General features: G+C 43.5%; 1 protein-coding gene across 1 annotated transcript; it reads right to left on the reverse strand.

The window, feature by feature from the left end:
* Positions 1-22,199: 22,199 nt before the first annotated feature.
* CBLN1 (cerebellin 1 precursor) lies at positions 22,200-24,332 on the reverse strand (the record flags this gene model as incomplete). Its single annotated transcript, XM_082676636.1, has 3 exons — positions 22,200-22,508; positions 23,800-23,919; positions 24,069-24,332. The coding sequence occupies 3 exons, from the start codon at positions 24,330-24,332 to the stop codon at positions 22,311-22,313; spliced, it is 582 nt and encodes a 193-aa protein (XP_082532762.1). The 3' UTR covers positions 22,200-22,310.
* Between the last annotated feature and the right edge of the window lie 47,757 nt (positions 24,333-72,089).

Genomic DNA, 72,089 nt, shown 5'->3' on the forward strand with positions numbered 1-72,089 from the left:
AAAAGAAGTTCTCAGGAAGCAATTAAATTATATAAGTGAGAAACTTAGATCTACGTGATAAAAGGAAAAGCACCAGAGAAAAAATAAAGGTAAAATAAAATCTTTTATTTTTCATATTTTTAATGGATCTAATAAATGTTCAAATAATACTAACAATGTACTGTATGATTATAGCATATGGACAAATGAAATCAGTTATAGCAATGGGTGGGCAGAATTGGAAATACCCTGCTGTAAAATAACTGCTCTAGGAAGTAGTCGTGTTATTCAAAAGTAGACCTAGATCGGTGGTAAATGTATATTGCAAACTCTAAGGAAACTACTAAAAACTTTTAAAAAGAAGTATCATTAATATGCAAAGGGAGGTGAGAAAATAAAATGATATTACATACCCAATTAAACTCAGAGAAGTCAGAAGAAAATGGGGGAAAAAAGAACAAATGCAATGAATAGAAACAGTTACAAACAAGATAGATAGATAGATAGATAGATAGATAGATAGATAGATAGATAAATAGATAGGTAGATATAATACTTTAAATGTGTATGGTGTAAGCATACAATTAAAAGACAGATGTCAGAGTGAATTTAAAAAACAAGATTCAACTGTATATTGTTTAAAAGAAACCTACTCTAAATATAAAGACATTGATAGGTTAAAAGGAAATGGGTTGAAAAAGATATACCATGCTAATACTCATCAAGAGAAAGACAATGCACACTCCAGAACAAGGAAAATCATCAGAGATAAAGAAGGGAATTACATAATAATAAAGCGGTTAATTCCTCCAAAAAGACATAATCCTTAATGTGTATGCACCTAACAACAGAGCATCAAAATACGTGACACAACACTGATAGAACTGCAAGGAGGAATAGAAAAACCCACTCTTAAAGCTGAACACTTCAACAACTCTTTCAGTAAGTGATCGATCAGGTAGGCAGAAATTTAATAAGGGAGAAAACAGGTAATCTGAATACACCTGTAGTTACTAGTTAAATTTAATCAATAATTAACCTTTAAGAAAGAAAGCACTAGGCCCAGATGGTTTCACCAGTGAATTCTACCAAATGTTTAAGTAAAAAAAAAAATCAGTCCTCTATAATCTCCTCCAGAAAATAAAAGCAGGGGGAACACTTTATAACTCATCCTATGGGGACAGTATTACGCTAATACCCAAACCCAACAAGGCATTACAAGAAAGAGCACAGACCAATAACTTTCATGAGCATAGATACAAAAATCCTCAACAAAATATTAGCAAATTGAATCTAACAATGTACAAAAAGAATTACAGACCACAGTCAAGTGGCATTTATTCCAGGTATGCAAGCCTGGTTCCACATTCAAAAATGAATTAAAATAATCCTCTACTTCAACAGGTTAAAGAAGAAAAACCATATGCTCATATTATGCTCATATCAATTGATCCAGAATAGGCAATTAACAAAAGCTAATACCCATTCATGATAAAAAAAATTAAAAAAAATAACACCTGTCAGCACACTGGGAATATGGAGGAACTTTCTCAATTTGATAGAGAACATTTACAAAAATCCTACAGCTAACATCATATATACTGGTGAAAAACTGGGTTCTTTCCCCCTAAGAATGGGAACAAGGCAAGGATATTCCTTCTCACCACTCCTATTCAGTATTGTACTGGACATCCTAGGTAATGAAATAAGACAAGAATAGAAAATAAAAGCGGTGCAGATTGGAAAGAAATAAAAGTCTTTGTTTTCCGATATGATTTTCTATGTAGAAAATCCCAGAGAATCAATATGAAAATTCATGGAACTCATAAGCAAGGTTGGAGGTTACAAGGTTAATATTCAAAAGTCAATTGCTTTCCTATACCCTAGCAATGAACAACTGGAATTTAAAGTTAAAAACACAATACCATTCAAAATATTGTCAAAAACTTAAATACTTGGGTATAAATCTAACAAGATATATGTAGTATCCATATATATACAAAATTCTGGTAAAGGAAATCAAAGATCTAAATAAATAAAGGAATATTTCATGTATGTGGATTGAAAAAGTCAGTATTATTAGGAAGTTAATTCTTTACAACCTAATCTATAGATTCAGTGAAATCTCAATCAAAATTTCAGCAAGCTACTTTGCAGGTATTGATAAACTATTTCCAGAGTTTACTTGGAGACAAGCAAAAGACCCACAATAGCCAACATAATACTGAAAAGAACAAAGTTGGAGAACTGACACTACCCAGCCTCAAGACTTACTATAAAGCTAGAATAATGAAGGCAATGTGGTATTGGTGAAAGAATAGACACATTAATGGAACAGAATAAAGAGCCCAGAAATAGACCTACACAAATATAGTCAACCAATCTTTGCAAAGCCAAGTCAATAAAGAACAGTTTTTGTTTGTTTGTTTGTTTGTTTGTTTTTGCGGTACACAGGCCTCTCACTATCGTGGCCTCTCCCATTGCAGAGCACAGGCTCCGGACGCGCAGGCTCAGCGGCCATGGCTCACGGGCCCAGCCGCTCAGCGGCATGCGGGATCTTCCCAGACCGGGGCACGAACCCGCGTCCCCTGCATCGGCAGGCGGACCCTCAACCACTGCGCCACCAGGGAAGCCCTAAAGAACAGTTTTTTCAACAAATGGCCCTGGAACAATTGGACATTCTGATGCAAAAAAAAAAAAAAAAAAAAATTCTAGACACAGACCTTACATCTTTTCCAAAAATTAACCCAAAATGGATCATAGACAGAACTATAAAGTGCAAAAACTATAAAACTTATAAAAAAAAAAAACACACAGAAAATTAGGTGACCATAGGTTTGGTGATGAGTTTTAAATACAGCTCTCAAAGCACAAGCCATAAAAGAAAAAAATAGTAAGCTGGACTTTTATTAAAGTTTAAAACTTATGCTCTGCAAAAGACACTGTGAAAAGAATGAAAAGACAAGCCACAGACTGGGAAAAGATATTTTCAAAGCACATATCTGATAAAGACCTTGTAACTAAATATACGAAGAAGTTTTAAAACTCAACAATAATGCAACAAATAACCCAATTTTGAAATGGGCAAATGATCTGAATAAATACCTCACTAAAGAAAATATACAAATAACTAATAAGCATATTAAAAAATGTTCAGCATCATTTGCCATTTTGGAATTGCAAATTAAAACAATAGCGAACCATTACACGATTCTTAGAATGGTTAAAATCCAAAACACTAACAATACCAAATGCTGGTGGTGATGCAGAGCACTAGGAACTCTCATTTATTGCCGGTGGGAATGCAAAATGGTACAGCCACTTTGGAAGAAAGCTTGGTAGTTTCTTACAAGACTAAACCTGATCTTTTTTTTTAATATGAATTTTATTTCATCATCACTTTGTTATCCATAGTGTATGACTTTCTCTTTCTTGCTCCTCTCTTACACCCTTCTTTGTCCACCAGAAATAAGTCCCTCCAAGTGGTTCTTTTGCCTTTTGTTTTTTGGCCTCACCCTGCGTCATGTGGGATCTTAGCTCCCAGAGCAGGGATGGAACCTGTGTCCCCTGCAGTGGAAGTGCGGAGCCCTAACTACTGGACAACCAGAGAATTCCCAAACTAAACATGATCTTACCATATGATCCGGCATTTGCCTTCCTGGTATCTACCCAACTAATCTGAAAACTTAAGTCGACACAAAAGCCTGCATACAAATGTATTTAGCAGCTCTATTCATAATTGCCAAAACCTAAAAGCAACCAAGATGCCCTTCAGCAGGTGAATGGATAAACTGGTACCTCAATATAGTGAAGTATTATTCATCAATAAAAAGAAATGGGCTGTCAAACATGAAAAGACATGGAATCTTAAAAACATATTGCTAAGTGAAAGAAGCCGGTCTGAGAAGGCCACATACTGTATGATTCCAATTATATAACATTTTGTAAATGACAAAACTATAGAGATAGTACAAAGGTCAATGTTTGTCAGGGTTTAAGGGAGAGTAGGGGGAGGGGATGAATATATAACGAACAGTAGATTTTTAGAGGAGTGCCACTACTCTGCATGACACTTGAATAGTGGATACATGACTTTACGCACTTTTAAAAACCCATAGACGTTTACAGCACAAAGAGTGAAACTTAATGTATGCAAATGTTTTTAAATCAGGAGGTTAGGGGATCACAGGAAGGAATACAGACTGTGACAAGAGAATCTACTTGTATTATAAATGTATGGTACAACCTCAGGGAAGAGGGTGGGGAGAAAAGGTGCTGACCTGAGTAACTTTGCATATGAATGGAGTCTGTAAAACTAAAGCCAGAAAGAACTTCACATAAGCACTGTACTCTACTTGATAAAGTTATTTCCTATAGGGGTACTGGAGGCTAATAATTCTGAAGTCACCATAAATGTATACTGGAATTGAACAAGTATATGGACCTTGGTGGCTGGGAGCCAGATCTTACACTGTTAGAGTGGGAATGCACAGACAAGCAAGGGAAGGGGGCTGAAGTGATCCATATGGTAATGAGTTAGAGTTGGAGATGTCAGTATGAACTCATCTTTAGTTTAATATAGATACAGATGGTTACATATAGACATACTTACAGATGCCTGTATATATTGAGTTTCGTATACATCATACATTTTCTTGTTCTGTCAGCCAAGAGGCCCTAGAAGAAATGACCCCCGCCCCCAATAGCAGTGAGCACACTGAATACCCAGATCTTGGTTTCTAATATCATTCTCCAACAAGAGGACCCAGTGCTCCTTAAAGAAATGGTTGATTCTAGGACTAGGGCAAGAAATGTCCAAGAATATCTTATCTTATCGTGCCAAAGAAGTGAGGAAGTTAAAAAAAAAAAAAACTACATCGAAGTGGGTATGTCAAGGAGATAGGAGCCAACCGAAAGAGCTTCTAAGGTCTAAAGCAGAAACCATTCAGTCAATAAAATAGTGTTCGATTATAACCCAAACTATAAAATAAGAATCCATGAGTCCATACTGATATACATAAATGATTGAATAAGTAAATGAGGGAAATCTCCCTTTCAGAGGAATTCCAAAAATGTATGTAGATACTTAGCTCTCAAGGAGAGGAAAAATATCTTCCCACCACTTCAGTGTGGGCTGCACACATTGACTTCCTTCCAAAGAAGACAGTGTGGCAAGGGGAGGGAGATTAACTTTACCGTGGAGATGCCTGACAAACACTACCTCAGCCAGATCACTAAGGTCAGTAGCAACAGTGATAAACCAGGTTGATGGTATGTACCCTTGATATAACGTGATGAAAATGTCATTTTATGTCTGCGGACTTCCCCCCCCAAACCCGTAACTCCACTCCAATCATGAAAAACATATTAGACTAATTCTGGGAAAAGGACATTCTACAAAATACCTGACTAGTACTTCTTGAAACTGTCATCAAAACAAGGAAAGTTCTGAACTGTCACAGCCAGGAGGAGCCTAAGGAAACATGATGACTAAATATAATTGGCATTCTGGATGAGATCTTGAAACAGAAAAAGGCATTAAGTAGAAGCTAAGGAAATCTGAATGAAACATGGACATTTGTTAATAATCATGTGTTACTATCCGTTTGTTAACTGTGATAAGTGCACCACACTAATGTAAGCTGTTAATAACAGGGGACACTGGGCAAGGGAGTATAGGGGAATTCTTTACTATCTTCTCAATTTTTTTGTATATCTAAAGCTGTTCTAAAAAATAAAATCTAATAAAAACAAGACTACCTCCTCCCAGAAGCCCTCTGCTTCCTCCAATACCCCATGGGACTTGGCCCCCACACCATGGCCCTGAGGGCATTTCTCCAGGCCTATCCCCGCCAGTCCCTACGCCTTCCCACAGCACCAACGCTGCCGTCCGTAACTTTGTAACCCTGCAAGCATCCGAAAAGGGGAATTGCATCTTCTGAGAACTGTTTGGAGACAACCAGCTATGCTTGCATGCAGATGCTCTGGTCTGTTCCAGAAACAGCCTGGTGCTATGGTCTGCGCCTTTCCTCTGGAGACTGCTGTCTTCAATAAGGGCTCCTTGTGTTCCGTAGACTGGGGTCACTCTTCTGAGGCAGGGGACATGTTGACCACTCCAGGACAAAGATCCAGGCCCATAGTCCAGCTCTGCCTGCCCCCTGCCATCCAGCTGCACTCTGTCTCCTCTCTGGGGCTCGGGGGCCCTCTTTGCTTCAGTGGGGATCAGTTGCTTAGAATCAGGAAGGTCAGCTTTAGTCTGGGTTGTTTTCTCCGCCTGAAGCAATGGAGCAGTTCTATTTTTAAAGCCCTGGGTTTCTCTCTTTCTTGCTCAGAAGGTGGCTGGTGCTCCAGGACTCTGCTTGGGATAAATGCTCTGTCTTTCGCTCTTCCCTCTGTCCTCACTTTTATGCCATCGCCAATACCGTCCTCCCCCTGGTGCTGTCAGGGGAAGCTGGGCTTGTAATTCTTCCGGGAAAATCTTTAGAAAGAAAGAAATTAAGTTCTATAAAAGTCTCAGGTCTGAGTTGTGTGTATGTTGAGAGGCGTAGGCGTAGGTGAGAGGCGCTTAACAGGACTCCCTTTTGTGCCTCAGTCATCTCCCTCCCCTCCCCTCCACCCCATGATAACGTAGCCTCTTGTGGGTATTAAGCTTTATTAGGCGACAATAGGAGCTAATCAAACAAGTCCCAGTATGAGGTGAAGCCCACCCTACCAGAAGCCAATCATAGCAGCAGCCTTGAGAGGGGAGATTTGGCTGCAGGAACACACACACAGAGCAACGGTTTAAGTCTTCATAACATGGCGGTACTTCCTAAGAGCTTTCCCCCGCACTGTCTGCATGTTTCCCCATCAGCCTATTCATCTCAGGGCTCTTGACCTGCCTTAATGCCTATGAGGCCTGAGTTTATGCCTCCAACTCAAACTTGCCCTCTGGCCTCCGGAACCTCCTATCTAGCTGTCTATTTGGCATTGACACATGATATCTCAAATACAACACATCCACCACTGAGCTCACAACCCTCCTGCCCCTGGATCTCACTCTCCAGGAGTGGCAATGCTGCCCATCCTACTATAGAATAACCAGAAATTTTGGAGAAATCATAAACCACACTTGGTGGTCTATCCCTCACCTCTGTGTCCTAATCCATCACTAAATCCTAAACCGTTAACTCCTAAATACCTCTTAAATCCACCTTCTTGTCTCCAACTTTGCTGTCCCTGCTCTAGTCCTAGCTGCCTTTATCCCTAAGTCCTACGGCTGTCACAGCCTCATCACTGGACTGCTGCATCCTCTCCTGCCCCGCTCCAGGCTTCTCCTCCCAGTAGCCACCCTGACATTCCGAAAGTGCAAAGACAATTGTGGTGGGCTTCCCTGGTGGCACAGTGGTTGAGAGTCCGCCTGCCGATGCAGGGGACACGGGTTCGTGCCCCAGTCCGGGAAGATCCCACATCCCGTAGAGTGGCTGGGCCCGTGAGCCATGGCCGCTGAGCCTGCGCGTCCGGAGCCTGTGCTCCGCGACGGGAGAGGCCACAGCAGTGAGAGGCCCGCGTACCGCAAAAAAAAAAAAAAAAAAAAAAGACAATTGTGGTTAAAACTTTGAACGGGGACCCATCGCTCTCAGAATGAAGACCTGAATCCTTGCCCTGGCCTACCAGGTCTCACAGGATCTGGCCCCTGCAACTCTCCAGCCTCACCTTGACCCCCATTCCTCCCTAAATGGGCGTGACATTGGCCCTCCCTCAGTCCTCAGATTCATGATGTTTCCCACCTGGCGGTTTCACACATGCTGCTCCTTCTGCCTGGAATGCTTTCTCCGGTCCCCAACATTGGCCTAGCTCATTCCTAGTCAAACTTCAATTCTCAGCTCAAAGTCAAACCCCCTCATAGCTCACAGTTCCCCAGGTAGGCAGGTCCTCCAGAGCCCTTATTGCTCTAATCATGCAACTCTGAATGATGCTTGGACTAAGGTATCCCCAACTGCATGGGAACAAGGAGGTATCTATTTTGTTCACGCTGTAATCCCAACACTAGAGCAGTGTCAGGCTCCAACCAGGCTCAATAACTGTTTGTTACTTGAATGAGTAGACCCTCCCAACAACCCTGAGAAATAGGTTTTTATTATCCTGCTTCCTGCATAGCTCAGAGACACTCTACAACTTACACAGGTCATACAGCTCCTTACAACAGAGCCAGAATTTAAACAAGGTCAAGTTGCCCCTAAAGCTCTTGATCAATATTTTGTCCTGACCCGTCCCTCTGTGTTTATGGGACCTATGGGCCAGGAAGTCCCTGAGGCTTCTTTCCTCCTGACCAGGCACTACCCACATTGGAGGAGAGGAAACCCAAGTCAGGGCCTGGAGAGAGGGAGAACCCTTGAATCGCTGCCTTCACAGCACCCGTACATGCACACCCCATCTTTCGGGCGATAACTAACATTGATTGAACTGAGTGCCTACTGTATGCCTGGCACTATTTTAAGTGCTTTACATATATTCATTTAATTAATGAAGAAGGCATTATTATTATTCCCATTTTTCAGATGAGAAAACTGAAGTCCAGGGCTTCCCTGGTGGCGCAGTGGTTGAGAGTCCGCCTGCCGATGCAGGGGACGCGGGTTCGTGCCCCGGTCCGGGAGGATCCCACATGCCGCGGAGAGGCTGGGCCCGTGAGCCATGGCCGCTGGGCCTGCGCGTCCGGAGCCTGTGCTCCACAACGGGAGAGGCCACAGCAGTGAGAGGCCCGCGTACCGCAAAAAAAAAAAAAAAAAAAAAAAAAACTGAAGTCCAGACATAAATAAATAAATAACTCGCTGAAAGCTACACTGTGGATCATGGCAGAGCTGGGATACAAACCCAGGCAGCCCGGCCCCAGAGCCCACACTTCTAACTACACTTCATCCTGAGGAACTTTCTTGGCTACGTCATCTGCAGGCTTGGTGTGGACAGTCATGATGCTCGGTGCTCCCCTAGATAAGAGGTGAGCTTGTGAGGTAATCCCCTCTCCAGGGACATTAAATGTTGAGTGACATGAGAGTGGAAACTACTACCACCAATGTACCCTGGAGGTGGGCTCCCAAAGGGACTGTCTTCAGGGCTGTTGCACTTCCTGGCTTTTTCTGAGTCTAGTTCTCCAGGCTTCACTTCCATTCTGTGAGCTGCCATAAGGCATATGAAGAAATTCCTCTTCTGCTTACAATAGCCAATTTCTGTTCCTTACAACTGAAGTGTCCTGATAGACACTTTCCAGAACTCCAGGCTCAAAGCCTGTCACCGGGACAGCTGAAGGAGCTGCTGGAAGGTGGGCAGGGGCCTCCAGGACCAGGTCGGGGAGTAAGGGGGAGGGAAGGAAGAAGCCGATGCTTGCACCTCAGGGAGCAGGCAGCCCCAAGAACGGCAGTGGGCAAGAAGGGACAGCAGACACGGTGGCTTTGGCAGGGCCAAAGTTAAAATGACACAAGTCAGGCGGGCAGGCTCTCCAGTGGGTACAGTTTGTACAAGGGCTCTCGTGAAGCTGCCTTCGTTATCAGCGCAGAAGCTGGGCAGAAACACTGTGTGCTGCTATGCACTGTTACCACTAAGTGAAAGTGAAGGATGCATTCACCAAACAGCCTCGCAGGCATCCCGCTGAGAGGCGGGAGTGTCAGCCAAAAGGAGCAGGATATCCCTCCTCCTGCAAAGCGAGCTGATGATAATTACACTCCTCGGACGATCTCCTCCAGTATTATAAAAGTAGCAGCCTTTGTATAATCAGATTTCACTCTGGGAAATAATAAGTAACCCTGCTCTGCTCCCACTTTCCATGCCAGTCTAAAAACCACACACAAGTACAGAGGGAAAGATGAGATGCTGATTCAGCAGACGTTATGCACTACCTCCATGCCAGAGCCCCGGCCAGGTGTTGGGAGCAATTGTTTGCAAACCTGGGCAGCACATCAAAATCACACATGGGACTTGTAGCAACACAGAGCCCCCAGACCCAGACCAGAGCTACTGAATTAGAATCACCAGGGGTAGGAAGTGGCAGGTGAACTTTACATAAGCTCCCAGATGAAAGGTAAAGAAGGTCAGAGAAGCAGTCAGGAAGTGTGGGCTGGGGTGGGGGACAGAAAAATAGTTTAGATTTTATTCTAAAAGAGCAGGGAACCCATTTGGAAGTTTTAGTAGAGAAATGCCATGATCTGACTCACCTCTTAGCAGGACCATTCTGTGGCTGCTGTGAGCATGTGTGTTTGTAGATGTAGGGCAGCAAGAGGGCCAGCTGGGAGACAAACTGGGTGACTGCAATTGTTCCAGGGAGAGGTGCTGGTGGTCTGGATCAGCTGACTCTTAGATTATTTTGAAGGTAAAGTGATAGGGCTTGCTGATGGATTAGAGGTTGGGTATAAGAAAGGAGTAATCAAGGGTGATGCCAGGGTTTCCAGTCTGAACTACCAGAAGAATGGAGTGGCCATAACTGAGATGGAAAAGGCTTTGGCAGGAGCAGATTTGGGGAAAGATCAGGGGACCCATTCTGATCACGTACATCTGAGATGCCTGTTAGCTATGTGAGTGGAGAGTTGGGTATAAGAACCTGGGGGTGGCATTGGAGATGGGTGGCCCTTGACTTTCTGTGCTAGCTTTCAATTTTAGTTTGGAAATCCTCCTACACACACATACATACTCTCTTTATCCCTGATGCTTCAATGAAGTGCATTTCACACTCTGACCTCACAAGGGGCATAAGACTTAAGCAGACCAATCAGAGCCTGCATTGCCTTTCCATTGAAATTGATCTAGAGATTGGCATGCGACTCCTTTAGGGCCAATGAGATGCCATGAGAATTTTGCAAAGACTTCTGGGTAGAGGATTTGAAGGGTTGGAGCTTCTGCAGCTATACCGTCACTGTGAGGAGTGAAAGGGGCTGAGCACAAGAGAGAGGGAGACAGAGACCAGGCACGGGTGATCAAATTATGCCTGAAGCAATCTCTCTCTCTCATGCTTACCTTGTCTTATGTGAGCCGCCACTAAATTCTCTTTCCAAAAAAAGTCTCATCTGATTCTGATATAACACATCTGTGGACAGATATTTAGGAATTAGCTGTGGGATATACATGAGCCTATACCATTGCTTCTCAAGTGTCATCTGTAGTGAGTTCGTCATGTAGAATTTTTCAAAGATTATTAGAATTGAAAAATTCTTTTAAAAAGTCAATTATAAAAAGCTTATTGAAATCGGAACCCTCAATCCCCAACCCAGATTTAAAGAATCAGAATCTGCATTTTAACAAGATCTCCAGATGATCTGAATCCACAAGTAAGCATTCATAGGCCAAAAGGAGCTTGTGCTCTTCCCGGGAAAAAAAGATATCTTTGTGATATAAATAAATATCAATGCCAAGGCGCATGGGCACTGGCAAAAATGGCCTCCAGAGCAATAATAATAACTGCTATTTACGATGCGCTTACTACGTTCTTTGCTCTGTTAAATCTTTCATAGTTATTACCTCATTAATGCTAACAGAATTAGACATTATTAACCGTTTACTTGAAGTCACACTTCCCTTACAGGAAGTGGCTGTGGTGGTGAACATCTCTTGCTTTTGTTCACTGCACCTCCAGACCCCCTTCATTTGTACCAGCTGCCCCCCAGACAGGGCTGCTTCTCCCCATCCCACCCCACCCTCAGCCTGGCTCCATGCCTGGCCAGTTAGCTTATTTTATTCCTCTGCTCAAGGAAACTGGCTCTGGAATGCACCTGACAAGTCAGTCCAATATTCATCAGCTCTGGAATTTTTTCTGGAACTGTGGAGAAAAAAAATGCTCTCTTTCTAATGGGGAAACGAGACAAAATGTGGGTCTGTTATTGCTGCCACAGTTGGGGGCCTGGAAGTGACTCCAGATGTAAAAAGAGGCAGATTTCTAATGACATTGCTTAGGGCCCTGGATCAGCCACACCTCAATTTAATTATCCTTGGATTTTTTTTTCTTTTTTTGAATGCAATCCAATAAATTCTTTTGGGTGGAAGGTACTAAGGGCAGTTTGAGTTGGGTTTCTATAATTTGAAACCATAAGGGTCCTGATGAATATAGCAACAAAGGCAGCCCTCAAAACCAGCTCTGCTTAACTCAAAGCTCATTCTCTTAACCAGTGCCCCCTACTCTGCCGTATAAAGGAGGGTGAAACCCAAAGGTCACAAAGATTGACTTGGACCATGAGGAGTTCACAGTGGTGTAGGAGGGAGAGGATTAAATCGAGTAGGACAGACAGCTGAGCTCCTTGCCCTAATTTCCTATCCTTCTCTGTACTATGCTCCCTTCAGCTGCACTGCAGGCAAGGCTGGCCCCCTGCCTGGGTTTTTCTACTGGACCTCTAGAACAGAGCTGGTGCTGGGCATGCAGGCGGCGTTGCGAGGTAAATATTGTTGAATAAATGTGTGATTGACAACTCCATGCCAGCTGGGTATTTCTGCAGTGGATATTTTGCAGTCTGAAGATACATGTCTTTTTTTCTACAGCCTTAGATCCATGTTGCTGCCATTTCTGTCCACAGTGCTGCCTCCTCCCGTCTTGGAGAGAGTCGAGAAGCTGCCTTCTCTCTTGTGCATATGATTCTCCAGTCTTCCTTCTCCTTTCTTAGTCCCCACTCACTGCCTATCTTTGCTCCAAGCAGAGTTAACAGTTCCAGGAACAGCACTCTGGCTGCTTCCCACCTCTGCCCTAGACCAAGGTCTCTTTTCTTTTCTCCTTGTTCTCTTGTTCATGCTTTTCTGTTGCAGGATAACTTCAGTGGGAAAAATTCAATAATTCACAGCTCACTTCAGTTTTCCCTAGCCCACCACATGGTTAGCTGAATTAAGCAATTTTAACAATAGACATTAATAAGTAAAAAAAAAGAAAAATTCATTGGGCCTGTAAATAAGAGACCAATTTTCCAGCCCCCATCCTTGACCCCATGACTTCCAGCCTGCTTCCCCTCTGGAAGGATATGCCTTCTGGTGGGTGAAATGTTTAATGGCTCCCCTGAGCTTCTGAGGAGAGGGACCAATGAGATGATTCTGCTCTGATGGGTCATGATTGGATGGCTAATTTGCTATTCAGTTGTTTTGTATATTAATTCAGCCCCTACCATTCTAGGTTCTGTTCCAAACTCTGGGGACAAAGCAACACCCAGGACAGACCAGGTCCCTGTCCCCAGGGAAGGAGAGAAACAGCAAACAACCAAACAGGTAAATAAGCATTTCAGGGCAATGAAATAATGAAATAATCTGGCCTTGGTATCAGAGAGAGTAATCAGAGGTGGTCTGCTGAGACCTGAAAGAGAAGGAAATAGCCCCAGAAGATCGACCTGTGCAGAGGTTCTGAGACAGGAGAGAGCTTGGCATATTCTAGGAGCTGACGGAAAGCCAGAATGAGCTTGTCTGCAGTAGACGAAAGCAATAGAAGCTTTTCGAGGTCAGCTGGGGCCAGATGAGGGAGGCCCAGCCAGCCACAGTAAAAAGTCACAGCGCACTGTGGAGGCGCTAGGTGGTTTCACGCGCTGTGGTCTGGTTTATGTTTTGAGAAGCTCACTCTGGCTACTGAGGGAAGAATGAATTATGACGGGCCCGAAGAAAATCCATGTCACAGCTCTGAAAGCTAGTCACCAGGTGGCTTTCTCTGAAGGCTGGGGCTGGAAGGCAGGATTCTGGTGACAGCTTTAGGCTGGAAACTCAGACATGAAGACCCCAGCTGCCGCCCAGAGAATCTTGCATCTCATAGACTTCTGGTTGAAACGGGATCCTATAGGGGTCGCATCTGGAGGTCCTGTGGTCTCGTTCCTGGGGGAACAGGCTTGTTTCTGCCCTCAGCCTGGACCCCAACTTCTTATGACAGAGACAGGGACACATTTAGGCAATCAAGGAAAACAGCTGCAAACTTCACAGCCTCAAAGAGCACCACTGTCATTCAAACTGATGCTGGAGATGATTTAGATGGACCTGGCAGACAAGGTCCCACTTGGGAAGCACAGAGAGCCCAGAGGGAAAGAAAGGAAAAGCAACAGACACACAGATGCCACATGAAGGCTGAGCTTCGAGCCCACACCCACAGATCAGTTGGTATTGCTAACACGTCCTCTCCCTTGGCATCTTCAGAATAAGTAAATAATCTGTCTACCTGAAATGAACTCCTCCAAAAAGAAAGAAAGAGAGAGTGAGCATTTGGAACATTGCTGAGACTTAAAATGACCAACTCTGATCAAGATGAGTTATAAGTGAAATTGCAAGCTCCTCATCAGCTGCATTTTAACTCCATATTTGGAGCCATTCCGTCATTATAAAATCATCTGAACTTCTCAGTTGAAGTATACATTGGGGAGTTTATTTTCGAGCCTCTCAGAATACCAAGGAGAGTCTGTCCAACACAGGATCTGGGCAGAGCACACAGTTCCCTTTTAAATGAGGTGGACACGATGCCCAGTTGCCTCTCCATCTAATTCCCTCTCCCCTCTGTGCAAGTTTCCCTGGAAGCATGCAGTAATTTCTGATGATGGAAGGAAGGGCTCTTGGAGCCTCACCTGAGGAAGCAGGTTGCTGCTGGCTAGCAGAGCATTCCAGAGAACTCTCTGTTGAGCTGAACACCCAGCCGGACACTGGGTCTGAGGAAGGAGGGGGATTTGGGGGAATCCTTGACATTCTTTAGAGGAAACCAACTGAGCCCACTCCACCTCCATGGTCTGCAGCAGAATCCAAAACTGTGAGGGGATTTCAGAGGTCATTCTGCATTTAGCTAGAGCAAAACCCCAGAAAGCTCATGCCCAGCCACAAGCTAGGCATGGACCACCATGCCTAGCTCCCTCCACCATACCAGCTCCCTCACTGACCAATGCACTGCGCAGCTACTGCTTACAACTGGCCTCTCTCCTGGCACCGTGGAAAATCCTGCTGGGCTTCGTCAGCTGCTTGGCACCATCACCAGGGGCTTCAAGCCCACACATTGCCACAGACCTAATGGCTTGATCCTGGATTAAGCAACCAATCGACCAATACTGAATCATGTTATTAGGTGTTGTCCTTCAAGGAAAATAAAATATGGTCCCTACCCTCTAAGGAATTGCCCATATGTTGGGGGTGGGGTGGGGCAAGCAGCATGAAAGAAAACTTGTGTTGTAAGGTCAACTCCAGATAGCTGGTACAATCCAATTTCACGCTAAAATAAATGTGGCGGCCATCATCAAAAACCTACAGACAGTAAATGCTGGAGAGCGTGTGGGGAAAAGGGACGCCTCCTGCACTGCTGGTGGGAATGTAAATTGATACAGCCACTATGGAGAACAGTATGGAGGTTCCTTAAAAAACTAAAAATAGAACTATCATAGGACCCAGCAATCCCACTACTGGGCATATACCCTGAGAAAACCATAATTCAAAAGGAGTCACGTACCACAATGTTCATTGCAGCTCTATTTACAATAGCCAGGACATGGAAGCAACCTAAGTGTCCATCATCGGATGAATGGATAAAGAAGATGTGGCACATATACACAATGGAATATTACTCAGCCATAAAAAGAAACGAAATTGAGTTATTTGTAGTGAGGTGGATGGACCTAGAGTCTGTCATACAGAGTGAAGTAAGTCAGAAAGAGAAAAACACATACCGTATGCTAACACATATATATGGAATCTAAAAAAAAAAGATTCTGAAGAACCTCATGGCAGGATAGGAATAAAGATGTAGACGTAGAGAATGGACTTGAGGATACAGGGAGGCAGAAGGGTAAGGTGGGACGAACTGAGGGAGTAGCATTGACATATATACACTACCAAACATAAAATAGATAGCTAGTGGGAAGCAGCCGCATAGCACAGGGAGATCAGCTCGGTGCTTTGTGACCACCTAGAGGGGTGGGATAGGGAGGGTGGGAGGGAGACACAAGAGGGAGGGGATATGGGGATATATGTATATGTATAGCTGATTCACTTTGTTATAAAGCAGAAACTGACACACCATTGTAAAGCAATTATACTCCAATAAAGATGTTTTAAATAAATAAATAAATAAATGTGGCTGTTCATGGGGGTAGTGGGGGTCTCAAGAAGTGTACAAGGTCAAGCCTGCAATCCAGAATCCCACAGTCCAAATTACCGTAATTCTTTATTCATTTGTTCAGGAAATACTGTTCATGCTGACTCTATTCCAGGCACTGTGCTAGGCACCGGGAATGTAACTGTAAATAAGGCCAATAACAAGGTAGATACTTTCATGGAGTTCACATTCTGGTGGACCAGACAAAGGTACTCGCCAGGCAACCAGTAACCCCTCCCTCCTTCTGCCCACCCATTCATGTGTTCACTCGCTCATGCATTCAGGGAGCATTTATAGCGCATCTACCAGCCCTGACACTGTGCCAGGCTCTGGATGCCTTGTGGGAAACAGCAGATGAGGACTGATGCCCACAGAGCTTACAGTCCAACAGAACTGTGGCGAGGGTGTGACCTGAATGGGAGAGTTCAGGTGCTCAGCAGAGGACCAGGCCTTTATGGGTGGGGTTCAGAGAGGACTCGGCTGATCAGGTGGATCTCAAGGTCAGATTGGAGCCTGTTTCCTTCCCCTGCTCCCTCCCTCTGCGTCTCCTCCCTGACCTCTTTAGAGTTGAGCAAGATGAACAAAGACCTCCCTAGGCTCTGGGCTGTGGCCACACACCTGGAAGTTCTTTCTTTATAATCATAAAGTTCTCCTTTCTGACTTCAGCTGCACAGTGTCTCCTCACTGCTGCCAGAAAATGTTTGCCCAGTGTGAAGACCTAGCCACAAATCCAAACACCAACCCGTACATCTAACCTTGGCCTCTTCCTCACTGCCCCTGCTCACTGCTATCCCAGGGTCAAAGCTGGGACTTCCTGTGGACCGGCTGAGTGCAGAGTGAAATAGGAAGAGGTGAGAGTAAGTGCAGGTGCCTGGGAAGGTTTCCCTGACAGCACAGGGTCTGGAAGCACTTCCACACCAGCATTCCTGTCAGTGATGGGGGTGCATGCAGGACTGAGAGGTCCCCTGAAGGGCAGGTTCACTGGTTGGGTCCATATCCTGCAGTTGTGCCAGGCACAGTTTGCTTTCACTCCTGACACAATCACAGGAGCCCTGCTCTGTACCTGACACCACAGAAGGCACTGGGCCAAGCGAGATGAACAGGATGCAAGGGGCTCACCCTCTAAATGGACACAGATATGTAAATAGCGCTCATAACCAATGGAGAAGCATGCAAACAGTATTCATCCACAGTGATTGATGCAAATATATGAGCAACAGGGATGGAGATGAAAGACACTTACAGGGTAAAATTCCCCTGTTCTCGTGATTAACTGGAGGTGGGTGGGGAGATGAATGTGCAGGGGAAACAAAGGACACAGGATCCTAATTCACGTGTTCTGTGTCCCTTCCCCTCTGTGGTTTCAGTTTTCCTGTCTGCTTGATGTTCCTTTAAGTCTTGCTTCTGGGATAGTGTGGTGCGCCCGGTGTCCATTGCTCTTCATTGTTGCTAGCATTTATTCAGCACCTACTGTGTGTCAGGCAGTGCTGAGTACTTTTTATGCCTTTTAGCAACCACCCTGCTCTGAAGGCATTATTGTCCCCATTTGAAATATAAGCAAACTGAGGCTCAGATAGAGTGTGGATGTATTTTCAATGAGGAGCCCTGTGCAAAGAGGCCAAGAGACCTCTGTCATCACCCCGGGAAAGCTTTTCTTTCCCACTGAATTGGCTCAAAGGGAGTGTACCTGCACTTGCCCTCCCAGCTTGACCTTCCAGTTCAAGGGCACCGCTGACCTCCCCAGACTCCGTAAGAAGTTTCACTGTTCTGTTTGAAAGCTAGTAGGGATGACACGGACTCGGCCAAACGCAGCTAGGAGTTGGGTGGCGGGGTGGGGGGAGGGGAAGACAGGCTCACGGACGGGTTGATCAGAAATGTTAGATCACCTGGAGGAAACCCCAGACATCTATCTAGCCCACCCCTTGCATTTGGGAGTTGAGGAAAATGTGGTTCAGGCTGGGAAGGAAGTAGTCTCAGGTCGCACAGCACGCCAGAGGTCGAGCACAGAGCGAGAGGTCTTCACCCTCGTCGGGCCCGCGGGGTCCCAGGACCCCGCCCTGCACGCGAGGAAACGTCCAGCCCGTCGCTCCGCCCAGCACTCTCTCCACCTCCACTACTCCGTTAGGGTAACAGCTAAGAAGGGAGGTGACGCTCCAGCTCCATCTGGGTAATTATGTTCTCATTAGGAGCCCATCCGCCCGGGCCAGGAGCTGCTTGGAGGGCACGCTCCCAGCTCTGCTAACAGTGGAAGCCGTGTCGAGGGAGCGAGCTCTGGGGCTCAGCAGACAACAGAGCGCACAGTGACCTGGCACCTGGCCGGGGATCCAGCGCTGGCCCGGAGGCACCCTGAAGCTCAGGGGGCTTCCTGGAAAACCGAAGCCTAGGAGTCTGGTCTGTGCTCGTTGGGTCCTAGAAATCACCACCCTACCTCCACCCCAGCTTCAGGCCCCCCGTCCCCGCTCTGCAGTTGCCCTGCACCAGACCCCTAACTCAATCTCTGCCCTCAGGGAACTGTGTGAGGGAGGAGGCAGTGTGGTAGGAGAGACCACACTCCATAGAAGGCCGGGAAGCATTAACCACTCTGCCTGTCTGGGGTGGGGAAGGCTTCCTGGAGGGAGGTTACCATTGAGGCAAGAAAGAAGGAAGTGACCAAGATGACCTGGGCAGCGGAGGAGTCTTTCAGACAGAGGGTGAGGTTGAATGAGGGGGTGGTCCTGGAACCCCTACAGGCTTGATTCTGATCAGGTTTATTTGAGATAAAAGCAAGACGCAGGGCCCAGATCTAGAAGCCTAGAGGATTCTAAGCACTAAGGGAAGCCATTGTGAGGTGTAGGTTAGAATTCCCCCCCCCTTCTTAGCCTCTGGTTGGGGGCAGGGAGGTAGTCCCTACTGAGCTAATGACCCCTTGTTTCTCTATCCCTCTGAATCCCCAACACACCACCCTTGAAGCTGGAGCACAATTTTCAGATGAAGGTCATTCACCTGTCTCTGGCAGAGGTAATAATCACCTTTGCCACCGAGGTGAGGGAGGTGAGGCCCCAGCTAGGCCTCGTAGAGAGAGAGCTGTCGACAGCCCCATCCAGGCTAATGGGAAGCTCAGGCCTGAGGAGGAGGGCAGTTTGAGGGGTGGAGAAGTGCACATTTCCTCAGAGCCCCCTAGGGCAGGAGTAGCAGCTTAGCACTTCCCAGCGCTTGCTGGTGTGGGTCACCACTAACCCCTGGAGCCCAGTGCAGAGGGGAGACAGGCCCAGCCGCCAATGTCTCCACCCTGCTAGCTCCAAATAAGGCCTGGTGGGAGGGTGAGGAGGTGATTGTGAGGCTTGGGAAGGTAGGATCTGTACTGTATGGGCAGGACCACTTCTCGGAGGACAAGCTTTTTAGATGATCTGCTTAGATCCCCAGAAAGATAGGATTTTGAAAAGTAGGGAAGAAGAAAAAGGGTACTTCAACTGGAAGCAAAGAAGCAGCAGGAGCAGAGGTATGAAGACAGTAGTGGGACATGGGTTCAACAAATGGTCAAGAGAAGAGATCAGCAGGTGGAAGAAGTGGCTGGAACCAGACTGAGAAGGATCTCCAATGCCAAGGTCAGAATTTGGAGAGGAAGAGCTCCCCCAGGAAGGGGCCTGCTGGAGCCACAGCAGAATCAAGGGATAACTTCTCACTCTTGTCCCACTTGGGGTCCCCTTTGCTCCCCCTCTGTGTTCACCCTTCAGGCCCCAGAGCAGGGGTTCAAAGTGAGCCTGAGTTCCTGGAGGCTTCCCCTTGGCCTCCAGCCCAGCCTCAGGCCTAGGCTTCAGGAGCCAGATCAGCTCGGCTGCAGCCAGGACTCACTAAACCCAGGCAAAAGAACTGGGGGCAAGAGAGGACCAGAGAACCGCTGGAACCTCAGGGCAAGAGGGCTCTTGGAGATGTTCAGATTCCTCTCTGTCTTTGTACAGTTGGGCAAACTGAGGCCAAGCCAGGGGACTTGCTGAAGTCTCCCAGCGGAGCACAGCCTCGTGGTCCCACAGCTTGAACATCCACCCTCGTGGTCTGCTCCTCAGGAAGAGGGGTGACCACCCACTCACAGCCAAGTAAGCTTCAAGCGCATTTGGGGCTCAGCTCCTTTGGGCGGTGACTACCGCAGCCCCGCGGCCCTGAGCCCTGGCCTGGGCGGTATCTGTGTGCCTCGGGCGGTCTCTGCTCAGGCTGAGCGACTGGATCGAGCTGCTTCCGCTGCCCAAGGCTCCAGCTCTCCCGGATTTCTACCTCCCAACCGGAAGAATGCAAAGAAAGGATCTGTTTTTAAGTGTCTCCTTTTTTTTAAAGAATAGTTTTTTTAAAAAGAAAATTCCTCTAGGACTCCTCGTTCTCACTTCCCTGGGGAGTGACTAGCGTGGAGAACTGTGGGGCAGGAACAAAAAAGCACCGGGTCCCCTCCTCACTCCCAAAGTCCCTACCTATCCCGTGAAGGATCCGGGGCCGCTGGGGCTGCGGATGGCGCCTGCTAGAGATGCGGACCCCTGGACCGCGAGCAAAGGAATAACCCTGTCTGAGTTTCAGCGCAGGCCGCGTGCCTGTTGACTCTCAAAATCGGAGGAGCCGCGGGAACAAATAGAGAAACATTGCTTATTATGCTATTAGTAATCCCTCACACCCCCCTTCTCTCCAGCCTCCAGGAGCTAATTAAATTCATCTCTGAATCTCGGGCTAGGAAAAAGCCTCCAAAAGGAACAGAGCCAGAGGGGCCCATGCAGGCCGCGGCTCCCGCCCCTGGGCTGCCCACCTCTTTTCCTACGCCCGACCTCCCCTCGGCCGAAGCGACTTGGTCAGACTTCCAGACTTAAAACGAAGTCGTTTATTTCAATTTTGCTTTCACATTATGTTCCGATACAATCAAAACTCCTGGACGAACCTCTTGAATAAAAGTCCTGCGATGAGCGCGATCACAGGTCCCGGAGGCGGGGTAATACGGCAGGGAGGACTCGGGATTCAGAGGCGGCGAAATAAAACATACGCTGCTTCGGGATCTATGAGCGGACAGTCCAGAGACAGAGGCGTGGGAAGCGTGACGCTTAGGGCAGAAAGGTTCCGGCTCTTCGAATTGGGATTACTCCTGATGCATTTGGACTGCGAAAAGCCCAAACTTCGCTTCCAGGCCGGCAGCCGGGCCTGGCCTAGCAAGATTTCAGCCCAATTTCTTACGTTTGCGCCGAAGCAGGGAGCACGGGGCGAATGCAGGGTTGGCCCTAGGCCTGCGCAGGAAGGAGCGCAGGCCGATTTGGCGAGGAAGCCCTCCTGCCCTGGCCTTTCTTGGGTTGCATCCCACCAAGTCCCCTACCCCTCTGAATCTCGCGCTTCCGCACCCCTGCCTCCAGACCTCGCAACTGGGGAAGGTGCGGACTTTAGGAAGCCGTTTCAGAAAAATAAAAGCCCCACTTCAACTTTATTGGATTAAAGCAAAATTAAATCTTGGCTATTCACAGGTATGTTACAGAGGACGAGGAAGCGTCCGGAAGAACCTCCTGGCGTTTAGTGGAGCCACAGAACACGAGGGCATTAACAAGCATCAGAACGTCAAGCAGCCTTAGATTTCACGATCACTCCGAATAGGACATAGAAATACGGAAATACAGCCAGTTTCCACTGGGAAGAGTTCTTCGTGTACAAATGATATATATTTATATATATATATATATTTTAAACCAGTCACCACTAAGGTGAGTCCTTTCTCTGCTAACAAGCAGCCGAGGATACAAAGTATCTCCAGCTAATTAATTCGAGCGGTGTTTTCCGAGCAATACTTGCCAAATTAAAACTACCTCCCCATCAAAAAAACAAAAACCAAACAAACAAAAAAACCTTCCCCCCTCTCCAAAATAAAAAAGGGGGGAGGGACATATTAGATTTCAGCGGTTGTAAAGATTCAGATGGCGACTCAGAGGAGGAAGATATTTCACATTATACAGTGAAATGCAAATTTTCTTTTATATAAATTGTAGGGAACATGAACATGAGGGTAAGAAACAATGACAAGGAGTCTCTCTTGATTACTGCCACTGGAATGGGGGAGGCGAGTTTATTTTTGGAAATGGGAGTGCGCAGAGCTAAGCGGAATTTACTTCTCCTAGAGGAAACGGACAAAGTTGTCCGACCGCCGGGTGCGCACCTTTCACCCGGATACAGCTGGGGAACATGTAGGAAGTTTCAAGTCGTGCCGCTTTCTCGTCCTCTAAAGTTCTGCCTCTTTATCATTTTCCCCTCCTGCCTTCGCCCTCTCCCTGCCTCCACTCCCGCGATGAGCCAGTCAGAGGGGAAATACGAGGAATCCCGAGAAGGTCGAGTACTTCCAGCCCCCCATCAAGTTTCCCCGCTCCAGCTTGAGGTATGCTCGGTCGCCTTTCTCCATCTGGATTAGAACTCCGTTGCTGGCGGCTTCCCGGGTCACGTCCTGGTCACCAGCGAAGGCTGAAATCACCGGCCACCCGTTTAACATGAGGCTCACCTGAGAAAGAGACAGGCCCGCTTCAGAGGCGCAACCTAGGCGGGTACCGAAGCGGCGATAAAGCCGCGAACCTTCGCTGCTGGGCTAACAGCCGTAAGGCCTGGAAGCAGGGGGCGGGGGTGGGGCGGGAGAGCGGAAAGAAAAGGCGCTTTGCAGTTTACTGCTGAGGGTCCAATGAGGCGAAAGACGGCCCATCTGGGTGACAGGAAGGGTCTGCCCCCAAAACAGGAGTCACTTTCATTTCTTGGACGCGCCAGTAGAAAATCCTGATTCGCTTTTTATCCAGTTTAATGAACCCGTAGGTGGCTCAAGCGCCCAGAGACCTTCGGCCTCGCCCTCCCCCCAGCCTCAAAGAGAAACTCAGGCAACTGGCGCTTCCGGGAACACAAACAAATAGAAACAAACAAACAAAACGCCTGGCTCCTCCCGGACCCGGCTGCCAGGACACAGCAGAGACGCAATGGAGGAGCCAGGGAAGGCTTCGGCTGATGAGAAATCTCGCGCAGAGCTGCCCTCTGTGCCTCATCCCCAAACCCCGGGCCCGGTTCCCGTCCCAGATCCAGCCTCGCCCGCCACCGCCTGGTTTTGCCCTTGCGGTGGCACCAGAAGCCAAAGGCCCTGCGCCCTCTCCCCAACCGCGCGTTCCGCCTTCTGTGTCCGCCCAAAGGAATCCTGGACACCTTTGGGAACCTGGAGAGCCGGTGAATGCTGGCTAAGGAAAGGCCGGAGCCAGGAGGGAGTGGCACTATGCCCCTCCCTTGTGTCTCCACCCTTAAACTGCTATGGCTCGGCGCTGCTCGTTCAGAAATCCGGAGTCGGCCCCCATAAAGACGCCAGGAGACACCTCCCACCCCCACCCCGAGCGTGGCGCTGAACGCAAGCGCACAGGCGTCTCGCGGTCTTCAGAGCTGGGACAGGGTCGGGGATACTGTCCGTGGTGCTGAGGGCGAGGATCGCGGAAAGCTTCCCGAAGCGGGAACTGTCCCTGATGCTAACAGAAACCTCTAAGGGAACTCCCTGGAGTCCCATAGCGGGAGAACCTCTTTGGAGGGTCCCAGAGGCAGAGGCAGAAAACTGTGCCTGGGGATGGGAACAGGTTCCAAGAACCAATGACAGGGAAGGCAAGGGAGAGTGCAAGCCACAGAACCGTGAGAACCTGCTACCCGTCCCTCCAAGCAGCCCGGGCACATGCAGCTGCCCCTTCCATCTCCCACCCCCACAGGGCTCGCTCACTCCCGCGGCTAGTAGCCCCCTACCGGGGCTGGGGCCTGGCCCTGAGGCGGCAGCTGACCTGGATGGTCTGTCTGTTGTAGACTTTTACCACGTGGAAGTTAAAACTGTAGATCCCTTTGCGCGGGGCGATGAAAGTGCTGCGTTCTGAATCAAAGTTGTTCCCGATGTTCACTAGTACCTATAACGAGACGGGAACGAAGGGGAGTAGGCAAGAATCTGTCCAGAACGCTTGTCCCTGCGTTTCCGCAGAGACCTCGGAGACGATCGGACATCTACCTACCACCTCTCCCCTAACCTCCACCAATCCAGTCTTCCCGGAGCACTCACCTGGTCGAAGTAGATGATCATGGTGCGATTACTCATCTCGGACGGCTCGTGGTTGGTGCTTCTGATGGCAGAGAAAGCCACCTTAGCGCTGCCGGAGCGCACAGAGATGCCCAGAGCTGTGCCCGTGGGATCGGACGTCGGGTTGGAGTCGCAAACCACCAGGCACTTGCCCTCCAGCACGATGGGCTCCGTCTCATTCTGCCCGCGGGCCGGGCCCGCCAGCCATGCTGCCCCCAGCAGCAGCAGCTCCACGACGCCCAGCATCGCGGCGCCGGCGCCCACCCCGCCCCCCACCCCGGGGGCTGCCTGCGCCAGCCGCCCCCCCCGCCCCAGGCCCGCTCCGTAACCCCCTCCTCAGCTCCGTGCGCAGCTCCACCGACGCCGCTCTGGACACTTCAGGTCTTCGTTGCACTCCTGGGCAAGCGTGCCCCCCGCGCGATGCTTCCCGGAGCCCTGCCCGGGCCTCAGGGGTACCGCGGCTGCCCAGCCGCACTTGGATGCATAGCCGCTGCCGCTTGATCCCCGCTGCTTCCGCCGCCTCCTGCCCGCACCGGCCGCTCCCGCCGCCGCCGCCGCTCTGAATTATTGATGCAGCCGGCGATGCAGCCGGAGCGGGCGGAGAGCGCGCGCCGGGCACAAAGGCGCGGACCGCGGCCTGGCCCCGCCCCTGCCACCTCCCTCTCCAGCCCCGCCCCCGCACCGACAGAGACTCCGCCCCCTGGCCAATCCTGGCGCGCCGCGCTCCCCGCCGAGCCAATGGCGGCGCTGTCCGCGCGCGGCCACCTGACCCTGGGCGCTGTTGTTATTAGGCGCGGCGAGTCCGGCGGCGCGCGGCAGCAGGGTTGGGCTCTGGCCGGGAGTCGACTGAGAGAGAGAGGGCCGGGAGCGCGCGCGCGCCCGCGCCCGGACCGTCTGCCGCGGCCGCTCGCTCTCTCGTTTCCCGCCTCCCGCCTCTCGCCACGGTCTTGTTCAGCCCCTCAGCCCTTCCGCGCACCTCCCTCGCCGGCCCTCAGGTAGGAGGCGGCGCGCGCCCAGGGTCCGGCGTTGAGTCGCAGGGGGCCGAGAGACGCCTGCGTGTGGGCGCGTGGGGCGGGAGGGGAGCGCCCTCCAGCGGGCAAAGGCGCGAGGGGCAGCGGGCGCGCGGGTGAGCCGTGGCGTGCGGGCTGACCAGACTGTCTGGCTGCAGGGCGCGTGCGTGCGCGACGGGGCGGGGCGTGCGCCAAGGCCTTAGTGGGAGGAGGCGCACGTGCAGCCGCCGGGAGCTGGGGCGGCGGGGCCTGGAGGCCACTGTCAGCATCCCGGCCTCGCGGCTAAGAGCGTAACGCTGGGCCGGCAGCTCTCTCTCGCTTCTTGATGTGCCAGCTCTGCGGGTCGCGCAGTCAGATCTAGCGTTCACTCATTCATTCGTTCGTTCATGTATTCGAGATAGATCATTGAACACTTACGAAGTGCCAGGCACAGGGCCACGCGCCAAAGATGTAGTGATGAGCAAAAACAGATGAGGCCTGTCTTCGTGCCTCTTACAGCCTAGTGCAGGAGGCAGTGACAAGTCCAGTGGCGTCGCAGTCAGGCTCATTTCCCTGATATCATTTTTATCTTTTGCACTTAAAAGTTATATTTTGCATCCGTATTTTTTATTTACTATGCACTTTTGCGGCATGTTTTATCCACGTGTACTTGCATATTATTGCCTTGAGTATAGACACCAAATCTTGTGATTTATGGGCGATTTTTCAAGGGTGATTTTGAAATTTCAAGGCGAGTGAATTTTCGCCTCACGTATTAACTTAGAACTTTACACACAAGTGTGACAAGTAGTCACAAACGTGAAAGTGAAAATACAGCTTTGGTAAGTGGCAGAGAGAGAGGAGCAGCGGAGATGGTAAGAGGAAAGGCGCGTTCCAGCCTGGGTGCGAGAAGGCAAGAGACCTGAAGATGCACGCCGGCGGTTAACCCGGCGGAGGCTGGAGGGCGAGCGGACCTCTCCGTCAAGTCCAAAGCAAGAGCGCGGGGCTTCGGACGCCAAGCAGAGGCGGGTCGGGATGCTGCCCACCGGGGTACCTGGAGCTTTGGTTCCCGCCGGGCGACCTTGAGCCTGCGTGCTCTGCCGAGCCAGAGCAGACGTGCGGCCGCCGGCGGCGGCGGCCTGGTGCGAGCCCGGGGATCTGGAGAGACGGGTCGCGGGCTGACAGCACCTCCTTTCGGCTTCCGGGCTCGCCGCTGGCGGGGTGTGCAGTCGCCTAGGGTACGCTCTTCCCTACGCGGGAGCCTGCCTTGGAATCGCCAACAGCCACACCTTTCAGCTTCGCAGCCTCCTTTGTGTCTTTGTGACTTAGCTAGCTGTTGAGAATCACCTGGAGGTACCCCATGGCCGACCCTCGCTTCCGTTGGGACGCCTGCCTGCCGAGGTCACTGAGTTCGCCAGGAGAAAGGGAAGGAGCAGGGAAGAGGCAACAATTTTACTTTAAATTAAATTGACACAAAACTGTTCTTTCAACTCAGATCTTTTTGAGACATCCCCAGAAAACGTTGCCAGCTGTGATTACACTTAATGTGAGAGCATGGACTAATTGAAGAGGGGAGAGCTGAGTCATGAGACTGCACCCAGTATAGCCGCAGAAGCTGGCAGCTCCAGCGGTGGAGGGTACCTGGCGAAATACCCGTGTAGAACCAACGGCATGCGCTCAGTGCCCTGGCTCTACACAGGCATTCCACAGATATTTACTGGTTGCCAACCCCGTCTGGTGGGGAAGCCTGTTTTCATGGAGCTCACAAACAGGACTGAGGTTACCTGGAGGGACCCCCTCCTCTTCTGTTCCTGGGGAGGCTCTGGCAAGCAGTGCCCAAGCCCGAACTGCCATCTGTATGCCAGTGATGGGGATCTTGTATGGGCAGTCTCCGCAGCCTCCCTGCATCCCAGACCAGTCATTCTAAGGGCCTGCTGGACCTCTTTTGTTTATATATCCTGCAGGCATCTTTAACTGACCAATAATTTGTCTCGTTCCCTTTGTCACCCAGACTCTGTCTCTTCCTTCTTTCCCTATCCCAGTGACAATAGCTACACCCACCTAGGGATCCCCACATCTAACTTGACTCTATCTTTACGTCCTATTTGTTTGAGCCATTCTTGTAGGGCTGCCTGTATGGGGTTCGTCATCTCTGACCTGGGATACTGCAAAAGCCTCCTAATTTTATCAGTCAGGGAATTCGTATAGGGATCACCTCCTGGCTCTGCTGTATAGTGTTTATTCTTTCATTTGGTGGATATCTATCGAGTGCCCTGAAATATGTAACCCCCACTTTTCTCCCATGTAAGGGAGACTTCCCTGGCCACCATACTTCAGAATGATTACTCCCCTGGCATTGCCTGTCCCTCTTCCACAGAGTATGCGTTTAAAAAATAATGAATTTAATGTTAATGGATATGTGCCTTCCTGAATTGGGAGGATTAAATAAAGTAATGCATATGAGGAGGTAAATTCATTAGAAACCTCAAAAGCAGTCATGTTTATTTTTAATGTTGTCACATTGTTACACTCAGGATTCTTTTAGCTGCAAATGACAAAACCAATTCACACTGGCTTAAGTATAAAGGATTTCATTTAACTGATGAAAAAGCCTATAGGTAGGTCTTGCCAGTTAAAGTATGGTTGGAGCCATCAGTCAAGGTTATCAGGATCTGTTTCCTGGTTTTGGCTTCATTTTCAGACAAGTTGTTTCTATACGATAGCCCCTTAGAAGCTACTGCCAACTCAGAGCAAGGAAAGGAGAGCACTTTTTCTTCAATATTTGCTGCAAAAGTCCCAGAGCTGTTCTTACAGGGGCATCAGTGTCACTTGCCCCTCTCTGAACATGGAGAATGGACCGTTCTGCTGACTAAGCTTGGATTCAGATGTCTTCCTCCAGAAAGGGAAGTGCCCTGGCTCTACACAGGCATTCCACAGATATTTACTGGTTGCCAACCCCGTCTGTTAGCTGCACATTATCTGGAGTAGGGGAGTTCTCCAAAGGAAAATTAGAGGAAGGATGCTGGGTAGGCAGAAACAACACATGTCTATTTTAGTCCCTCTCAAAGGGTCAACTGCAATATATTTCACCCAAAAAGAATGGTGATGAAGAGTGATGCAGTAGCCAGAACAGTAGATATGTGTTTGTTTTGGTCCTATGGGATCTTCAAGATCTCAGCTAAACATGCAATCCGGTACCGTCAACATTGATGCTACCGAAGGGTTAGCTTTGAAGTCTGAATGCACTTCGAATGGTAGAGCCAGATGATTCTAAATAATTAAGTAATTTAACATTCTGTTCTAAAAGATTTCTACAGCAACATTTTGTTGGAGTTGATTTTTTTTTCCTTTTCACTTCTTAGGCTCCTAAAAAAAGTGAAAATCTACTTTCTTTGTGGATAGGTACCTAAAATTCATCATTATTCATTGATTATTGAAAACAAATGAAAATTTGAGAAAGTCTGAAAAATAAAAGGATTGAGTGAGGTCATGTCCGAAATTTAAAACTAGAGGGTTTAACTTGCTGAGGCTTTTCAGGTGTTGAAATGTTGGTAAAGTCTTATAAAATCATCTGTCTGAGGCTTTTAAAGTAATGTGTTATAGAGATTTCAGGAACTGCACGATTGCAAATAATGAACGTGTACTGTTGCTGTTGTATCCTTTACCTACTGCCTTAAATGCAGCTTTATATTTTGGTGAAGTCAAGGTTTATTTCCCCACACTGCACTCTGAATTTCTCACCACAATGCATTTTGAGAAATAAACATAACAGCTATCTTGATCCCTCCACCTCCATCCTGGAAAAAAAATAACAACCCCCTATTGTAAGAATGAGATCATTTTCAGGAAAAGGGAATATTTTGTCACGGGATATGAAAAAAACTCATCCTTTTATAAACTCAAAATGGATTCTCTAATGTTTATACACATCAAACAGTATTTCATCTCTTTTAGCCTTGGTTCAAAGGCCCAGGCAGTACCATTCCCTAGTATTTAGTTCATTTGCCCACGAAGAGAAGAGAAAGGCTATTTTGTTCTGAAGAGTGTTCAATTTAGGATTTCAATGGTCAAGGTCATTTCAAATTAACGTTTGGATCTAGACTATAAAATTTGTGAATAATTCTAAGTTGTGCAAAGTATGAAATAATATTTTAACTTTCACCAAAACCTTGGTCTTCCTGTATATGTCTTTTTTTGCCTATTCAGATTCACTTTGCATATATTTTTGCTGTTTAAGTTTAAAAAGTATGTTACAAAATTAACTTTGTAATTGGACACTTTCATTAAGTGCAAAGAAATGCAGGATTATTTTTCAGTGAAGGCCAAGTTTATGGGAACATTTTAATTCTTAAAAAAAAACTTTGATCTTAAAAAAACTAAAGAATATATTCAAAATATCTTTAGCTCTTAATACCAAATTATGCATTTTCCTAGCCACTTGACAGCGCTAAATTGAAAGATGCTGGTACCATTTTTAAAATGATGCCTTGAATCTGCTGTGGTTGTGCTGGTAGGAATTTTGTATAAAGCTGTTATTCAAGTATACGACATTAAAGTGAAAGGAAAAAAAACATAAAATAATGTAATCCTACAGAGCTGCTCCTGAGAGAGAAACCACATAGGTGACATCAAACACTAGTTGGAATTTTTCCAAGAAGTAATTATCTGTGTGCTTATGGGGTGGTGATTATGGGGACAAACCAAGGTTTGGCCAATTCAGCAAATATTTATTGAGTGCATGAAATGTGCAAGACACTGTTTTAGGGCCTTGGCTACTGAAAAGATGAATCACATCTGATCCCCGCACCCACCACCCCAGGCTTTATGTTTGAGGGTGGTCAGGGATGCATCCGTGGGAACCTCCGTTTAAGATCCTTCTGGTTCTACTGAGAAGGCTTCTTAGTAGTGGTGCTACATAAGTCCTTACATGGTAGCTTTGATTATTCTCTGTATTTGTTTACAATTGCCCTATAATCAGAAGTTACACAAAAATTATGCACACGTGCAAAATTAATAGATGAGAGAACATTCAAACAAATATTTCAGGTGTTACTTCAAATGCATTTGACATTTATCAAAGAAATGGTGAATGATATCATCTGTGGGTGGCTGGATTGAGATTGCAGACAAGTTGTCACCAACTTTAATAGGGATCTTAGGGAAATTTACTGGATCTTGCATTCGTTGACAATTGTGTAAAGACTTCCCACAGTTCAGAAAGCTCTCAGGATGAGGTCTTTGAAAAACGTCTGCCAACTGGAGGGCTGGTTGAACCGAATACCTCTGTGTTACTAGGAGGTAAATGAAAGGAAGGATTTAAATAAAACTTGAAGGGGAAAAAATGTTGAAGAAAAAAGAGGGTTTTGTATTTTTTAAAAATTATTTTCCCCAAATGATATTTCCTGGTAGACTTCTGAGAAATGAGATCAGAGAAACACATTTCAGCCTGCCACACTGTGTCAGGCCTCAGGGGCAGTGACGTGATTAGCTTCCTAGTGCTCTGACACCCCCTCAACCCCCACCCCAGAGCCATTCCCTTTCCTCTTTGCTGTTCTCACCCCTGAAGGCTGACTCCTTCCAGCTGGCTTCTGGTTTGGGCCAACAGAAGGAAGGCACACGCAGGGGGTCAGAGAGAAGGGGCAGAGAGAAGTTGGGGTATTTCTTCCAGATCTCTCCCTGCTTCAGTGCAGGTGGTGTGAGCCAGTGACCCTGAAAAATCTCTGGCGGTGCTTCCCCTTTTCAAGATTGTAGCTCCTGCCCAGCACCCCTCCTCCCTTCCTGGACTCCAGCTCTCACTCCAGTAATACTCTTTCCTCCCTCTGTATCTTCAGCATGAGGATGGGAGGTTTGCCAGTCTCTGGGTTCTCAGCACCTTGTGCTGATTCCCCAGACCCTGCCAGCACCTCTGTAGGTTGTCCCTTCATTAAAATCCCTCCATTCGAACTATCTGAGTTTAATTCTATTTCCTCCTGGGATCTCAGTGATAGACTGTATTAGTACAAAATCTTGCTTCACCTTCAGAACCAACAGATTTGATATACTTTATCCTCTTGTGGAACCATTAGTTGTTTAATCACTAGTCGTATCATAGAAAAACTCACTATGAATTAGACCCTAATACATTTCGAATTCAGATTAGGTGCATGATGTTACCAAAGTTACATATTTCAAACAAAACTATTCATCATGAGTTTTACAAATTAACTGCTGATAAATGTAATTGTGCTGTCTTCAGAATATTAAAGTGAAAAAAATCAAAAGAAGCATATTTTAAAATAGCAAATGCTCCAAGTAAAATACATCCTATGCTTGCAATACAAGGATATATTAATATCTTCAGAAAAATACAATATTACTTTGTGAGTTCATAAAACTATTTTGAGTTTTTAAAATATAAAAACCTTTTAAAATATGAAAATGTGTTTTTCTTATTGAAGAGCATGATAATTACTGCTATTCAGTTTTTTAAACTTGTAAATTTTATCTGTGCATGTTCTCAACAAATAAGGGCTTTACTATTATTCTCTGAAACAGGTAATATTTTAGATCTTAAAACAACAGTTTGAAAGCAAGCCACAATAAAGTATGTTTCAATATATTGGTACTTATGAGGGAATTCCTTTTAGTCACCCATTCAACTTAACTGTCCATTTCACACCTACTGCCTAGTATTGTTTGAGGTCCTTACCAAAACGGTATTAAAGGCTAGTTAGGAAATAGAAAGCAGTTGGGAAGTAAGATTTGACCAGTAGGCTATCCACAAATGGCAACAAACGTTAGGATAAATTCAATTAAAATACCTATTCAATTCTAGTGTTCACTGGTCTAGAAGAACAGGCTGGTTAAATTCCTGTTTCTTTTGTGGTAACATGCTGCATTCTGTAAGTGTTTTAAGTGATTGCAGAGGTATTGAGATTTATCTATGGTTTTGTCAGTATATTATAAAATTTGGTGAATACATTCTTCTGTCCTCATGATGAAATTGGTCCCAATATTTAATGCACCAACAATATCAAGATGATAGGGTATTAATGCAGTGAGACCTTTATGGTCTTTTTAGATAAATAAAGACCAGGATTTTGGATCTTCAGCCTGGAGTATCTTGAACCTTAGATGTTGAACCCTAATTCTTAGCAAGTCAGCTGCCTGCATATTGCAGATGGAAGCCCAGGGAGGGTAAGCTCCTCTGAGACAGTGGTTCTTGTGCAGGCTCCAAAATCAGAATGCAAGGGCCAAAATCCCATGCTGGTGCCTCGTAGGCAGGAACCCTTTGATAAGGTATGTAATCTCTCTGCCTTTAGTTCCCCCATCCACAAAGTAGGAATAACAGTAAGCGTTTACCTTAAAGGCTGGTTTTCAGGATGGAATGAGCTAATCCATCCATGTGATTAGCCTACACTTGGCCTAGGCTGTCCATGCGTGAGCACTGCTGCTTGCCTCCTCGGGTGCCCAGGTGGTCAGAGTGCTAGAATTAGAAGCCCAGGTGCATTCCCCACTGCCCCATGCTTGTTCCAGACTCATCTTGAGGTTGGCCAGCCACTCCCCTGGCTCTCTGCCAGTGTTTTCTCTTCTCTTGCTGCACAAAAGTCCAGGCCAGAATGTCTTGGTTTGATTTCTGTAGATATATTCCATTGAAAGTCCTCATTTGCAAATTTAAAGCAAAGACTATTTAATGTACCTCGATAATAGTATACACACAGTTGGCACAGTTTCACAAACATATCATGCACTCCTCTTTCTGTATTTATTTATTCATTCAACTAATGTGTATTGACCACCTACAGTGTGACAAGTATTTGTTGTGGGCACCGGGGATACATCAGGGAACAAAACCGGCAAAACTTCCTGACGTCTATGTAAGTTATCTGAGGGAGAGATTTGATTTTGTGACAACCGTATTCTTCTCATTATGAATTTTAACACCTTGATATTAAAGCTAAATCATCCTCACCTCATTGGACCACACAATTATGAGACCACAGTTTTTTCTGCTGAAACATCTCATGACTCGGGAGTTGGCTATCTTTTTTTTTTTTTATGACATCAAAATTTTTTTCTATCTTGAGATTTAATTGGAAAATCATCAACATTATAAATTTTATGTTGTCATTTCCATTTTTAAATGTAAGCAGCTTCGAGTACTGTGAATCTGACTGTCTGTAAGTGAAAGTTGAAGGTAATTATTATGTTGCCTTGGCACATTTTTGTCGATGGAGAATGGCTTGCTTGGTTTTCATCTATGAAGTTTTTAAAATAAATTTTAATGTGCCCTTTAAATATATATTGTTTTAAAGATATTCCATTTTAAAAAACATGCTAGGAGAAGAATTTGATGTCTGTGCTTGAGGTAAAAAAAAAAAAACAAGGTACACAGAGCCTGTGTTTCTGCTTTAGACTCCTTCCTTCCCTCCCTCCTTTATATCAATGCCTGTCTGGTCTCACAGCACACTCTTGGGCTAGGGAAGTGTATGTGCATATCCCCTTTGGAAGAGCTTCGATTTTCCCAGTCCTATGACTACATGAATACTTTTTGTATGCCTTTCCTCACAAAGGAACACTCTCCTCCCCACCCTCTTGGGGAACAGGAAAGGGAGGCCCTGACATTGTGCTTGTGTAAACATCATTGAAAGCTTTCCCTGTCTCTTGCATCTTCATAAGTGATTTTTTGTATTATGCTGGGACAGTAGTTCTTTAAATAGAATATTCTCCCATGGAAATCACCCACAGTGCTGAGAGTACACCTTGCAAAAGGTGAGTCTGGCATATAGGGTGCCTCCTCAGCATTGCCTAAAAGCTGAAGTTAGGGCTCTCTGGAATATCGCAAACAAATTTATAGCAGTTCATTAGTGTAAGGAATCAGGGAAACAGTGTGCCGCCATCCCCCGTGGAAGAAACAAAGAGCTTCCACACCAGCGCAGACATGAAGCTCTGAAGCTGAAGCTGTTTACATGAGCTCTCATTTATTCTAGAGAAACCCACTTGCCTATTTTGAACCTGTTTTCTTTATAGCATATGTCTCACTGTGTGACCAAAATGGTGTTTATATCCTAGTCACTTGGCAAAAAATTCTGTCATTGCTTCAGAGAGATCCATTTTAAGCCTAAAGCATAGAGCTGGTCAATAGATGGGCTTTGGTAGTCTGAGGAAATGACCTTACTGCAAATTTACAGAGTTGTTTTTTTTTTCTTTTGTTCCCCGTAATATTGTTGCTACGTGGGGCTACATTTTTTAACTAGAGGATAAATAGAGGCCTAAATCAGTTTGATTATTTCCACTCATCCTAAATAAGAACTTTTGTTTCTATTCAACAAGATGGGAAAAATTAGGGGCTCTTCATGACATTTCTATTGTCCACTAAATTATTTCAGTTGAACAGATCAGATCTTCCCACATATCCAAGACAATTTCCAAATTATTGCTCTTTAAAGTCTGTTGATATTAAATGGGAAGACAGCAAAATACAAAATTATATTTATAGGACATATGTACAGGAATTATAAAATTTATTTAAACTATTTATAGAAGATGACTGGTAGAGTATATTAATCAGCATATTAATTGATAATTGTCTTTGGTTAGGATTATGATTTTTTTAGCCTTCCATAAACTTCAGTAAATGTATTTTAGAGTACAGTTTTTTTAAATGCCTAAAAGAGAATTTCCTTTTAAGAATATTAAAGTCCACGCAACGTCCATTGGTACCACCAAGGCATTTTCCCCTCTTCCTTGACCTGCAAACCACACATGGGGGTGCTCATAGCAGTGCCTCTCAGACAGGCTGTGATATACATTCATCAATAAATCGTCTGTAACTAGAAGTAGAAATCTTCTCTTCCCAGCACAAATACATCTCTTTCAAAAGTAGTTCTCTTTTGTGAATGATGTTTGATGTCTTAGAAATGAGGATAACCTTTATTATGTGCATTGCTCTAATCAAAGCATTATTTTGTGTGGTGGACTCAAGGTTACATGTTTAAGAAAAGCATCAGGTGAATCCCAGTAGGAAAATCATCTTATTCATAAACCTTTAACCATTTAAAAGACCGTTAGGCGCTTATACATATGTAAGTTGGATAGAATTAAATAGTATATTTGACAATTGGCAATAGAAAACCATAGCCTTCATTTGCACAGTGCTATCTATTTGATAGACACACCTCAACATGAGGCTTTCAGATAGTTATTATATCCAATTTTTGGATGTCAAAATGTAGTCTGGCAGAGATAAACTAATTTGCCCAAACTCATTCAGCTGGCAGAGGTGAGATTATTTTCTGTCCCCTGTTCTAAAAACCTGTCCGCTTTCTCTGCAACATTGCCCCTCTGAAAAGGCACTCCCGCTGAATCCAGTGACGGTGACGTAGTGCTTCTAGCTAGGAGTTAGTGCTATTAACTTTAAATGTGAATTTTTTTTCCTATTAGGCAATGAAGTCCAGTTTTAAAAATTTCAAAGATGATAAACCTCTCTTTTTTTTTTCCTTTTTCTCTTTTGCCCCTAAATAGCGTTCCATATATATTACTGTTAGAAACAGATTATTGGCATTCGTGTTACGCTTTTCCATACCTTTTAATCATTTTTACAGCTGTTCACATGACAATTACATATCCACTTTTAAAAAATTATTAGAAAGATGTGCAGAGAAAAGACAACAGCAAAGGAATAAACTACAAGCAATTACCTAAATGATACTTTTTTTTTTGCGGTACGCAGGGCTGTCACTGTTGTGGCCCCTCCCGCTGCGGAGCACATGCTCCGGACGCGCAGGCCCAGCGGCCACGGCTCACAGACCCAGCCAGGCGGACTCCTAACCACTGCGCCACCAAGGAAGCCCTAAGTGATACTTTTGTGATCTGACATTTTGCGAAATGAGGGGTAGCGTGTTATTGATACAGCATTACCTTTTTTTTTGCGATACGCGGGCCTCTCTCTGTTGCAGCCTCTTCTGTTGCGGAGCACAGGCTCCGGACGCGCAGGCTCAGCGGCCATGGCTCACGGGCCCAACCGCTCCGTGGCATGTGGGATCTTCGCAGACCGGGGCATGAACCCGCGTCCGCTGCGTTGGCAGGCGGACTCTCAACCACTGCGCCACCAGGGAAGGCCAGCATTACCTTTTAATTTCCAGGTTTTAACCTTTTACTGGGTGAAGGTGAAATTCACGTGCCATAAACCTGGTCACAACATAATGATAGGACATTTCTTTTTCTAATTTTCACACCATCCAAATTTTTTACCTGTAGGAAGATTGCTTACAGGTTACATGATGGTACCTAGAAGTAGATGTGTACAATTTACCAATATGTCCTTTTGTAAAACGTATTAATAGCATACTGAGAAGTGGACACTGGGCAAAGTGAGCCAATGGGTTTAAGTGTATAGACTGAACCCACTGCTCTCCCCAGTCAGGCATTTAACAGGATTTGACCCATTGGGTTTATTTGTGAATCATTTGTATTTTCTTGTCATTTTGAAGATTTAAGTTTCAAATATTTTTTAAAGCTCATTTTATTGTGATATGCTATTAATATTTCTTTCTCATCCGTTAACGAGAAATCCTTTATTTCCTTGTTCCTTTCCCACCCCATTTCTGTACGTACCAGTGTTCTTTTTACCGTTGCAAGCTGATTGGCCTGACACATCTATGACACCACTCAGAGAGCTTCATCTTATAAATACCAAGCTTATTTTTCCTAGGTGTTTTGAGCACATGGTATAGATATACAGAAACGTATATGGAATATGACCTTTCTTCCTGTGGTGTGTTGAGATGAGTAACTTTGGAAAGTGTCATGCGATCATTGTGTAACATGGACCCAGAAGTCCCTCAAAGATCATGATTTGGGGTAGAAGCACCCAGGCACCCAAACTAACCTAATGAACCTATTAAATTCTAAAATTTAGTTAATCATGAATTTGAGATGTGTAAGATTTTGCTTAAAGTGTGTTTTTGTTTTACTCCTCTTTTGTTTTCCAAAATGCATCTGCCTTATTTTCATACTATGTGAGAACTTTAGCATGAAGGAATGTGCCCGTGAGGAGAGGTAAGCATATGTTAACAAAAGTTAGTGTTGTCACATACGTGTTTAGTTTATAATTTTATAAGTTTTTCGTTTACAGTGCTTAGTATTGATTTGGCTATCATATACTATCTTTTTCTGTTAACAAACTCTAAATCAGAAATGTACTTAACCGTGCATTTAGCAGACTGAAAGTAAGGGGAAAAGAGCATGGCAACAAAGTCTTAGATGTTTAAATGAGAATGACTTGATCATGAAAAATACCTAAAATAGAGTCCTGTCTCTTCCACTCAATGTTTCCTCGTCAAGTAAAGTTCAGTTTACTCACTGAATTCCGTGCCACCAGGTACAATGTTATAGTGAACCATGGTTTTAATATCCTTTGAGAAATGGTACATCTGTTGTGTAGTCAGTCTACCACTTTTAGCCTCTGTACAAAATACAAAGGAGTCCTTACCAACCAGAAAAATCTAGAACCTGGCAATTCAAATACCATTCCGAGCAAATATTTAATCTAATAACTGGAACTAAATGTTAGGCCTCATGGCAGCTCTATATCCACTAAACAAGTTTTAATAACAGGGTAAGCCCACCGTATCCAGAGCAAAGAGAAGCGTACCACGTTTACACAGCCAAATCATTAACCTTTCACGTTCTGACTTCAGCCCTCTAAAAGGGCTCAGGACTATTGCAGTAAGCAACAAGTTTATTTTCAGTGCCTTAAACATCTATAAAATACTCTGTATTTTACATATTGTTTTTAATAGCCAGCATAATAAGTACCAAGGACCAGGCTAAATTCTCTACATGCATGGTTGCAATTAATCATTGGGATAATCTTATGATTTTTTTTTTTTTTTAATCTCAGTTTCAGGTGAGGAAACCAATGGTAAATAGATTGCCCAGGTTGAGCTGCAGTGTGTTGAACAGGGATTCAACCTATTCAGTCAGACGGTTAAACAACACATCTTTCCCAGGGACGCATCACATGAGCCTCATAATCAACTCTGACATATGCAGGATGAAGACTATTACCCCTGTTTCACAGATGGCAAAATCGAGGCCCATACACTGCAGGTGACCTACTCAGAATACAGGCTAATGAGCAGTGGCACTGGACCGTAAACTCTATGTGTGATCCTTTCCTATACCGCTACCACTACTTAGACTTCTTCTGACACTAGTGAGGGTGTATTCTCTACATTTGTGTTTCTGGCTTGGAATTTAACACTCTGTGGGTCTCTGTGTTGATCAGCAGGGATGGCATAGGATACCTCCATATGCAGCATCTCCGTTCCCGCCCCAGCCCCAGAGCTGTAATAGGCAGAGCTGTTGGCCAAACATAGGAGAGGGGCTTGACCTTGGGCACCGCTGCCCTCCCCCTTCTCTATCTTTTGTTTGACAGGGACATTCCTTCCTCTTTTTTTGTTTCGTTAGTGCCTTTATGTTCTTAAGCACCTCCCCACCATAAAAATAGAAAAGAAGCCGTTAGTCATTTACATTTTAGCCTGGCTGTTTGTGCCTAACTTTTTCTCTAACTGTAAAATGAAAGTCTCTGAAATATCCTGGTTTCCTCCCTGAGAAGAATGAGCTGGGAGTTGGTCTAGACATCAGGACCACCAGAGACCTATTGCCCAGAGATATTTGGACTGTGTAATTGTTGCAGATCAGGCACGTGGAGCAGCTTTTCCTGAGCAGTGGGACTCTCTCTTCTCCCCTTTCTGCTCGAGCCAGGTGTACTCTTGCCCTCCACCCTCTTCCAAGTTGTCAGGAAGCCAGAGGACATTCTCCATTTCCCCAGTGATCCACCTCCCAACAGCAGACATCCAGCTATCAGAGTTGGAATACATTGAAGGTGGTCCCAGGGCTGTGGACAGAGCATCCATAGACTTCTGCTTCAGGTGTCTTAGGTGGCAGAGGGAATGCAGAGAGCCTTACCTGCTTGAGACTCTCTTAGTAAGGGTTTCTGTATCTGTGCATTGAGGATTAAGTTATTCACAGCATCAGAGAAGCCCATCACCACGGATGGATAGAGTAGGTGTGAAGAATTAATAACTAAGAAGGGGGGAAAATGCTAAGCATTTGGTTTGTCTGAACACAAGTAAAGACTCTTACAGTCGTTGTGTATTACTTATTAATGTCTGATTACAGTGCTGCATAATAATTATGCATGTCATTAAATATGTCAAATTAACTTTGTCATAAAATTTATGACCATATTAAGTTTTATTCACATGCTCAGTCTTCATAATTTATTGCTTATGAGGCATGGTTATGACTTTAAAAATAATCTCTAAGACACTGTTGCTTTGATGACTGTATTGCTTATCTATGAGTCTAGTTTCTCCATTCATTTGGGAGTTTCATATTACATGGTAATAGTCACTGACTCTGCCTCTAGCGCTGCTGGTGGCAAAGCAGTTTCAGTTGCCCAGTTACTGTGGCTGAGAGGAACTCCCCTCTTGCTGTGAGTTCTCTTGCTATATATTACAGATTAATTCAGTGAACTTTTATTTGCCCCCAGCCATGTAACATTCATTGTGCCAGATGATGTGAATTTAGATATGGATTAGAAGCTTATTCTGTCCTCAGAGACTCATGGTCTAGTAGAGAATCACACCACCTGATAGATGATTGTTCCAAAAGGGAGCAAAAATGAATAAATGACCATGCATCTTCTGTTTCTCTAGGTGTGGGATAACAGAGCTGTTTCTGTATTCGGTTTCCAAATAACATCTCTAATGCTACCAGCCATCGCTTTGTGCTTTCAGAAGTGAGGAGTGTTGTAGTATAGTACTCATTGCATGGCCTTAGCTTTTTGTGCTGACTGAGAATTTGATAAATGAAAGCCATTCACTGGTAAAATGTAAGTGATTCCTTTAGCCAAGTGCACAGTGGTAGCACCTTTTTAGAATCCAAGTCTAAAGATGTCATCAAACCCCAGGTCCACACACTTCTTAACAAAAAGCCAACTAGAAGAACTTTACTGTTCACAACAAAGGCAAAATGCTGTCAGCAATGAGGCTTAGTACCACAGGGGGCAGAGCCCAATACATTCTTGAAGTTTGTAAGTTTACATAAAAAGGACATATTGGGAAGCCAAGCTTGCCACAGTCAGCTCTCACAATTGCACTTGGCAGGAGAAGCCAGGGTCAGGAATGAAATGGAGAGAGTCAACAGCAGATGGACCAGAGAGGGGACTAGTGTGGGTCCTGGGGTCCAGTGACCTCCCAAATGTTCTAGCGTGGATCTGGCAGTGGACTAGGTAAGTGGATCTAGGTCACGTTTATACCAGAGCTGAGAAAGAGGTTAGTGTGGAGAGAATTTAAATAGCTTACTTTCAGCCCTTCTAAAGAATTGTATCTTCCTAAATGCCAACCCAGGAACATTCCAGATGATCATGCTCTTTAAGGCTATGGTATACCCATAGCAATTAGAGTAGCCCCATGAATAGCAGGGAATAAGCAGCAGCCAGACTTGAAACAACCCCATCCTTCCTTTGTTTGTAGCAATGATTAGAAGCAAAATCCAGTGTATAAAAATGCACATATTAGTTCATTCTTAAGATAAGAAAGGGTACGGGCATGTCAGTTTCTTCCTCTACACCAAAGCTGTGCTAATTGACAAGTGTCCCATATTAGTAGGAAACTTTGCCACCCACCCACTCCTGCAAGCTAGAGCCTCAAGACCCTCTTGGAATCCTCGCTGGCTCTCCACACAGAACAGGAGAGGAGCTCTCACTTGCCTCTTTTTAAATGTTTCTCACGTCTCTCGACCTGCCTCTCAATACCATAGCCTCTGCTGTAGTCATAGCCCTTTGTGAGAATAAACGGGTTTCTTGCTTCTATTCTTCCCCCTCTTCAACCCATCCTCCAGAACCCATGGCTGTGGCTTCTCCTGCTTGCCTAGAGAATGAAGCTCAGATGGTTTTTGCCACTGGTCCTTGGCTCGCTTTCCCAGCCTCACCTCCAGTGACCCTCTGTTGTGCTCTACTCCAGCCCCTCTGAGCTCACCTACGTTCTCTGGACATGCCAAACATTTCCCACTGTTTCTTACCTGTACTCATCCCTCTATTCAGCTCACTACCTTTCTGAAACTTTCCAAAACCCTCCCAGGCAGAATGAATCACTTCTGCATCTGTATGTACTCCAACAGTGAAGGATCCATTACAGTGTTTACAGTGTTGATTATGGTTATTTACTTTTCCATCTTAATTAGCTTTGTAACACCTAGCACAGTAATTGAAACAGAGTAGATACTCAAACATGGATTTATTTATTATTAAAAAAGATTTTAATATTTTTATTTATTTAAAATGAGATGAGGATTTTAGGATGCCGGAAATCTCTGGATCAAAAAATTAGCTTAATTTTTATATCAGACAGAGTTCTTAGTTTCAAGCAGTATAACAACTCTAGCTCATTCAAGCAGGAAAGGGATGAATTGAAGGCTGTTGGGTTACTTGAAGGTCCTGGGAGGTCCATAGAGACAAGTGTTGGGTACCCCAGAAGCAGGAGCAATACATAAGATTTCTGCAGGGAACCGACTTGCCACCACTGCTGGGTGCAGATTCCTTCAGATGCACCACCTGTACCTCGAACCTGACACTAGGCTCAGCTGCTCCCTCTAGGAACTGATGTAGCTCCCAGTGCTGCTGCCACCCCAACCAGAATGGGTTCTCTGCAGCCCCCCTTTTCCCATGTCATGGCAAGAGTCAAACTCCATCTGATTGGTTAGCCTGGATCACATGTCTGAGCCCTAGCTGCAAGGGAGGCTGGGAAAGTGAGGATGCGTCTTCCAAGTGGTTGTTGGTCTCCATCTCTCATCAAGGGCCATGAGGTAGGGAAATCCCCAGACAAGAAAGTTAGCTCAGATTGGGGGGGTGGGGGGCAGGGATTTAGGGAAGGTGCAAAAAGAGTGACAAATGTCCACTAGAATTTTCAAGACACCAAGGACCTAATTAAGAGCTTCCTTTGTTGGTATTTCTGATTCTTAACAACAACAAAATGGCATGATCAAATCAGGTTATTGGAGGAGAAATGAGTAAAGGGGATATTTACAAAGGATGGACGGGGTGTAGTGAAATCACAAGGGACAGTGCAGTACTTCAGGAGTAATAACAGTTGTTACCACTCCAGGCCTGAAGAAGCCAGGGGAAGGAGCAATTACCAGACACGGAGAGACACAGAGTAACCTGACAGGAGCCAAGACCACATAAAACAGACGCAGTCAGCCCTGGGCAACCCCTCAGGGAGAGAACCAGAGTTGTAAATCCCCCAACTCTCCCCCTTCCTTTCCTGTGAACCCCTGCTGAGGCTCCCAGTGGCCCCAACCAGAAACCAGAGCCCCAGGGAACCCGTTCAGGCTGTTCACACTCATCAGTCTAGAGGGCACAGAGCATGTTGGAGAAGGGTGAGAGTGGGTCTGGAGGAACACACAGAGGATATGCAACACATGAGGCTTAATCAATACGTCACCAACATTTTTCTTTTCGTGTTATTCAGTTTCTCCTTCGGGGATGTCACTTTACATTTTCAGTACCCCAGCCTACAAGATCGATGATCTTAAAGTGTCCTTCTCATCTTGAGTTTAACGAGATTCTATTTTCCCCTTGTTTGCTATTTAGAATACTCTACCGTATGGTTCAGTAATCTTCACCATTAAAGTTTAGCAAATGCCAACCGGTCCATTTTTTTTTCCTTCCCAGGCTTGGGGAAAAAAGGGGGGACTTGTGACCTGTGCACACACAATGTCAAGAACGTCCCTTTCCAAATCTTCATGCACATGTCCTCCGTCTGTGTTGTCTCAGCACAGAGTCCCTGCCGTTCGTCTATCTCTGTCTCCTCCTCGTCAGCATCTAGCCTTCTAAAGGAAGCAGGTGTAAGAGTTATCATTAAAATGAGTCCCATGCCATTACCAGCAGTTATAAGCCCCTCAACGATTTATGCAGTGTAACCCCTAATCCTTTTGAAGTACGTGGTGACTTGTGCAAAAACAACCAGTTCTTGGCTATTTACTCTGGAAAAGAATGTCGAGGGGAAAGCTTGATCGTTGTCTTTGAGTATATGATGGGTTCCTTCACAGAATATGGAAACCAATTGTTTTTCATCCTCCCGGAGACCCCTACTGCAAAATAAAAAATAATGCAGCCCACAAACTTGATGTCTCTCAAACAATGCCACCCATAACTTATGGAACGTATGCCTCTCTGATTTCAAAGTTCTCTCAGGGGAATTGAGGTATATCATGAGATATGTAGGTAAAAGAAGAGCATTATCTTTTTACTTAAAAGAATTACATTAACATAATTCTTTTTTAAAATGCAAATGATAGAGAAATATACAGAACTAAGGGCAGAAGATATCACCCTTTATGTATCCACTTCCTCCCCCACGCTTGTCTCCACTTATCCCCCTAACAGCATTAGCAGTATGGCAGAAAATAAAAAGATTTTTTTCTAATCACGTTATTACAAGCTATGTCCTCATAGATTGTTGAAGTTGAGGTCTTGAAGCAGTGTTTACTCTGCTGGTCTGTCAAGGCCCAGCAGCCTTGACAGAACCCAGGATCTGCATCTCACTCTGTGAGTACAAAAACCGTTTGCAAAGCTGCAAACCCAGGCTGTGTCACATGGCGCCCGCTTCCAAGGGGTTCCTGAGATCCTTCTATCCACTTATTTACTCTAAGTGCTAATGTACATTTTTGACTTGCCACTTTCCTACCAAAATAGGGATTTGCTTTGTTTTTTGTTTTTTTTAAGTTTGGATGAAGGACTCTACTGCTAATGAATACTTGAAATCCCTAGGTGTGGTTTTTGGCATTTGTAGACATCAAATACCAAGAGCATTTGCTTGCCAAGAGCAGAATATTTATACTTTTGTTAGAAGGAGGTGTCCAAGAAATGAGTATGGTTGATACTTAATGTGAGTATAAGGATGGTCGTTTCCAGTATTACACCAAATATATTGAGTTTTCCACATGGGTTTTAGGGATTGTGTCAGGAGAACTTTGAAAACTGCTCAAGTCCCTCATCCTGTAGAAAGAACTCCCTGACCTGGCCCTCCCTGGCCCTTCTCTTCTCTAGTCTGTCAGACTACAGTATCAAAATCCAAAATCTAACCAGTTCTCTCTCACACACACACCCCACTTCTACAACCATGGCCCAAAGACCATCATCTGTCCCAGGGACTGTTTGCTGTGGCCTCCTCCTGTTGTCCCTGCTCCCACCCTCCATCCCCTACAGTCTCTTCTCAGTACAGTAGCCATCATGACCCTTTGCAGTGTAAGTCAGATCCTGTCACTCTTCTGCTCAAAACTACCCAGAGGATCCCATCTCAATCTGAGTGGAAGCCCAGGTCCTAACGATGGCTGACAGGTCTTGGCACTATCGCTTCCCCACCCTCCTTATCTCCGAGCTCTCTCCTCCTCTCCTTCTCACTTACTCACTCTGGCCTCTTTGCTGTGCTCTTGCTTCAGGGCCCTTGCACAGGCTGTTACCTCTGCCTCTCCAGCTCTTCTCAAATCTGCAATGTTCACTCTCTCACCTCCTTCAAGTAATGGCTCCAATGGCACCTTCTCGGTGACACCTACCCTACCTGCTTTTAAATTTGTAATCTGACCTCTCCCCAAATTCAGATTTCCTATAGCTCCTCTGTTTTTTCCACAGTACTTATTACCTTCAGTCATGCTGTGTAATTTACTTGTATATCATGCTTCTTGCTTGTGGTCTCCATTAGAATATAAGTTCCACAAGGGTAGGGATCCTTATCTTTTTTGTTCACGGACATATCTGCAGTTCCTAGAACAATGCCTGGCACATAATAGGCACTCAGTAAATGTTGAATGAATGAGCACATTCTGAATTTCAGTGGAAAAAGTTACCAAACGATGACTCAATGTTACATAAACATTCAGCGACATACTGTTTTTGGTATCAGGGTGATGCTGACCTCGTAGAATGTGTTTGGAAATGTTCCTTTCTCTGCAATTTTTTGAAATAGTTTAAGAAAGATAGGTGTTAACTCTTCTCTAAATGTTTGGTAGAACTCACCTGTGAAGCCATCTGGTCCTGGACTTTTGTTTGTTAGGTGTTTATTGATTACTGATTCAAGTTCATTACTGATAATTTGGTCTGTTCATATTTTCTATTTCTTCCTTGTTCAGTCTTGGAAGATTGTACATTTCTAGGAATTTGTCCATTTCTTCTAGGTTGTCCATTTTATTGACGTATACTTGTTTATAGTCATCTCTTATGATCCTTTGTATTTCTGTGGTGTTGATTGTAACATCTTTTTCACTTCTGATTTTTTTTTTTTTTTTTTTTTGCTGTACGCGGGCCTCTCACTGTCGTGGCCTCTCCTGTTGCGGAGCACAGGCTCCAGACGCGCAGGCTCAGCGGCCACGGCTCATGGGCCCAGCCGCAGCTCCGCGGCATGTGGATCCTCCGGGACTGGGGCACGAACCCGTATCCCCTGCATCGGCAGGCGGATTCTCAACCACTGCGCCACCAGGGAAGCCCACTTCTGATTTTATTGATTTGGGCCTTCTCTCTTTTTTCTTGATGAGTCTGGCTAAAGATTTATCAATTTTGTTTATCTTTTCAAAGAACCAGCTCTTAGTTTCGTTGATCTTTTCTATTGTTTTTTTAGTCTCTTTTTTTATTTATTTCTGCTCTAATCTTTATGATTTCTTCCCTTCTACTAACTTTGGGTTTTGTATTTACCTTTAATTAATTTAAATTTAAATAAAAGCATGTTGTTTCTTTACTGGACAGCTGAGCTCTAAACCACTAACTAATAGTGCATCTTAGATGTACCTGTCAGAGTGGCAAAGAGTTCTTTAACTCTTTGTTATAACTGTTATTTAAAGATGCATCTTCGTGAGATTCCCTGAAATGATGCAGCCCACAAACTTGATGTCTTTCAAACAATGCCATCCAAAACTTATGGAACGTATGCCTCTCTGATTTCAAAGTTCTCTCAGACAAAAAAAAAAAAAGAGGTATGTTGTCCAAATGCATTACGTTCTTTTTTGTTGAAAAAGAAATGGAGGATCAAAATGTTCTGACTCTAATTTTTTCCTTATTTAAGAGCATAATTGTGTGAGATAAAAATAAAGAAAAGCGAATGACAAGAGGTAGAGCGTGACACTGCAGGTTCAGCTAAAAATCACAGTTACATTTCTATTGATTTTTGAATTGTATTTTTTTATTTTGGAAACCTGAAAAAATGTAAAACTATTTTTTTTAAAGGGGGGAAGGAGCAACCAGCAATATTCCCACCACCTGGAATTAATCACTGGCATATTTGATCCTGTCTTCTTTCTATGTATATAATATATTTTTTAATTATACAAATTATATATGAGTGAATTCTCCCTTTAAAAAAATAGCATCTTATTGAGTTTAAATCTCCCTTTGCCTATCCATCCAGCCATAGTCTTCTTCCCTTACTCTCTGAACTTGGTGTGTATCCTTCCAGCCATTTCATATAGTTTTACATATATATATATATATATATATATATATATACACATATACATATATATGCATATACTTAGAGACACATAATATTGTTTGCATGGATTTTTTTGACATTTATATAAATAATATCCCACTGTATTTTGTTTGGCAACTTTTTTCACTTTTATCGTTGTTTTTCAGCTTCATGCATTTTTGCTACGTTTAAATCTATATTAGTGTCCCTAACTATTAAATCAAATGAACATACCACAGTTTTAGTTACCCATTCTCTTGCTGATGACATCCGGTTTATTTCAAATAATGCTGCAACGACTGTCCTTGTTCATATTCTCTAGTGTCTCTACACAAGTGTTTCTCTAGGACAAACAGTTTTAAGATCATAGGATTTGCTTATTTTCCCTTTCACTAGGTACTTAATACCTCCAAACTGGCTGTGCTATTTATAATTCCCACCAGGGGAATGAAAGCATTCATTTTCCCACACTTACGCCAACATCTGATATTGACCAACTTAAAGTTTTGCTCATCTAAAACAGGTAATAGCTTCTTGTGGTTTCAATTTGTGTTCCCCTAATTCCTAGTGAGCTTTCTCATCCATGTTTATTATCCACTTGAAATTCCTTTTCTGTGAAAGTCTTGACTTTATCATTTATGGTTTCTTCCTATTGAGTTGTTTATCTTATTGACTTGTAGGATTTCTTTATAATTTCTGCTTAACAATCTTTTGTTTACTAAATATGTTGTGAATATTTGCTCCCTATCTATAACTTGTCTTTTACCCTTTTTATGATTTATTTTGTCATACAGACATTTTAACTTTTAGACTCTAGCAGTGGCTTCTAACAGGCTTTACTCATTCTTGTTGAATGGTTTGCAAGTCTTACTGGATCTTCACGTGTTAAGTTCTAGGAAAAGAAACAAAAGCTGACGTATATGACTTGGTGATTTATTGGCTGACTGCAATTTCTAGGAAAAAAATATTTTCTTGTGCATATTTATAGCATTTTCCTTAAGGGACAAAGTTCATTTTTATGTCATTGTGAATGTTATGTTGTTGTGGTAATGATCTTTTGATATCTAATAATAAAATGTTGACAGTGGTAAAATCCTTGTAATAGATTTTAAAGCAAGGGTTGATTTTGCCTTTCATTGTATACTCTAAAATTAGAGTGTTTCTTCTGGGCTCTTTTCCTCTTTTCCTTTTCTACTTATTGGGTTCTGCTATCTATAATTATGCTGCAAATGATTTTAGATGTTTAAAAATTATTTTAAATAACATACCTTTTCAGACAGAAATCATGCAGACTGGAACTAGTCCACCAGGTTTGAATCCCAGCTCTACCACCTATTACCTAGAAACCTTAGGCAAATCACTTCCATTCTTTGTTTCTCAGTTTCCGCAACTGTAAAATGGGTCGTAATACCACAAGCCTCTTGCGACCAGTGTGAAGGTTAAGTGAGTCGTAACACGTCAGAACATCCTCGAGCAGTGGTTGGCACAGAGAAAGTACACTACAGATGAGGACAGTCGTCCTTCAAATATTTCAAGATTCTTGTAATGAGGAAAAGCACTGTAAATTTAGCGCTCTCTGAAAGGTATACAGAAGTTAAAGAGCAGCTAATTTCTCTAATTGTCATGTTATATTCCATTAGTGATACAGAAAAACGGACAAATACAAACACTCCTGGGAACAACTGATCAATGCAGAACTATCTTTTATGGATTCTCCGTGACACACTTTTTTTTTTTTTTGGTTGCGTTGAGTCTTTGTTGCTGCGCGTGCGCGGGCTTCTCATTGCAGTGGCTTCTCGTTGCGGAGCACAGGCTCTAAGCGCGTGGACTTCAGTAGTTGTGGCTTGCGGTCTCTAGAGCGCATGCTCAGTACTTGTGGTGCACGGGCTTAGTTGCTCCGCGGCATGTGGGATCTTCCCAGACCAGGGCGCAAACCCGTGTCCCCTGCACTGGCAGGCAGATTCTTAACCACTGTGCCACCAGGGAAGCCCCCCATGACACGCTTTTAACCACCCAAGCTCAGTGCTCGCCTGCTCCAAACACTTAAAAATCAACAATTTAAAAACAAAAAAAAACAAAAGATATAACCCTGTACCACATCTCCAAAAGTCTGGCTCATTACAAGTGCAACTGTACGGTTATCTGTGTAAATATTTGTTCACTTCTTCCTCCCCCGCTAGTCTGTAAGCCCCATGAAGTCCAAGGCAAAGCAGATGCGAATGCATATTGGTTAAATTCACTTATTAATATGTATTTAGAGTCAGTTTGGTGGACCCTTTGTTCTCATCGAATGTTTTGTAATTTGTTCTGCCCGCCGTTCCTGGCCAAACGCCCTTCCACCAGCTTACCAGAGAGTGCTGGTTTGAGTGAGAAGAGCTGAGTTTGAGACCTGACCCCCCCCACACACATACACAAATGGACCAGTAATTGACATAACCTCCCAACACTTCAGTTTTTTCAACTATAGGGGAGATGTGATGTAAAAATGTAGGGCTTTTAAATGTTGAAAGTGGAATTTCATCAGAAATTCCTTTGAGGACAGCACTGGATCTTAAAATGAAGACTGATGTATACACATGACAAAATATGAACTTGAAATATTTTATGTTTGCAATTTACACTCTCTCCTTACCTTGGTCAATCATTCTGAAACAAGTTCGCCCCTCCCCACCCTCCCCAGCTCCTCCATTCCAGAAGGATGCAAAACTGAGCTGTGATGTTTTCAGAAGTGTTTTCTGAGCATTGGTAGCTTAACTAGAAGCGTCCTCTCTATTTTCTTCTTGCTATTGCATATGGGATAACTGCTCTCACCTGTTAACCCCCGAGCAGAAAATCTGCCTGCGGAACAATAGCTTGCAAACACAGCACAGCACTCTGTGTGTGAGGCATAAAGGAGTCAGTGGGCAGGGCGTGGGGTCAGCCTGCTGTCGGGGGCAGGCTGGTTTTCGTTGGCACGTCCCTTTTGTGAAGGATGTAGTCCTTGTTCTACAGTCTGTACCAGGCTGCACATCATCTCTTTACTTACTATCCTTGAACTAACGGGGTATTTTCCCCCAGCCATAAATGGGTTGGTGTGAGATAAGCTTCTCCTGCTGAGGGAATCACTTCTGCACCGGGTCCTCTTTGTTAATCTTTTGCAAAATAAGTCAGTTTTCTGTCGAAGAGAAAGCAATCATTAATTTTTCATAAGAGCAGCAAAGTTGTGAATAGCAGAGGACCTCTTGAATAAAGAGCTTAGAGGTTCCAAAGAGAGACAAATAACAAAGCCCAGGGGAAAAAGAAAAAGTATATTCTTTCTTATACTATTTATCATCCTCCCCCCAACCCCGTCTGCCCTGTTAAGAAGGAAGAAGCCATTTATGCAAGCTAACAGTTCTTCAAATCTCATGAACCTTAATTTTAATCCTTATCAGTACCTTTTTAAATGAATAATACAGTGACCTTCAGCTTTGTCCTATATTATGTGAGGTTGATTTGTAAAGACGGCTTTAGTTTTTTAAATTAAGGCAGAAGCTATATGTATTCTACTCAATTCTAGCATTAGAGTTATCCCAAGTGTGGCATTTATGTTCTTTCTTTTTTTTGGTATAAATAAATATCAAAGTAGGAAGACCAGTGTGAACTCTACAAGGAATAATAAACTAAAATAATATGGCATTGATTTTGTTCAAGGTGTCTAAATGCATTTTTATGATTGCGTATGTTTATGGCTTCACACAAGTGACATGAATTCTGGGCAATTAAAAAGGGCATGAATTTTAAGACATTTAGGAAGAGGATCTGCTCTCTAATAGCTCTGCATTTTACCAAGTTGTGGTTCATGAGGAAAACACTGCAGATTTCAGACCTCCACCGTGTAGAGTTATTGCCATTTTGTATTGTTTTACAGTATTATTATCAGGAGACGACATTAGGGGGCTGTATTTTGGCTGCTGAAGTGCTATGTGTGGATATAACAATTTAATAAAGAAGCCCAGGGATTCTGTTACAATGCATGTGTATTTTCTTTTTGAATTTTCTCCAGTCAAGGGTTCTTTGGGTCTTGTCAGTGAGGTCTCAACCTTTTGTCGTACTGAATGAGCGAGACATGGACCCCAGGAGCCTGAGAGCCTGGCAAGTTCACAGATTCCTTTACGAAGGGAGGGGACCCCCATGTGGACAGCCTTCCACATAATGAATTAAGACAATTGATTCTCTCATGAATTTCAATAAAATAATAGACACACCCTACACTGCTGGCCTCACTTCTCTGTCCTTTCTCTCAGTCCTTCTTAGGACATTACTGCTATTCTTTTAAACTTTTTTTTGGTTTTATCTAAATTATTCAAGTAATGAAATAATGTTATAAAGTAATAAAAGTAATAAAGTAATAAAAGTAATAAAATATTCAAGTAATAAAAATCAACTCCTTAAAAAAATTAAAACATTACAGATAAGTGAAAGTCACCTTGGACCCCTACCACCAATACATGTTCCTATTGCCCTCCACTCTCCCAGTAACTATGATCAGTTAATCTGTATCCTCTGAAATGGTTTTCATACTTTTAAGCATGGTACCTGTGATTCAATAGCATTAAGCAACTGGACAGCATTGTTTTTAAAAGATTTTTCCCCATGTCAGTATAATATTGTATGTCTCTTTCTGCAGGTAGCTTTTTCACTCGTTAATATTTCTTGGAGACCTTTTCATGTTAATCCATATAGATTGACTTCATTTGTTTTAATTGCTTCATAACATCTCATGGTATGCCTGTGCTATAGTTATTTAGCTTTTCTCCCATACAGGGGCACTTAATTGTTTTTCCAGTTTTCCACTATTAAAAATGCTGCAGTAGTATGTGACTTCTTGGGCACAGAAGTGCTTCTCTAGGTTTATACCTACAGGTGGAAATGCTGGGCCACAGAATATGCACATTTTACAGTTTAACAGACTTGGCCAACTTGCTCTTCACACTGGAGATACCAATCGACGAGCAAGGGACGAGGGTTGGTGTCTTCTGCATCCTCACCAACTCTTAATATTGTCAGACATTGGTAATTGCAATCATTGTTGCTTTTGCTGTGGTCATCCGTTTACAATGCTTGGTGTCAGTTTATTTATCTCTTGTAAAAATAAAATACGGTGTGTGTGTGTGTGGAAAAAAAATATATTGTCAGACATTAAAACGTGTGCTACTTTAATGGGTGCAAAATGGTGTCTTGTTATTTTAATATACATTTCTCTTATTACTAATAAGGTTGAACCGCTTGTTTTATGTTTATTGGCTGTTGGCATTTCCTCCCTATAATTTGCTTATTCATACACTTTGACCGTTTTTCTGTTGGGTTATTTGTCTTATTGATTTGTAGGAGTTTTATGTGTGTATATGTGTGTGTACACACATATATATAAGCCATATAGATACTCTATTGTAATCTTTTATCTGTTAGACATGTTGCAGTCTCCCAGAACATGGCCTGTGTTTCAATTTGTTTATAATATCTTTTTGTCACCATTGTTTTTGTAACTTATTTTTCTCAATCTTATTTTTCTTTTCCTCAGACTTCTTTGTAAACATGCAGTGATTATCATCCTGAGCTTATTGTATGCTGGTTACATTTACAAATAATCGTATTCAGATGAGGTTTAGAGCTGAGACTTCCATGGTGACCTTGCTGCCATCTACCATCCACAGCTGTAGGAGAGGCTCATGGGGGAAAGAATTGTGACTGGTACTAAAATCCATTTGCAGCCGCTTAGCTTTGATGTGAAACTTCTCTTCCACATGTTTATCTGGGTTGAGGGCTTCAAGTTTGAGGGAACATGTATGTGGAGCTAGTGAGTGCAATCATATATGGGAGTTGGTTTTTGTTTTGTTTTTTTTTTAAGTATAACTGGAAAGGGGAAAAAAACCAGCTCAGCAGTTTACCTGCCATCCACTTTTCAGAAACTATGGGCCCACAACTCCCAAGACCATATTCTAGGTTTTATTGTACACTTCAAATTGGGATATATGTCACAACAGCTGCATTTAATTGGGAGATTATTTAAAAAGCATGAGCAAATTCAGAGTTTTTCACCCAGAAATTGCTGTCCATGTTCAGCCTAAATGAGACCATTCTTCCCTTCCTGTTTCTCTGTCCTGCAAGTAGCCATATTCAGAAGGTAAACCAGGACATAGACTGGAGTTCCCCAAACCTCAGTGATTTGGAAAACACCTTTTCAAAGATTGCCATAACTTTCCTCCTGTGCTATTATTTACTTAACATTCTTCTTCAATCACCTAATTTTTAATTCTAAATAAGTTTTTTTAAAAGGATAAATTTAAACTTTGTCCCTACCACAAATGTTTCACTTGTCATATATAAGATAGACAGTAACCATGGAAATAAATACAAACAATAATTTTGTAGTAGTGAAATATTCTGAGGCTGGGGTCTGCTATCTCTCGATTAAAAGGGAGATTTAGTAACCATTACAGAGAGAAAGGTGTTAAATACATAACAGTACAAACTAAGATTTTCTTAATAGAATTAAGAGAGAATTGAAAACGGAATAAATTTCTTTAGTTTGGGAGAGAGTGTATGACATTCTCCACCACCCACTTCCCTAGTAATTCTGAGGTCAAGTTGTCTCTTCCTCCAAAACAACTGCCTTTGTCCCATCTCCCCTTAGAGTGCATTTGATTGAACGCATCATCTCGGGATGAGTTGACTGATGTACAGAGCTTGGGTGTGAGGTCACTGCTCTGTATATCCAGATCATATACTCTACTGGATTTAGCTTAGTCCTAGATCAGTTGGCTTCATATATAAGCACTGTTCCATCCAGAAAGGCTGTTTGTCAAGGGAGCATGAGAGGGGGATGGGGGGAGAGAGAGACAGAGAGGGAGAGAAGAACTACATTCAGTGGAACCCATGCATATTTTAGGAAGAAAACAACTGCTTACTGGCCGTACCATAGGATATAATGGCCATATTTTGAAAAGTGCAGCCATGTTACTCTAGAATCCACTTAACTTGCTCCACTTAACTTGCTTTGGGCTCTGATGTCAATATGTACCCATCGTATTTTTAAAGTAGTATTTTGAAATCACGCATGTGGTTTAAAAAATTAAGTAATACAAATAAGACTTTTAAATGATTGCATTTATTTTCTATCCCACCATCCTCTTCCTCCAAGCATACTCCCCGAGGCAGCCGATTTTAACCCATTCTATTTATTAGGCCTTCTGGTGGAAAGCTCCACATTTCTATGTAATATGCTCATACATTTATCTGGTAATTTACCATAGTTTCTTGCTGTGTTAGATGAGAAATTAATTAACGCCATCACCACTTCCGTTTTCCTCTTGCTTCATGATGTTTTGACTGTTGAGAAGTCTAATGCCAGTGTGATTTTCAGTCCTTTATGGGTGATCGGTTTATGCCCTGTGGAAACTTTTAGGATCCTCTCATTATTTTTATGGTTCTGACATTTCAAAATGATGTACAAGATTTTACGCCTAAGTGTTTCAGATTTTTGTAAAGATGTCAGTTCACTTATCTTCAGTAATTTCTCAGTATTTCATCTTTTAATGGTGTTATAAATTTTTTTAAATTTCAATTTCTGATGATTCATTGTTAGCTTATACAAATAAAATTGACATTTGCATAGTGATCTTATATCTTGCAACCTTGTTAAACTCATTAGTTACAGAAGCATTTTTGTACATTATATTGGATTCTCTACATTGACAATCATGTTACCTATAAATAAAGACAGTTTTAGTTCTTCTTTCCAATCTAGACTTTTATTTCTTTTACTTATCCTATTGGCTAGAAACCCTGGCGTGCTATTGAACAGAAGTGAGAGTGGACATCTTTGTCTTGTTTCTGATCTTAGGGGGAAACATTCACTCTGTTAGTGTTAAGTATGATGTTAGCGTATATTTTTTGTAGATGCCCTTTATCATATTGGGGAAATTCCCTTTAATTCCTACTTTATTGAGAGCTTTTATCAGAAATGTATGTTAGATTTTGTCAAAGCCTTTTCTGTATCTATTACGATGACAATATTTTTTTTTCTTTACAGCTTGTTAACATAGTGAATTATATTGATCAACTTTTGAATGTTAAACAACTTCGGATTCCTGGGATAAACTCTACTTTGTCATGATGTATTATACTTTTTATATGTTATTGCTTTAATTTGCTAAAATTTTGTTTAGAATTTTTCTACATTTGTGAAGGATGTTGTTCTGTTTTCTTTGCTTGTAAAGTCTTTGTCTAGTTTTGGTATTGGGGCAATGCTGATCTCATAGAATAAATTGGAAAATATTCCCCAACTCTTTCCAATTTCCTGGAAGAGTTGTGTAGAGTTGATATGATTTCTTCCTTAATAGTTTATATAATTAACCAGTGAAGAAGCCATATGGCCTGGAGTTTTCTTCATGGGAAGACTTTTTTATTTAAAAATTCTTTAATAGATACAGGACTGTTAGATTGTCCATTTCTTCTTGAGTGTGTTTTGATAATTTGTGTCTTTAAGGGAATTTGTCCATTTCATCTAACTTGTCAGATTCGTTGGCATAAAGTTCTTCACAATATCCCCCCTTATTATCTTTTTAGCATCTGTAGAGTATATAGTGATGTCACTCCTCTCAGATCTATTATCGGAAATTCCGTCTTCTTGTTCTTTTTTTTTTTTTTTTTTTTCCTGAAAAGACTGGCTACAGGTTAATCAATTTTATTGATATTTTTAAAGAACCAGCTTTTGGTCTCATTGGGGTTTTTTCCTATTGTTTTTCTTTTTTTTTTTTTTCCAGTACGCGGGCCTCTCACTGTTGTGGACTCTCCCGTTGTGGAGCACAGGTTCCAGACGCGCAGGCTCAGTGGCCATGGCTCACGGGCCCAGCCGCTCCGCGGCATGTGGGATCCTCCCGGACCGGGGCACAAACCCGTGTCCCCTGCATCGGCAGGCGGACTCTCAACCACTGCGCCACCAGGGAAGCCCCTGTTTTTCTTTTTTTATGTCATTGTCTTCTGTTCTTATCTTTATTATTTCCTTCCTTCTACATACTTAAAGTTTAACTTGCTCTTTCTTTTTAAGTTTTTTAAGTAGGAAGCTGAGATTTTTCTTCCTTTCTAGCACAGGCAGCTGTGTACTATAAATTTCCCCCTGTGTACTTCTTTAGTGGCATCTCAAATTATGATATGTTGCTATTTTGATTTTCATTCAGTTAAAAAATACTTTCTAAATTCATTTCTGAATTCATCCTTGGCCGATGAGTTACTGAAAAGCATGTTATTTTGTTTCCAAATATTTGAGTATTTTCTAGAGATCTTTCTGTTGTTGATTTTTTATTTAATTCCATTATGATCAGAGAATATACTTTGTGTGACTGGAATCCTTTCTAATTTACTGAGGCTTCTTTTATAGCCTACAATATGGTCTATCCTTGTAAATGTCCGTGTGCTCATGAAAAGAATGTTCATTCTGCTATTGTTGAGTAAAATGTTCTATAATATCAATTAGATAAGTTGTTTGATAGTGTTGGTTAAATATTCTATTTCCTTATTGATTTTTCTGTCTATTTGGTCTATATATCAAGACAGGAGTATCAAAATACCTTACTATGTTTGTGGAGTAGTCTATATGTATCTTCTTGTAATTATTCCAGTTTTTGTTTCTTGTATTTTGAAGCTCTGTTACTAGGTACATAAACATTTATAACTTATGATTGTTATGTCCTTTTGATGATTGATCCCCTTATCATTAGGAAAGGACATTCTTCATCCCAGGTAATAGTCATTGCTCTGAATTCTCCTTTGTTTGACATTAATATAGCTCTCTTTTGATTGGTGTTAGCATGGTATTTTTTTTAATCCTTCAAACTTTTAACTTATTCCTGCCATTATATTTGGGGTGTGTTACTTATAGACAACATATAGTTGGGTCTTTCTTTTTTTATTCAGTCTCTGCCTTTTAATTATGGCATTTAGACCATGTATATTTAATGTGATAAGGCTTAAGTGCTATTTGTTTTCTGTTTGTGCCATCCTCTCTTTGTTCCTTTTTTCTCTTTTCTTGCTTTATTTTGGATTACTTGAATATTTTCTACAATTCCATTTTGTGTCGTTTATTGGCTTATCAGCTATAACTCTTTGTTATTTTAGTTAGTACTTCAGAGCATGTGTGTGTGTGTGTAGTTTACCAGTCTGCCTTCAAGTGATTTTATGCTATTTCACATATAGTATAACAATCTTGCAATAGTATATTTCTGTTTCTCCCCCTTCAACCTTTTTTTTTGCCACTATTGCCATACATTTAACCTCTACAGGTGTTACAAATCCCCCATTATGTTATTATTTTTGTTACAACAGTTATCTTTTAAAGAGGTTTTAATTAGGAGCAAAATTTATTTATGTACCCATTTCAGTGTTCTTCATTCATTTGTGTAGATTCTGATTTCCATCTGATATCATTTCCTTCTGCTTAAAGGATTTTCTTTAATATTTCTTTCAGTGCAGTCTGCTGGTGATGAATTATTTTAGCTTTTGTATGTCTGAAAAAGTCTTTATTTACCTTTTTTAAAGAAATTATAATGTCAGATTTTCTTGCTGTAAAACTGAATGAGGTGTCCAAATGAGTTGAAAACTATATACACACAAAACCCTGCATGTGAATGTTTTAGCAGCTTTACTCATAATTGCTAAAACGTGGGGCAACCAACATGTCTTTCAGTAGTGAATAGACAGACTGTGGTACATTCATACAATGGAATATTATTCAGTAATAAAAAGAAATGAGCTATCAAACCACAAAAAGACATGGAGGAACCTTAAATGCATACTACTAAGTGAAAGAAACCAATCTGAAAGGATTATATATTGTGTGATTACAACTATATAAAATTCTGGAAAAGGCAAAGCTATGGAGGCAATAAAAAGATCAGTGGTTGCCAAGCGTTAGCAGGGAGGGAGGAATGAATAGGCAGAACACAGTATTTTTAGGGCAGTGAAACTATTCTGTGTGATACTCTAACAGTGGACACATGTCATTATACATTTGTCAAAACCCATAGAATGTACAACACAAAGAGTGAACTCGAATGCATACTGTGGACTTTAGTTAATAATAATGTATCAATAATGGTTCATCAATTGTAACAAGTATACCAAACGAATAATAGAGTAAACTGGTATAAGGAGTGACAGGGTGTATGGGAACTCTCTGTACCTTACTCAATTTTTCTGTAAACCTAAAACTAATTTTAAAAGTCAATTAATTTTTTAAAAACTTAGTGAAGCAATATACATAGTAGTTTTATAGTATAACTGTTATATAACTCTGGGTTCAAATCCTGACCTTGCCACTTAAAAACTTTGAACTTTTGGGCAAGTAGCTTAATTTGTGCCTCAGTATTGCCACATATAAAATGGGGACAATAATAGAATCCACTTCATAGAGTTCTTATGAGGATTAAATGATATGTAACGGCTTTAAACAGAGTATGTACTAAACAGACAGAAGTAATACCTACTGTTAGTATTATTTGTTCACGAATACTCACTTGAAGAAGAAGGTCTGGACATATTTTGGAAACCGCTTTACGTGGTGAAGAGTGGAGTATTAAATATGAGAATTTTCATGTGTAAGGGCACAAAGTATGCCAGTCTAATTGCCATTTTGCATGTTAAATCCTTGGCTTTGTTACTGCTCTGAGCAGGCACCAGGCTACTTAACATATTGAAGTAGTTGGTTCTGTCTCCCAGTGCCAGTCAGCTATAGGGGTCACAGCATGGGTGTTAGAGAGACCTCTGCAGGGGAAGAGGTGCATGGCTGGGCCCTGTTCTCCATTCTCCACCTCTAGAGGCCACACCTGTGTGCTTGGACGCAGGCCGCTTGGCTGCACGTGCCCAGCCCATTCAGCTCCTCTGCTTTCTCTTTCATTTTTAAAAGGTAGTTTTGCTAAATATAGAATTCTAGGTTGACAGGTCTTTTCCTTCAGTAGTTAAAAAATGTGACTCCACTATCTTCTTGAAGGCATTATTTCCGTCTAGAGAGCTGCAGTAATCTTACTTTGATCCTCTCTGTGATATGTCTGTTTGTCTGAAGCTGCTTTTAAGATTTTCTTCTCATCACTGGTTTTGAGCAAGTTAATTATGATGTACTTTGCTGTCATTTTCTTCATGTTTCTTGTGCTTGGGACTCATTGAGCTTCGTGGATCTGTGGTCTTATTGTTTTTTATCAAATTTGAAAATTTTTACCCATTAGTTCTTCAAATTTATTTCTGTCCTGCCCTCTCTCTCCTGCATTTCAGGAACTCCAATTTCCTATGTATTCGGCCGCTTGAAGTTATCCCACAGCTCACTGATGCTCTGCTCATTTTATAAAATTCTCCTTCTCCTGGTCTTTTGTTCTGAATGCTGTCTATTGCCATGTCTTCAAGTTCAATAATCTTTTCTTCTGCAAGGTCTAATCTACCATTAATCCTATCCAATGTGGTTCTTATCTTAGATGTTATAGTTTGCTTTAAAGATGTGTTTGGTAGGACCAAAGAAATGTTTGGTTTGGGGGTAATTATTCCCCACAATTGAGGCAAACTGTTCTGTGTGTGTACACACAGCCCAGTAAATCTTGAGGTTTCCAATCTGCTTTGGAATAGGGACTTTTCCCAAGTCTGTGTGATCAAGCAGCACTGTTCTCTAGTCCTTTTTCAATGCTTTTTTACCTGGCCTTGGGTAGTTTCCTCCCCAGCTTGCACTTTTCAGTCCTCAGCTGAATGCTCAAGGAGGACCATCTTCCAGGCTCTGGAGTTCTCTCGCTGTACAGCTCACTCCTCTCCAGGACTCTTCTCTGTAAACTCTAGCTGTCTACATGCCCTCCAGCACTCAGCTTAAGCCACTCAACTCCAGGAGTCCACCAGGCTCCACCTGGGTTGTCCTCTTTGTGCCATGGCCTGGAGCCTCCCTCAGGTATCATTTGGCTTTGAGCTCACCTCATTTGTTTCCCTTATCTCAAGGACCACTGGTTTTTTTGTTTGTTTGTTTTTTGGTTTTGTTTTTTGCTTTTTTTCTGGCCACACCACGTGGCATGCGGAATCTTTCTTCCCTGACCAGGGACTGAACCCATGCCTCCTGCGGTGGAAGCACGGAGTCCTACACCACTGGACCACCAGGGAGTTCCCAAAGACCACTGTTTTTGTTGACTGAGGTCCAGTGTCTCGCATCCTGCTGTTTCATATATTTTGTCCATTTTTTGGTTGCTTTAGATGTGAGGGTAAGTCAAGTCCCTGTTACTCCATTTTGGCCAGAAGTGGGAATTTGGCATTTACTCTCATTCGTGGGGTTTTAGTCATGGGAGGAAATAATGCATGTCCTCATACCACCATATTGACCCAGAAGCACATTGCACATTTTTAAAAAGATGCTGCTTCTTGTGGTATTGGAATCTCTGTTAACAGGAGCTCATGGCCTTGTAATTATTTATTTAAATTCATAATCTCTAAATTAATTTCTTAAGGAGTAGAGACTGTGTCTCACTCGTTTTGGGATTATCTCAATTGGAGCCCTATAAATGTTTGATGAATGAATGAGTGAGAGGATGACATTCTTATTGGTAAGGTTGCAAATATAAGGAGTCAAAGCTGAAGGTAAGGGTGCTTATAGGTAAGACCTTTATAGGGAAATGCAGTTTACCCTTCAAGACATTATTCTTTTAGGCTGCAGGTTTTTTGGAGCTGTTAACATTAGCACCTTGGTGGTAGGAAACACTTCTTAAAAATGCTGTCACACTGTTCTGGTAGAATGTGTCTGCACACTTGGGAGAATTTTATTCATGGCCATTTACCTGGTCGTTTTCTAATCTGATCTCACTGTGAAAATTATTGTGGAATAACAGAAAAATATATCTTTCCAATTCATCTAGTCTCTTGTTTTGTTTTTTTGTAATATCAATTTAATCCTTCAAAGGATCCTTCAGGTTCAACGTATAATTAAAAAGACAAATGGACATATTATAAGGCCAAAGTTCCTCAATTTTTTCTTTATCTAGCATGTGGAGCTGTATCATATATTCATGAAATCTTTCAAAGATTCAGAAGCCGAGAAAATTGAGTGAGTTAATCAAAATACGTCACTTACCAATTCCTTGGCTTATAAAAGCATCAAAGCATAGTGGTCTCATATACTGTGGGGCCTGATTGCCGGTGTACAGCCTCACCTCTTACTAACGGTGTGACCTTGGGCACTCAACTCCTCCAAGCCTCAGTTTTCTCATCTGTAAAATGGGATAACAAGAATATTTTCTCAGGTTGTTTTGAAGATTAAACTAGTTATTGCTTATGGAGTACTTTAAATGGTGCCTGATATATGGTAAGTACTATATAAGCATTCATAAATTTAAAATAAGATAAAATGAAGTGAAATAGAATAAAATAAAGATAAAGGTTTACTCCATCTTTCAGCATTTTATCTAATCTGCCTTTCCCAAGAAGTAAAAATTCTACTCTCTGTTTTATCAAAATATTTCCTACTGCAACAGGCTGCATTTTCGGAAATCAGTTGAATATTGAGGGAAAAAGAACCTTTCCTGATTTCCTTTTCTAGATCTTTTATGCAGCAATGACTCCTGTCCCCCTGCCTGTTTCATTGGGTCATGTTTAGCAGGACTTTTCCTTGACACCTTCATCTTTCCTTTAGTAGCAACCTTCAGTTTTCCTCAATTCTACTTTAAATTCTGCCTCTGAACTGCCCGCCTCTCATCAACAAGTTGATACTAGGAATTTTCCATCATAAAATTCAGTATGTACTCTCACCTTTGTTATGTAGCTACTGGACCACTTTAACACAATAAATATGTTTTCCAACCTCGTTGAATTCCTTCCTAATTTAACATCTTTATTTTCTATAGTGTTCCAATTTCACAGCTATCTAAGGCTTGCAGAATTATCTCTAGTTGTTACAGAGATACTTGTTTTGTTTTGTTTTTTGCGGTACGCAGGCCTCTCACTGTTATGGCCTCTCCCGTTGCGGAGCACAGGCTCCGGACGCGCAGGCTCAGCGGCCATGGCTCACAGGCTCAGCCGCTCCGGGGCATGTGGGATCTTCCCGGACCGGGGCACGAACCAGTGTCCCTTGCATCGGCAGGCGGACTCTCAACCACTGCGCCACCAGGGAAGCCCTTACAGAGATACTTTTGATTTATCATTCCTTTTCCATTTTTAAGTTACTTAGCTGTTGCATTATTTAATTTGTAACTTACATTTATATTATATTTATATTATTTATATAATGATATAAGATATATTATTTTAGTACTTATTTAATTTAATAACACTTAATATTGTTTTATTATTTAGCATCATCTGCCCACGTCATTATTGTCCTAGCATCTTATGCCCAGATTACCAAGAAGCTGTCAAGAAAGCTAAAGCAACAGTAAATGCTTGACTTTATTTTGTAAATATATGACTTCAACTAATGGCTTTTTGAAATTTATATTGACTCATATTTTTTATTCCATGGTCTCAGTCCATATAATGCCATCTCTGGGGACTTCTGTGCACAATGTCATATTCTTATATTTGTTTCTGGCTGGATATTTGAGGCAAGGGAGGGAGACTCACAGGAGTTTACAGAAACAAAGATGAGTCTAAAATCCAAATCGCCTAATTAGAGTTGTTGTCAATGCTGCCCAGTCCCGTTCAACATCAGGAGACCTGACAAGGGCATCTCAAGCCACACTGTGCATACCTTTGACTGCCTGCCCACACAGGGGCGGTCGCTGTTGTCATGCGTTAAGAGCAAAGGCGCTGGGGGTGCCTGGCTAGAGAGCAGGCTGCCCTTCATCACACAGCAGCCCCGTGCAAGAGCAGTTACTTACTGAGCATAATGTGTTGTGGTTTTTTTTGATGAAAGTTCATAAAGGCCATCTTTTATATGATTCTAATTATATGAAATGTCCAGAATAGGCAAATCCACAGAGATAAAAGCAAATTAGTGGTTGCCTAGGGCAAGGGGAGTAGGGAGGGATGGGGAGATAACCGCGAATGTGTATAGGATTTCTTTTTGGAGTGATGAAAATGTCCTAAAATTAATTATGGTGATGATTGCCCAACTCCATGGATATACTAAAAACCACTGAATTATATACTTGAAATGGTTGAAGTGTATGATATATGAATTATATCTCAATAAAAGTGTTGAAAATATTAAAAAATAAAAAAGAGCAGTTACTTATTATGAGGGTCAGAAGACGTGTAGATTAAATAGTCACATTGTGACCGGTCACAATCCCTAAACAAATCCTCCTGACTGATTGGGTCCAACACTTCCAAATCTCCTGTTATCACTAAACACGAACACATGGAAAGAATAAGTCACGACAGAATGTTGAAATTCTTGAATGGTTTTGCCTAAAAGTATTTATTCCCTTGTGTGTGTGTATAGATACACACACACACGCACACACCCCACATCCACATCCATCCTTGCATACGTTAACTGTTCCTTAGGTGTGTTTTTACCATTTCATCCAATCTAACTTTGGTAGATCCTGCTGTGGTCCTTGTCTAGACTAATTCTCTAAGTATTTCGAGAAATAAGAGGGTCTTTTATGTGTGTGTAGTCGTTGATTTTGCTGGCTCTTAAAGCATTATCTTTTATAAATTCGTAAGTGTTAGAAGTGGGAAAACCATCTTTCTTTTAAATTTAGCAAATAGCATTTATGTGCATATGTGCTTATGCCGTCTACACACTTACACTGTAATAGAAATACCGTGGAAAAGCAAACCATAAGCTTTTAACACTGTCAGGCATGAGCTTTTTCCCTCTCGTCTCCTCCTGAAGGATGTTTGGAAGAATGAGAGGCCTCTCTGCCTCTGCGTTTATAAGCCGCACCAGAAAAAATGTCAATTCTTTTTTAGAGTCAGGATCACACTATAATAAATGTGAATCTAAGCAATTGTTCCATCTATAATCACACAATATCCTTCTTTTATTTAGTAAGTGCCAATAAAAGCCAATAAGAAAGCAATGCCGTTTGCATGTTTCATATTTTTACTCAGTAGGGAGACGAGGAGTTGAATGGTCTCACCTGGGAGCCAAGAGAGGCGAATAAAGTTGATTTCCTGCAACTCACACGGTCTCTGTAGATTTAGAGAGCAGTGTTTTTTGTGTGAGATAAAACTAAAAAGGTTTTGCTAGTACAGTGACCTGGGTATGCTGCTGGAGAAACCAAAAGTGGCCCTTGGGAAGCTAAAACTTCTCTCCTCTTTGAATGGGCTTTGTTCTAGGATATTTCATGTGAAGACATTGTACTTACCGTGGAGTAAAATGTCAAAACCATCACGTCCTTGGGCTATAAGCAACTAGGACAGGATTTATGTTTATCAAAATGTTTGGTTATTAAGGTAAGTAAATAGGGCACATGGAAGAAAGATAATGCAGAGATGTGGGTTCTGGAGTTAGAAAACCTGGTTTCAAATCCTAGCTCCACTTGCTGAGTGATCTTGGGCTAGTCACTTAACCTCTCTGAGCCTCAGTTTCTTTCTGTGTAAAATAGGGGGAAATAAAAGCTAACCATATGTTTGTTGTGCGTATTTAATGAGTTAATACATAAAAAACAATTCACAGGTAATAAGTGCTAAATAAATGCTAATTATTGTGATTTTTATTATTATGTATTAAGAAAGGATTTTCACAGCTAAGATATCAAAAGAAGTGGAGATGCTGAGGAATTCTTTGGCTTTAAAAGATAAATTCCAGTACAAAATGAGGTCCTGATAACCAGATCCAGTATGACAATCAAAATGTTCCAGCACAGATATATTACCTCAGGCTTTATCTGGGGGAAATGTATTAAGGTGCCAAAGAAATTTTTTTTTTTCAAATTATAACAAATGAACTCTTCATTCCCCTCTGTCCTCCTCTCCCTTAGCACTGTCTCTTACTCTGTGGTCTGTGAATGTATTTCTCTTCTGAGTTTGGCCTTTTTTTAGAACTAGTTGTGAATTCTTTATTCTCTCACATAGACATATGACAGTGGGGGAGGAGGGCATGTGTATTTCCTAAATTTTAGCAAGAAATCTGTCTTGCTCTCTCCACAGAGTGGAAAATTCAGCAAGGAGAGTCTGTTAGTTTCATCCCCCTTTCAAATCACATTCAACAGTGTACTCAATGCCTGGCGCAAGTCTTTATCAGACGTTTTCATCATGAGTAAGAGTGAAGCTTCAGAAGTTTGGGGTAGGTGTGGGTTTTGTATCTACCAGAGGGAATCCTTAGCCCTTGGGGGGGCTTTTCAAGATGGCTCTGCAGGTGCCCCACCCATATTTGCTGCGTCTTTGTCAGACAGGCTGCCCTTCAGCTACTGGAACCCACTTTGTCCATAGCATGGAAAGCTGAAAGTACCTGGGAATTAACATCTCCCTGGAGGCATCCTTAAGCAATGGCTGTGGAGTATATGGGGATAAATATCCCAGCTGCCTCGCCCCCTTGACCAAGCTAATTCCAAGGCATGTGTTTTGCACAGTTTTCCAGTTTCCCTCTGAGGTTCAACTACAGTCACCCACCATGGTAGCTGACTTAGTAATGCCCCCCTGCTTGTCCAACCACCTTCCCTTCCTTGTCTCCCCTCTCCCTTCACCTTCCCAGGCTCCCTCTACTTCCCAAGAAACCACTTGGTTCTCACATCCTTGGCTCTGGGTCTTTTCTGGGGTTTCCAACCTAAGATGGTTCATACACTTAAAATGCAGAAGGGAATCTGCTAAGCCTGGTTTAGGCTTAAAGTTGGGCCCTAAGTTGGCTGGGCACACTTTGGCAGACCACTGCTTCCCCTGGGTTTGGAATTCTACCCACTCAGAGCTCAGCTCATCAGGAGTGCAGACCTGTCAAGGCTTAGACTGTTGGGGAGGTGGGCAAGGACCGTAGCCAGCCATTCACTCACTCAACTTTCCTTCTGCAGCACGGCCAATTTATACTGGAGGAGGGAGATGTTAGTAGCAGTGGTCGGGCTTCTAGCATCTAGCGTGCTGTGAATGCTGGCTGCTAAGCGTAAGTGGGCCTCCACAAACGCTCCTATCCATTTCATCCACTCTCTCTACAGACCTATCAGACGAGTGCTTTACTGTTTTCTCAGTACCAATCTAGCTAAACCAGTCACCGTACCCACCAGTGTATCAAAGAAAACACCTGCTTCCCAGAAGGTTTTCTATCTAATGGGAAAGAAAAGATTGGTCCACATGGCCTCTCATCGCAAACCAGCTCATCCTTTGGCGGTCTGAGACCAAGACTGCACGTTTAGCCAGGTGGATCTCTTAAAAACATCTCCTTTACCATAGTTTCCATTTCAGACTCTGATCCCTATCTACTTTCTTGTTTTGCTTTATCACCTTTGTGATGCTTTAATGCTTAGCCCACCAGCTGAAGCTATGTGAAATCCATATCACAGTATATTAGCATTCCAGAAAACACGCAATCCCTCAGTAGACAATAAATTTGATTTTGCGCAAGTGGTGTCCTTTATACTTTGCTCATAAGGCAATCTCTCAAGTGTATCTGTTTTTCTGAAACACAACACAAATAGTCTGGTGGAGTAAAAATGGGTTGCGTGATGGGTTTTGTGCTCAGAGGCAGAAAGAACTTGGACAAAGCCACCACGCTGATGTTCTTATTTACAGAGGTTGCCGTCTGGGAAATTAATGTCTGTGGTTGCTCAGTAATTAGGAAAATTTAGGACCCCTAGTGCTCCAACATCTTGCATTAAAGGTTGTGTGTCATCGGTGTTTTGATGAGAATTTGCTGGATTCCTGTCATTACGAACAGGCGTACACCCAGCAAGCAGCAGAGTATACATTACGTTTCATCAATTTGCTATCTGTATTCATTATGTACGTCCTCCATTTTGAGTCATGAAAAATTGAAAGGCTGTTACAAATAGAAAGAGCATCGTGGATTACAAATGATGTAACAAGAGCGTAAGTGCTATTAATTGGTCAGTTGTGCTTGTCAGTACATTTAAAGTGATTAAAGCAGAAACATTAGAAGGGACACGAATGTGCTTAGGAAATAGAAGCCCAAGAACGCTAGGACTCGCCCAAATCCCTTGTGCCCAAATAAAGGCAGCAAAATCCAATGGCATTTATTACAAGATATTCGTTCTCCAAGTGTTTGTTGTGCCGGGAATTGTGCTGAGTGTTGGGAATACAGCAGAAAACAAAATAAATGAAGTCCGTGACCTCAGGGGCTTATATTCTGGTAGGGAGGAAGAAGAGTAAAATGAGCAAGTAGATATATAATATCAGTAGTGGTCAGACCTGTAAAGACCACCGGAATAAGAGAAGGGCATTGAAAGTGATGGGTGGTAGTGAGGACAGGTCTCTGGGGAAGTGATATTTGAACAGATGAATTGGCCCAACACCCCAACTCCCATCCTAACACTCAAGAAGAGAAGAAAATTCTTGGAATTATTTCTATTGGCTTGACCCAGTGGAAGGGCTTCCCCAGAGCTACAAAACTCACACGATCAAACCTTCCCACTGTAGCCCCCTTCTGTGGTGGCGATCCCGTTACAGTGAAAACTGATATCATTGACCATTTTAATTGCATCCACCCAAACTCCTTACCATGGTGCGCAAAGCCCTACGTGATCAGGCCTCACATTTTGTACCACCCTTCCCTCACTTGCTAAGCTCTAGCCCCTGGCCTTTCTACTGCTCAAGCTGCCAGCTCCTTCCTGCTTACGCATTTGCTGTCTCCCTGCCCAGTACAGTCTGCCTTCTGAATCTCAGACCTCACCTCGCCAGTCGCCTCTCACAGAAGCCCTCCCTGGCCACCAGGCAGAAGTCGATCCCTGGTTCCTCACTATTAGATCCTCCTGCTTTGTTTTCATCAGGGCACTTGTTATCGGAACTGCATGCTGTTACTTGCTTCTATCTTGTCTAGTTCCCGCAATTGAATATAAGCTCCATGAGATCAGGCGTACATCGCCTGAGTTCATCCCTGTTTCCCAGTGCTTAGAGCAGTGCCTGGCACCAAGAAGAGGCTCAAAGGCCTGAGACAAATGAAGGAACATGGGACTCAATCTATCAGTCAGCTAACCAGCCAAAATAAGGCCCCAAATTGACAACTCAACTTCTGCTGTGGAATTCAGGTAGCCATCTCACAAATTTTGCCTGAAAGGCACGTGGAAGAAATGGGTGTTTATTCTGAGCAGCGTTCTGTACAGTTTGGGGCAAGTGAGAGTAATTAGGTACTGCTGCTACTTGTGCTATTTTGCCTCATATGTCTAGGATCTATTGCTGTGCCTTTTTAAATAACTTAATATTTCTTTTCAATATATTGACTCATTTTTACAGGCTAAATGCTATGTCATTGTCTTTGAGTGTTTGCAAGTAATGGAATGTGGGCCCAGAGTGAACCATGGCACATTAGTATGACAGAGATCCTGCTTCTTTAGAATCGATGATCCTAAGACTTCTTGCTTAGTGTATAGCATCTGGGAAATACATCAGAAGAGGGTGATATTGTCATGTGATGTCAGTAGATTTCCTCGTGAATCCTTGTGAATTGATGATCCTAAGACTTCTTGCTTAGTGTATAGCATCTGGGAAATACATCAGAAGAGGGTGATATTGTCAGGTGATGTCAGTATCAGGATTCCAACTTCCATTTGGGATATAATTCGTAGCAGACTCGTGAATGTTTATCATGTACCAGACTCCACGGCAGGTGCTGGGGTACCAGGTGAAGAAGGCAGTGTTGCTACCAGGAAGGCTGACAGTCAACACTGGTGGCTCTAAACCCACCTGCATGCTACAATCACCTGGGGCTCCACTATATATGCTGAGGCCTGGGCCCCCTCCCAGACCAACTGAATCAGAATTTCTGATTCTATGGCCAGGGGCTTACACATCCATATATTTTTAAGCCCCAAGTGCTGGGCAGCCAGAGTTGGAACCCACTGGTCTCGTAGAACAGGCAATGGGACGAGGGCCATAGTAACAGCTGGTAGGTCTGCACTGGAAAATGGCAGTATTTCTCTTTGGTGCATAACTCCAACTCAGAAAGAAATGTTTGTGGGGGTCAGGTGGCTAGAGGACCTGGTGTTGTACAATAGCTAAACGTTGCATGTATTCACTCCCTCCCACAAAAAACGGATGAAAATTGGCAGGCACCATCTGTTAAATGATTATTCTTTCCTACATAGGGCCAAATAAATGATTTTCTTTTTCTATATAAGCCAGGAATTGGATATAACATCGTTCATCAAAGAAAGAATAGTGTCTTTCTTAACTGGCAGACATGAGAGAAAGGAAAATATGAGAATCCACAGGGTAACCATCAAAGGGAAGGAATTAACATGTCCTCTAAAATTATTTTAAAATGTCAGAATTTCCTGAAGTGTGGTGGTGAAGGTGATCCGAAACTCTCTCCCTCAGACTACCTGTGCCTTTGATAGAGGGCATTAAAGTGTTTAGACTGGAGGGGAAAGAAAGCAAATCTTTCTAGGTAATTAATGGAGGTTTATGTCATTCAGCTGAAGATCAGGCTTTGCTTTTTTCCCCCTTGAATATAGGTGAAAAGAACAGGCAAGTGAAAATGATTCTTAAAGGGCTAAATTGTTGTTCAGAGTGGCACTTCTGATGCCTTGGTAAAATATTCCTGTCTGATGTCTAAGCAGTAAACTGTGAGTTTTTTAAAAAGCAGTCTTTGTGATCCGATAAGGCAGCATGTTCTAATAAAGTCTGTAAGCAGAGTGTCTAACCCTCCCTGTTAGGCCCTCCTTCCTGTAACACGCTCTCTGCTCCTCTGCTCACCAAAAAGACACAAGTTTCCGTCAAAGCAGTTGACGCCTGACACCGGGAAGAACACCCGTCTCCGCATACCCGTCCTCAGACTCTGCCTCCTCGGATCTTACAGTTACCAACAGTTGGTGATCTTTAGAAATGCCCACAGCTTCAGATAAGCCCTATACTTGAACATTCAAAGAAAGAGAGATGTTACAAAGTAGAAGGATGACCTAAGAGAACGGCAGGAAAGAAGCCACGAGCATCCAGCCGTCTCATCCAGAACGAAGGTGGCCAACCAGCCCAGGCGAAGGGAAGGCCGCCCCCTAGGGGTGGCTCCCCAAGAACACGCTGCTTCCTGCAAAGCAGCAGTTCTCGGTCCCGGCTGCGCACTGCGGTTACCTGGGGGGCTAGAAAAAGACTGACGCCGGAGGCCCCTGCCACGTGATCCTGCGGGGAGGACAGCCAGGAGTAAATGCATTTAGAAAAGCTCCCGGGGGGATCTAACTAACGTGCAGCCAGGATTGGGAACCACTGATGTAGTCCCAGATTAGCGACCGAAATGGGTAACCGGGGAGGTAACGTTGGTGGCAGACTCCGCCAAGCTCAAGGTCTTGGCACGTTCCGGGGTCAGCAAAAGGTAAGGATTCCTTGTGAAGGGAGAGGCTTTGGCAGGAAACAATAAGTCTGTATTGGAGCAAATGTCCCCTTCTTTCTGTGACTTCCTGACTGCTTCTTGCCCTGCAGAAACCACAGGGAGCAGGACAGACATAACTGTCAGATAAATGCCTGGCTTTCAGGTCCCTCCTGGCGTTAATGAGATTATGGTGAGAAAAGCCACTTGCAAATGAAGTAAATACTTGAGAGAGAATCAGAGGCTGGGCAATAGTGGGCCTGGGCAGTTCCACCTTAAAGGAGGGCAGGAGGGGCAGTTAGGGAGGTGTGTGCCAAGATCAGGGGCAGCTGAGAGACCACAGGCTGGCCAGGGCTCCCAAGTACAAAGACGCCAGAGAGCCTTGTATGCCCCTCACACCTCTGCCCCACACCTCCATCTCCTACAGCGCTCCCAGGACTAAGCAGAGCCGGGGAGCAGCATGGGGAAGGGGAAGAAGCCATACAAGGGTGTAATTGAAGTGAAATCCCAGATGCAGCCTGGTCACAAGAGGGGCTTGGGCACAAATTACATCTCAGGGTTTGTCCAGCCTTGGGACAGAGGGTGCGAGGCTTGTGTACTTTCACGGGAGCCGGGCATTGGCTAAAGGCCACCCGGAAGGCTTTGGGCTCTCTGCGGAAGGGGTGCAGCTCTAGGGCCCAAGGAGCATCCCCTGAAGGTCACAGGTGGGAGCTGGTAGGAGAAGAGCCTACAGAAGCTGGGAGATGGGTGCACAGCGGATGAGGGGATCCGGGAGGTCTGGGCTGGGCACTGACAGTGTTTGCCACGCAGGCCAGAGCATGGTCTCCTAAATCCATTAGCTTAGCACCCTGTATGTCTACAGTATTGACAAACAATAGAGCGTATTTCTACATTTTCCTCCTCTGATGCAGTAGATTTCCTCTTGATACCTTTCTCTTTCTTATTGCCCATTCCCTCAGTTTTCGTTGTTTTTTGTTTCTTGTTACCATCGGAGTGGAAATTCTAGAAGGTCAGGGAGAGAATGTGACTAAGGAGGCCACGTTAACCTGTTCTTCAGTTAGGATGCTAGTGGGAGAAAGAGACAAGATACCCAACCAAGGGCCTTTGTAATGGGAACGCTCACACACACACACACACACACACACACACTCACACACACACACACACACACACACACACACACACACACACACGAGAAGCCTGGCAGCAGGTGGTCCAGGTCTGACTCGCTTGTTCAGCAATGTCAGGGCTCTTAGTAAGGGTGTGATATTGTGATTTATAAGAAGAAATATGTATTTGGTCCTTTATCTGGCACAAAGCTCCTAAAACTCTTGGAATCTCCCAAGAGGTAAGAGCAATAAAGGTGTTTTGTTATGTGACTTTTAGACCTCCATCCTAAGGATGGAGGCTGGTTGCCAAGAGAACAACCAGCCCCCATCCCTAACCTCCTAGGAGGGGAGAGCGGCTGGACATTGAGTGCAATCGCCAAAGGCCAATGATTTCATCAGTCGTGCCTATGTGATGAAGCCTCCATAAAAACCTGAAAGGACGGGGTTTGAAGAGTGAGCACGTGGAGGTGTGGGGAGAGTGGTGCTCCCAGAGAGGGCATGGAAGCCCCGTGCCCTTTCTCCACACCTGGTCCCGTGCACCTCTTCCATCTGAGTTACATCCTTTTATAACAAACCTGTAATCTAGTAAGTAAACTGTTTCTCTGAGTTCTGTGAGCCACTCCAGCAACTTAATGGAACCCAAGTAGGGGGGCGTTGGAACCTCTGATCTACAGCCAGTCAGAAACAAGCGGGGCTTGCAACTGCCATCTGAAATGGGGGTGTGAGGGCCGTCTTGTAGGATGGAGCCCTTAACCTGTGGGGTCTGATGCAGCATCCAGGTAGATAGTGTCAGAATTGAGTTGACTTGTAGGATACCTGGTGTCAGAGAATTGTTTGGTTGTGTGGGAAAACCTCCCACACCTGTTGGAATTGGGTGCAGAATTTTTTTTTTTCAAGGTGCAGAATTATAAAGGGCTGCTCTACCATCCTCTTGGCCTTCCCTCCGTCGTGGTGGCAGCAGGGCTGCAGCAGTCCCTGGCGTCATGTCCCCACACCACAAAATCCAAAATCAG

The sequence above is a fragment of the Grampus griseus genome (genome assembly GCF_964374135.1).
Source record: "Grampus griseus genome assembly, chromosome: 19".
Taxonomy (NCBI): domain Eukaryota; kingdom Metazoa; phylum Chordata; class Mammalia; order Artiodactyla; family Delphinidae; genus Grampus; species Grampus griseus.